Genomic DNA, 72,089 nt, shown 5'->3' on the forward strand with positions numbered 1-72,089 from the left:
GGTGGTTTTCTTGGTAAAAAGACAGAGGTGGTTTACCACTGCTTTCTCCTGCATAGTATGACTTGATGCCTTTGCCATTGTTACAATGTTATATTGTTACAATGTTATATTGTTACTAAGGTGATCACCTGCCTCCAGCATCTTTCTATATCATTGCTGCCCAATATAGATTCCTGCTAGCTTCAGCTGGGCAGATGGCTGCTGAGAATGTATATTCTTGATATACACTCCTGAAGTTCTTCACTCATATCTCCCAGGAACCTTCTACCCACCTTCACCATGATGAGGCAGTTGGACTTTGTGTGTGTGTGTGTGTGTGTGTGTGTGTGTGTGTGTGCATGTGTGTGTGTGTGTGTGTGTGTGTGTGTGTGTGGTGAAGTATGATAAAAAACTGGAAAAGAAAGAAAAGTAATACTTATTTTAAGGGTCTTTGTTTCAACATTCAATTTTGTTCAAACCATGTGCCTTTCCCTCCCCCATCCCCTTCCCCTTACTCGCTTTGTGTGTGTGTGTGTGTGTGTGTGTGTGTCACACAGACACACAGACACAGAAAATTAACATCCTCTCCTGCATGTACACAAAATGCATGCTCACTGATGATTTCCCCTTCTCCCAGTTGACATTCTAGTAGACAATGCCCCTTTCATATTTTGCATTTATGACAAAGACTCCAATCAACTTACAGATATGTTGATAGGAAATTTCTTTCAGTTTTGCAGTTCTGATTGGCACAAAAATCCAGAGTCTAAGGAACAGACCTACTCATGCATACTTGTACATTCACAATAATATTCATTCAGAATAATTTCCTTGCAGTGCTATTCATCTTAGAGATAGTAACAAATGCTAGGGCATTTTTCCCCAAATAAACCTTATGAGCAAGAGACTCGGAGACAAAAGGTAATCATGCCTGTCTTGCATAATTTCACAGAATTATAGAACCATAGTGCTGGAAGAGACCTTGGATATCTTCTAGTTTAACCCCCTTCCCAAGGCAGAAGACCTTATTGCATCCAGGATAAAGACTATCCAATCTTTTCTTGAAGACCTTCAGTGATGGAGCAGACATAACTCTGGAATGCAAACTGTTACATTGTTTAATTGTTGCATTAATTAATCACTGTCAGGAAATTCCTCCTTAGTTCCAAGTTGGATTGCCCTCTGATGAGCTTGCACTCATTGCTTGCCATTGCACTCATTGACATCAGGTGCTATGGAGAATAAATTGACATCCTCTTCCCTCTGATGGCACTTAAAGTATTGGAGGACTGCTGTCAGGTCTCCCCTATATCTTCTCTACATTAGGTTGAACATATCTAGTTCCTTTAGCCATTCATTACTAGATGAAGTAGTCCAAATCTGGCTCACTAGAGCAGTATAGAACAATACTACCACTTCTGATGATCTTGATTCTATCCTTCTCTTGATGCAGCCTAGGACTTTTTTGGCAGCTGCAGCACATTGCTAACTCATACCTCAGTAGTGATCCACTAAGACACCTAGATCCTTCTCACAAACATTACTGTTGAGCTAGGTACTGTCTATCTTTTACCTGTGCATCTGGTTTTTCCCTATCTAAGTGCAGGGTTTTATTTTTCACTCCATCTTATTGGATATGGCCCAATGCTCAAGTCTGTCAAGATCCTTCTGAATCTTGAGTCTATCTTGCAAAGGCTTTCATCTTGCTGTTTTTTCTTTCTTCCATTCTTTTTGAGAACTAGTTAATCCATTGCCTATATTTGATGCCTATTGTTTTGTATCGTCTTTGAAAGGAAATGTAAACCTATTCTTCTGAAACAGATCTGATTTGGCAACTTTTAGAGATAGGATCAGTCCCCTCATTCACACAGATATCTACAGAGGCCCATTTCCCCTAGAAAGTGGATTCGTAGTTCAGTAAAGAAAGGTGGAACTGGGTGGACTAGTTAAGGTGACACATGTCAACTCCTAGTCTTTTTCACTCCTCTACTATCTTAAGTATTAAAATTGGATTAGTTGTTCAAAATTTATGTTGGTTTGATTTTGTTGTCATTTTACAGTTGGGAGTGTTTGTTACTAATACTTCCAGTGTTTTAGGTTAATTTAATTTAATCCAATTATGACTTCAGCAATTATGATTTATGATTGATAATTAGTGATTGATAATTCTTGAAACTTATTTTTCAAGGTTGTTAGCATAGTACAGGCTTCTGAGGACAAAAATGTGAGGGCCTGGGAGAGAATGAATTAAACAGCCCTAACTTGTAGTCACATATATGGATTTTGCTTGTTTTTAATGTAGCTATTTTACCATCTTATTGCCTGTATATCACTTTTATATTTCTGACATTATCCTTAACTTATTGGATTGGTAGATCACTGATATGTTGCTGAAAATATCTGCATAGAGTGTCAATTTTATTTTTATCCCTTAAAAATGTGGCTATTTTACTATGTGTTAAGCAAAATCTTTATTCTTTTTTGTCCTGAACTAAGTTGGCTAATTGAGTTAAAAGTACTTACTCTGATCTTGCCATTGCTTGAAGAAAGAACTCAAAACATGCTTATAGACTCTGAGTTTATAAAGAAACCTAATACCCAGGGCCAATTTTGGTTAACGATGGCTTTAATGACCTCCTGGTAAAATAGTCCAAAAGTATTGCCAGGCATAAAAGAAGAGAAAGATTAACAAAAAAGAGATTCTGGGAATCCAGCCGAAAGATTCTTAGGTTTCCCTTTTATGCTTTTGAAGAATGTTTTCTCCTAAGAGTGAAGGACAAAAGAAACAAATTTCTTTAACAAACACTTCACTTTTATGACTTCCTTGTCATTGGTTTATTTCCAGTCCTTCGATTTATATGGCTGCAATCCATAACCATAAAATCACCCAGTTTTTATCTCAGAAAGGAAAGGAGAATTCCCAACCGTGCTTGAAAGTTCGTTTTGTGGTTGCTTAGCATAGGAAATAACTAAAGCTTAATGCAATAAGGAATCTCTCTGATTCATTCTTCTAGCCACAAGATGGGCTTTAAAATTATAGTTTTGAGGAAGAGAAGTCATCTTTGTTTCAGTTCTGTCATGGATTTATTATGCTGATAGCCTTTACTAATTTTACAGCTCTCACAAGTTGCACAAATAACAGTCACTACATTAAACATTACAAAAGATGTTATTTCCTTGATTTTCTATAAAAGCACCAGGCAATTTTAGAAATAAAGAAAAATGCTGATGAAAGTGGTTTTCAAATACTGCCAAATTGTGATGTATTCATTGACTGAAATTAAAAACTATTTAATGAATTGGAGAATTATTTTAATTTTGAAAAGTTTTAGCGCTGATATTAGTCCCTATGTGCCTTGCATTTACAGGATGATTATTAACTCATGCAAAAGGCCTTGTCTTTCTTCTTAGGGATTTATCCTGATTAATTTCCCAGCTTTAAGTACTTAACTTCAACATAAGTAAAGCCTCTTTTAAAATGTGACTTTAAAACTCTGCAGAGATGCAAAATGCTAATGATTAATTTAATCTGGTAAATAAGCTTAATGGCAGAAATTTACATGGGAATTTTTGGACTGGATAACACAAGAGCATATGCATTTTTAAAGAAGAATCCAGAATTAGAACTGCACAGTTAGTGCTTGATAAATGTGCAGTTTTCAGCACCTGCCAGATAAATTCTTTAACCAACCACAATGTAATTTTATGCCATCTTCTCTGATGTGAAGATGGCCTGGGATGCTATACTAAGAGAATGAGACTGTGGATCAGATTATCATCTTCTGCAATAGACTGTACATTTTAAAATCTTTTATTCATTATTGTTAATTATTCTGGAAAGTGATATACGTGGATTCAGTTACTGCTAGGAAGTCCAACAAGTTGTGCAACTGAAAGTTTGCAAAGCAATGGAGGAAGTGTTCTAGGATGACATTAATGCATTCCCTGCTTCCATCAGTGTCCAGATGATGGTCTGAGTACAGACAAATTTGGATGTCGAAGGACCTGCCAAAACTGCGGTTTGGTTAAGAGTTGGGGTTAGGTCTCTATGGAATAATGGCCAAAAACCAATCAAAAAGCTGTCACCTTGGTTTTCTTTTGAGAACCTCTAAGTATCTATCCATGAAATCAGATTTCATCCCTGACTCCAAGGAGACCTAACCTTAATCCTGGTTTAACTTCATTGTCAAAGGGATTTTCCCATTTATTTTACTGTTGTCCACATGCAAGCTATTGTATTGTACTGCTTTCACACACACACAAATCCATTCTCATGGTTACCAAAATAAGGTATTACTGTAATCAACAGCAAAGCATAGGCCTGTGCACATGTGTCTTCACCACTACTGCAGTTTATATGGCTTGTGCAAGCTCTGTAATTTTTGATCTGCATGTGACCTCAAAAGGTTTGGAGCTGCTTTCATCATTTTGTTCTCTCCCGCCTCCTTGGCAGGTGCTACTGGCAATGTGAATTATGATTTGGTAAGATAATTGGGAAGGCTGAGACTATTTCTAATGTTGAAATAAGAGTAGAATGACATCTAAAGATTCAGCAAAACCATATAAAGTTAATAGTTATATATTGAAATAAATTTCGGTAAATTAATATATAAAAGAAGAGAGCATGAGATGATGTGATAAAGGTTGTTACGTACGTAATAAACAAGGAAATGTGTAGATATAACACTGAGTAGGTATATATTGACAGAAATTGGAATAGAAAAATTTCTTAGAAGAAAGTTCATAACCTGAAAATAAAAAATATATATAAAGAACAACATATATGTAATATAAGGGATGGGAAATGGGTAAAAGTAGAACTATGACTGTTACACATTGATACAACCAGAGGATAGTAACATATGTGTGTGTGTGTGTGTGTGTGTGTGTGTGTGTGTATGTATGTAAATAGTGAAGCATCTGTCTTTGATTTTTTTAAAAAAACCTATTGACATCTCTTTCACTTTCCAAACATTTTCTTAAATTTTATTCCCAGAAGAAGAAACAGAACAGGTTAAAACAAAATTAACTCTAATGCTGAATTTCCACAATCCCAGTAAACACTTTTTGACTGACTGAAGTGGGCAAATTACATTGCAAAATATCCCTCAATTAATGAATAGCTTTCACTAATCCAAATATAATTTACTAGTCTTATTTTCTCAAGCTGCGCAGAAAACATGGCAAAATGATCCTTATCTACTTTAATTTATACCTATTAAATTTGTCGTTCTAAAGGAAGTTGGCTATCGGTGCATGTCTGCATCCCTATTTCTTTTTGATGACATGTGTATTTCCTGGCCTATACTTCACACCCAGTCATTTATTCACCATCTAGCCAACAATTAGAATTTCCTATTTTCCACAGTATTTTTTGTAAATCAAGCCAACAGCATAGAGAAATGCTTTGGTTTTAAACTGGGCAAGACAGAAAGAAAATATTCCTTCCTCCTATAAAACATGACCGGGCAATTCAATTTTCTTTATTTTCTTTATTGCTCCATTCTGAGCATTGTATGCTCCTAAGTATTACACAGCGGCATATAATGTTTACACAGGTGGTGAGAAAATAGGGGGGGATTGTTATTTTTACTCATCTTTCATCATCACTTAGCTTAAGACTATTTTTAATGGCTGTTTGGGAATTAGCACAATTTTCAACATAGTTCAGGATTTTTCTTTTTGCTTCCAAGAAATGTTCTACATTTAAACATGAATGATTCAAAGCATGCACTCATGCATTGATTAAATACAACACTCTTATAGTGTATTTTGAAAGCAAATTTTTTATAACAGAACTTATAAAATGATAATCGCAATAAAGATAATCATGGAAATCTTTTCCTCTGGCACTAATGTGAAAAACTTCACACTGCAAAAGATCACTTCTTCAAAGATATATTGCAGAATGGATAAAACTGCTATTATCACAAGGAAATTCTTTCCAGAATATACTTTCTTAGGGATGACATATCTAGCCACTTTTATTTCTTACCACCAGATATTTATTCATCTGGGTAAGTATGGGCAAGGCAGTCTTTGCCTTCATAAAATTTCAGACTAAGACAGTTCTCATGGGCTTTGAAGAAGTTGGTGGTTTCTGAAAAAAATATTTTTAGAATGTCTAGCAGATTCATCATTATCGTCTCCTCCTCTCAACTTCCTTGCAGTCACCTCTGCTGTTTCTTAGCAGCTTCATAAAGAGTGACACTTCCTTTCTGTTGGTGGAAAAAAAATACACTCGCCACTTCAACATCCAAATTTTCAATACAGCACCTTAGTCTTTGGTTTAACTTAGGCTTGGAAGGGACACCCTCTTCTTCCTTGTATCTGATATGAGGATATAGCTTTTATTTCTATTGTGTTCTGGTGAAATAGCCACATTGCCACAATAAAACCCTCATTCTTAAAAGGAGTGCCATTTGATTATACCATCACAATACTAATTGTGAATTATAGAGCATATAGGGCACATGCTGTCTCTTTATTTTATGACTCTTAAGTAAGACTTCAGCAAACAGGAGGATATCTGACACTTTGGACCAATAGCATCATACTTTAATCTCATCCACTTTAATTGATCAACTGTCATTTTTTATGGTATCATTCCGACAAGCCATATCTCATTTATTCTTCTATGCCTTAGAACTCAGTAAATGTATTTCATATCCTAAGTAACACTTCATGCTTTAGGGAAGGAAGTCTTAGTAATATCAGCAGGTTTGCTCCTGTGTAGACATAAACAAAATTGCCCAGTAATTCTCTTGATTGCAGTCCTCCCTTGCTATTCTTGATTTGTATGTAGTGAACATTCCTGAATAATGTTCAAGTGCATATCATTGGTCTATGCATTTTCTTCATTTGAATTTTTAAAATATATTTTAGAATGCCAATTGATTCTAATGCATCTGTATGCAACACAACCCAGATCTATACAAGAAATTGTTAAGGAATCAAAGCATTAATCTAATATGATATAAAGTTTAGAGACTTTATCAAGGATCCTGTGATTTCTGATTCTCTGTGTTGCATGTTGCAACATATGACAACTGAACAAAGTTTAAAAGCTTTGTGGATTAACACAGAAGCCAACCTTTAGCTGTAGTGCATTATGAAGGACAAAATATATTGGCAAGGTTGCTTCCAGACACCAGCATAGCAATATATGTGTGCAAATGAGTTTAGCTGAACTTAACACTTAACACTTAACACTCCCTTATTTATCTAATGTAACTTGCTGGCTTTAAAAGCTCTCCTTTGTGTCAAACTACATTAATGGGATTGTAGATATAAAATTAATTGACAAGGTTGGAACATCTGTCTGAAGTGATGTATCCTAAAATGCTTTATAGAACTGCAGTGATTTTTCAAGAAAGCACTTATCAAGAAAGTGTATGAACAATGAGGGAATCAACAAAGAAAGACAGAGCAGGAAGCAATGTTGAATGGCTTCTTGCTGATAGCCTCACCTTCCTATTGTATGATTTCAATAGAGCAATTCCTCAAACTTGAATCACCATTCTTCCCTTTTGAACAAATAAAAATCTTCCTTATGTCAACCATGACTCCTATTAATTTCATGCACAAATCCATATAGCTTTGTTGGCAAGAAAGTGGAACCAGTTAGCCACCACTTTTTTCTGTGATGTTCTCTCAATTTCAAAATGTAGACTACAGCTCTAGTATATCTTGGCCATCTCCCATCTAAAGAGTACTCAAAGAAGTGAAAGTTGGACCTTGAAGAAGCAGGATAGAAAAAGTATCAATACTTTGGAATGTTGGCATTGGATAATACTCCTGATACCATGGATAATAAAAATAAAAAAGGATAATAAAACAAACTGATGCTGAGTTCTCACTAAAGTACAAATGAACTCCAAGGACCTTGGAGTTCTCATATCAAATGACCTAAGCGCCAGAGCTCACTGTAACAGCATTGCCAAAAAGGCATTAAGAGTTATAAATCTAATCTTACGAAGCTTCTCCTCCAGAAATATCGAATTGCTAACTAAAACTTTTGCAAGACCCATACTCGAATACAGCTCATCAATCTGAAATCCGCACTGCATATCAGACATTAATACAATTGAGCAAGTCCAGAAGTATTTCACGAGAAGAATACTACACTCCTCTGCTCACAATAGAATACCCTATATCACCAGGCGTGAGATTTTGGGCTTGGACAACCCTGAGCTACGCTGCCTACACTTAGACTTAAGTGTAGCACACAAAATTATCTGCTACAATGTCCTACCAGTCAATGACTACTTCAGCTTCAACCACAACAATACAAGAGCACATAACAGATACAAACTCAATGTAAACCGCTTCAAACTGGATTGCAGAAAGTACGACTTCAGCCAGAGTGATCAATGCCTGGAATGCACTACCTGACTCTGTTGTTACATCCAATAACCCCCATTCCTTTAACCTCAAACTATCCACTATTGACCTCACTCCATTCCTAAGAGGTCTGTAAGGGGCGTACATAAGTGCACCATCGTGCCTGCCGTCCCTGTCCTATTGTCCTCATTTATTCATACCTATTTCCTGTATTCTTACTCATGTTTATACTTATATCTATTATCTTGTAAGCAATTCACAAATCAAATCAAATAAAAAATAAATAAATTATCTGCTTTAAAGCTTTGCAATAGACGCCCCCCCCGTATGCAAAACTTCCCCATCCCCCTCGCTTTGACCAACCCCACCCCCCCCCCCCCCCCCCCCCCCCCCCCCCCCCCCCAGAGGCCCCTCTTCCGGATCCCCCCCCGCCTCCGCTTCACCCCGCTCGCGCCTTCCTGCCTTCCATGCCCCCCCCCCCCCCCCCCCCCCCCCCCCCGGTTGGCCTCTGGAAAAGGCGCAAATGTGGTTCTCTGGAAGGCCAAAGGTGGGAAAGAAAGAGAAAAAGAGAATAAACAGCATCAGGGTGTATGGGCTGAGTTACAGCCATGATAAATGCACTTTGAAGGACCTGAAAGACCAGGTTAGGGACAGATCATTATATAGAAAATCTATGCAGTTGTTGCTAAAAATTAAAAAATGATGGCATGTAACTAATCTTTCACTCAATCATCTGCAAATAAATTAGCAACTAAGAAATACCCAACATGTTAGCACTTGGTAGGGTGGCAATAATGGCCTTAGAAACAATATTCAGATATTGTGATGTTCTTCTATCTACAAATATCAGAACTGTGTAGGCAATAGTTTTCTCTGTGACACTGAATATTGATACTTTATAAGTTTGGTTTTGTAAAAAAAACTCTTGAGGTTTTTTTTTTTTCAAAATTCATGGATAGCCAAGAAAGCAAACAGATCATAGAACAAATGAGCTCTCATTTGAGACACAAATGATTATATTCAAATTAGCATATTTTATATATTATGCACACACTGAAATGTCAATATTTTGGGGAATAAAAGGAGGATTACCAGGAACAGAGTGAATGGATTTGATTACATCAGCAGTGAACGACATAAAAGAACAGTTGTCTGAGGGCAGATCATTCTGAGGAAAGTCTATCTAAGATCTAAAACTGACTTGAGGGCTTATTATTATTATTATAGTTCATTCAAGCCCTTCCCAAAGACCATGGATAGGCAGATGTTGTGATTTGTTGGTGTTAAAGGTATTGTTGTACAATATAAGGTTTCTGAAGTAAAGCTGCCTTTTGCAATTGACTGATGGCAGTTTTGTTAATGATGTGCATTCAAGTAGCACTCCATATGTTCTGGGATTGCACATAAAGTACCTATTACTGGATACTACCTTTGATTTCTTTTGCCATAGTAGTTCTACTCCTAGTTTCAGGTCTTAGTATTTTTTTCTCTCCTTTTCTGCTTTTTCCAGGTATTACAATGTTCCCTATCCAGACTTTTTTTTTGTCTTTCTTATCACTAATTGTTAAGAATGTGATGTTAAGGCAGGTGCTTGTCTGTTTGAATTTTGAAGTCTCAGAGCACTTTAAACACTTCATTTTCTATTACTTTGTCTATTTTATGGTCCCACTGGTTCTTACTTGCAGGCAAGTGATATTTCTTGCAGTTATAACACTGCACTATTGTTGCATAATGATTATTATGTATTATTATACTACATAATTACCTCTTTGAAGTCTTCTTTACCTAGCAAAGTAGTGCAATCTACACATTGTTCCTATTTCAACTTTCAATTTTGACTGCATGTGTCATAATTTCCAGTGCTGCCCTTGTTATAAATATATCTACTGTATACATTAAAGTGAGACAGAGACAATGTGCATCCTTGTTTTCTTACTTTCCCTATTCAAAGCCATTCTAGGTCTCACACACACCCTTCACTTCTTACAGTAGCTTCTTGTTCATTGTAAAGATTCCTCAGAAGAAGAAGAAGATATCCTGGTACACCTATTAGTCTTAATACATTTCACTTTCTGGCATAATCTGCACAAAATCCTTGCTTGCTGTAGGCAGTGAAGTAAAAAAATTCTTCTTCTCTTATATTGCTGTGATCATTAACCTTCTTATGATAGGTATTTGAGATAATGTCCCTCTATTTTTTTCCAGAAATCTTATCATTCATTTGGCTTCCTTTTCATGTATTGCTCTATTCTCATTGTTAAGATCTTATGCAAACCCTGCTTGTGTAAGGAATTAACATAATGGTTCAGTCATTTTCATCTACTTTTACACCATTATTTTTGGTATATGTATCTATCTATATGTATATACCAATCTTTTACAATCTCTATATCATACAGATTAGTTCAATATTTATCTTTTCTGCTACAGCTTTACACAGTCCAGTTTCTTGTGCTTTCCTGTTTGACAGCTGGTTATTTCCTATTATATTTCACTTTTGAGACAAATCAGTTGCCCAGTATATTTTCTATGTTGTTTATGTCATTCTATGATCTTATTACAGTTTTTTTTTCCATCTCCCTTTAATTCTGTTCGGCTTATCATAAAAGAATATTTTTGGAGGGAATAAAAATCCCACAAGCCCTATTCTTTTTACAGATATTAAATATATAATATCTGTTTAAAAAGGAGGTTCAATCATATAGTCATGGCTGCCATCTTGATTTCTTGTCCCCACTCCCCTGCTCTATTAAATCTATCTCATGATTATTCCTGCAAATTCTTTGATCTATAAGAGATGTTTCCATTTCTTTTTCTTGTTAGATTTGCCCCATTTATTGCCATTCTTGATAGAAATACCATTCCCTGTCTCATCTTGCTTGATTATGCAAATCTTTACTTGACTATCATGATAACTTCTTCCAAAAGACGCTTGGGGTCTTTTTGGGGTTTAATTTATTTGGCTTTGATTTTCATAATGTTTCCCCCTTAATTGCTCAGTTCACTTTTGCATTGTTAAAGCATATTGAATCTATTCTTTACTCTGATTTTACATTCTGACTATATGTCTGCCAAGTTTAATGTCTAATTTTCCAAGCTTAACCTGCATTGTTGTCACTAAATTATTCCTGACTTGTTCCACGATCTGCACTTGGAAGTCTCCTGGATGACTGTGTTTCATTTGTCCAATCCAATTCTTCCTGCAACTCCAGATTCATTCATCTTTTGCATTTCAGTCACTCATTAGTTCATCTGTTTGTATTTTGCACTTTTTCTAATTTACTACAGAATTTCACAATTTCTTCTGATATCTGGGCAGCAATTGCTTTCCCTTATTTCCTTAAATTTTTAAATGTGTAATGACAAGCTCAATCCAAAGTCATTGGAAAGCAAAAAAGTATGCAATTAATACCATAACAAACCTCAGTCAAGAGTTTGAAATGTTGGTATTTATCCTTCCTCTCTTTTCAGGTTCCTATTGCATTCTGTATTTCAGTACTTCTTGAACTTCAGAATAGTTTGGATTTGGAAGAAGGCGGAACCTCCTCGCTGACAGACCGTAGATCGCATCTCTCTGTGGCTATGGTCCGTGCTCTTTCGTTGGAGAGCCCCAATCATTACGATTAGGGGCTGAAGCTGCCTTGGAGGGGCAGTGGAGTAAGGGGAAGCCACAAGCCAGGTTGAGGGAAGCCACATCTCCCCTCCTGGCCTTGGTCTTTTTCCCCCCCAAAGATGACTGCAGCGGTGGTTTAAAATGGCCACCCTGAAGAGGAGGACTCAGCTGGATTAAGATTTGTGCAGGAGGGAAGAAAGAGGTGGATAACATCTGAACCGGGACAATTGGGTGATACAACTAAACAAAAGTACCCCAGGATTAAGGTAACATGGAATTTTTAAGAAAAGAAAAGTGAGCGGCGAAATTACAAAGGAACAGGAAAAAAAATAAGAAAGTATTTCTGACAGCTAAGTGGGGCTTTGAACCAGGAAAGGAAGAAGCCGGAATTAAAGATTTAACGAAATTGGACTAAAATAGTTTGGCAATAAACAGGCATAAAATAAAGCTGGACTTAAGATTGTCAAAAAATAATAATAATAAAGTTTACAAATTGGAGACTGGACTGTGTTGGAATATTGAGGTTCGAAAAACCCTAAATAAAAAATAGGGGAAAAAGGTGAAGATTTTGTACAATGGAGAGTGCCACCTTTTGACAAAAACTTGAGCTCAAACATCCTGTTTCTGAATGAACTTGTTTCTGAATGAACTTGTGTGGATATAATATTAAAGAAATATTGAAACAAAGTAAGAATCTTAGAAAGTGAAAGCAGAACTAGAATAAAGAAAAAGGCAAGGAAAGACTGACTGTGGAATTGATTGATGTTTTTGGTATAGACCCTGGGCTGGAATAATTGAGAACTTTAGAAAATTGAAAGAAGAAAGAAGGAAAGTAAAAGTGTTTTTTTGTGGACTTAATGATCATAAAATACAAGAATGTGTAATGATGATATCTCTTTGGGAATTAAAAATGGAACTTAAAAATATGAGAGAATTACTACAGGAAAGAGACGAATCACTTTGTTCTGTGTTAGAAAAAATAGAAATGGCGATTGAAGAACAAGAAGAAAGAGCTTCAGAGGAGGAGGAGTCAATTCAAGGAGAAGACATTTTAAATAGACAATTAACACAAAGAACACTACAAAGAAGTGGGGAAAGAAGGAAGGTTAAAAAGTTGAGACTTAAGAAGGCAATGAAAAGGGGGAATACCTGTGAAGTTGGGAAAGACAGAAAGACCCAGCAGAAAAGGGGAAAGGAAGATATTAAGAGAGGGATATAAACTGGAATGAGAAAAGATATGGGGAAAAGAGGGGGAGGAGAAGCAATAAGAAACAGGCACATGAAATAAAGAAATACAGAAATATTAAAATGTTGAAAAGAAATTGTTTTTTCAGAGATAATGGTTGATGAATTAAAAAGGGGATTCTGCAGGGTGACAAGGGGTAATAAGAATATTTCTGCAATTAAAAATATTTAGAAAATAGGGTAATATAAATATTGATAACTCTTATTAAAAATTAAGTGGGGGGGAATATGCTGCAGAATCCAAATGAAAAGATATAATGATTATTATTGTAACTTCTTAAAAATAATGGTTTATTGGGAATCAAGATGAGGGAATAAAGGTATATTTTAACCACTGAGGTGTCACATTCAAAGCACTAAAAGGTGGGAAACTTATACTTGTTTTTTTCTTTAGTGTTAAAACCTGTATTAATTTAGAATTTATAAAAAGAATGTGTAATGGAAAGGGAATATGACAGACTAAAGAACCAACTAAATTAATGAGTCAATATAGACTATTAAAAGCAAGGAGAGACATTGGCAACCTACTATTATTATTATTATTATTATTATTATTATTATTATTATTATTATTATTATTCAAACACATATTGTTTATCTTTATTTTTAAAGTAAATATTAAAGGATTATATTTGAAATAATTGAAATGAAACAAAAAGATGTTTCAATTAAGATTAATGAAAGAGGCTGGAATTAATGTGTTTGTTTCTCTCCTTACTGAAAATTTGGAATGGAAAAGGCAATAATAGAATTAAGTATGCATATATGAATGTATAATGCTGTCGTATTTGTTTGTAAAGGTGATGACCCGGAAATATGTTGTCCACTAAAGAGAGATTTTTGTTTTTATGTGAAAAACTGAATCAAATTTGTTTAAAAAAAGAAAAAGAATAGTTTGGATTTTTCTAATGTACCTGGTATAATAGCTTCTATTTCAATACAGTCACTTAGTCACTGCTCTGGCTTCAAGCAGATGGTTCTCTTAGAAAGCAAAATTTGTCACCTCTTTTTCAATGTACTTTAAACTAAGTTGAAAGACTGAGTTTCCAGCTATCAGTAGAAGATCTAAGGAACAGTGTGTTATCTAACAAAAAAGCATGTTAAACACTAATTTTGACCAGACAAGAACAAGTTTACTATTTGCAAGAGAAAACCAACAAGCATGCAAATACACAAACAGCACCACACAGGCACAAGATTAACTTTAAAAATGCTAAGCTATTGTATTCAATGGGAAATTTTGGTTTGTGTTCTTCAGAGAAGTTTGTTCAGGGCTAATACTGTAGTTCATCCACAACTGAAGGACAATTAAGTTAGTTATGCATTTCAAAAACAGAGTACCGAAATAAATAAACCAGCTCTCCCCCTTCTGTTGAAAAATGTTCATATTAAACAAACAGATAAGCAGAGTTGGAAAGGACCTTGTAGGTCATCTAGTCCAACCCGCTGCTCAAGCGGGAGACCCTACACCATTTCTGATAAATGGCAGTCCAATCTCTTCTTGAAAGTCTCAAGTGATGGCGCTCCCACAACTTCTGAGGGCAAGGTATTCCATTGGTTGATTGTTCTCACTGTCAGAAAGTTTTTCCTTATTTCCAGGTTAAATCTCTCCTTGTTCAGTTTCCATCCATTATTCCTTGTCTGGCCTACAGGCGCTTTAGAAAATAGCTGTTAAAACCTGTTTCTTCAAAGGTCATATATAGCAGTTTCTCCTGGTTAGTACATCCACGAGGATTAGAATTCCATTTGGACACATTTGAAAATAGTCCATTTCTTCTCCTTCAACTCATGATGATTTCACAGCTAATTCACTGGGGGTTTCTTAATTTCTGAAACCTTCAGTCTCTTTCAACTTTCTCTTCCAACCCAGAGTGCCCAACCAATACTCCTACATTTTTTGAACCAATCTCCTCCTCCAAAAAACTTCCCTTTTTCACTTGATAGGTGCAGGAAATAGAGTTTCGCCTAGCAAAGTACTGGAAAGAGAAAAGGTGTCATATTTTGTCATTTTTACTTTACTCATACTTTAATCTTTGTCTTTTGATCCTTATGCTGTCTCTTTCTAGGCTAACCTGTTCTTTTGCTTTTTCTTCCTAACCATGCCTTGAGGCTAAATTTCTGCCTCTCTCCTTTCATTCAAAGAACGTTCCGTATATATATTTGTGTGTATATGCATAACCCACAGCTCAACATTTAAAAAAAATGTTTCCTTAACTCTTTCTTGTTCTTCTACTCTTTGGAATAAACCATCTCTTTTGGCTATGGTCCCCAATTCAGTTTTCTACAGACTCCAAACTGTCTAACAAGAAGCTTCTTATTGAGTTTCTTCAATTATCCATTTTCTTCTGCCTCTGATGAAACAATTTTTTCCAAACTTAAATTAATATCCTTGCCTTTTATGATAAGTCCCTACCAGTGTGAACCAGATTTAATTCATTTAATGATAAATGAAACTTTACTGGAACCAATGGGATTATATTATCTTCCCCAACCTGTCAACCATCTCCAGATGTATTAAGACAGTAGATTCTATAATCCCTTCCCAACCTTATCTGTTTTACAACTATGAGAGAGGAAACTTCATAACTATATAACTATCCCTTCCGTAAAAGTCTTTTTCCAGTTGAGTTAGATACCTAATTATCTTTTTTCTATGTTCAACCTATATTGATGTGGCTATCAATATATCAATATTAAAAATCAAACACATGTCATTTTATTTTAATTTATTAATATTTCTAGATATTCCCTTTACTTGGCTGTTTAAAATGACCTAACCAAAGAATTAAAAAGGAAAGCAAAACTATTTGGTAAAAGAAAGGCATTGTCTCATTTCAATGTTCTGTAGCTAAATAATTTTATTATTTCATTAATTGACTGAAGCCTGGCAAGACCGAATAGCTTTGGGTACATGGGACTCCAGGATCTGGGACTATATTGCTAATAGTAGTAATACAAAAACAAAATTAGTTATAGTAATAGTATTAATAGTCCTATTACTAATATTAGTAGGAATGGAATTTCAAATATATGTTTGAATATTGTATCCATTGCACAGCAAAATGCTGAGATAAGAAATGTAAAAATCAGCATATTAAGAGGTTCTCCTTGTTTAACACATAAAAATTACAGAATTTCAATAAGTTGATCTGAGAGGTCAATTCCAATAAATTGATTTGAGAGGACCACAGTGGTCTTCAACTCTGAAATGCAAGTTTAAAAGTCAGCAGACGGTTGTTCTGAAAGTTGGCTAGTCCTTGCTGAGCATATTTGGGGGGAAAAGGAAGAAAAATTATGATGCTCAAAAGAAAATGAGCTCAATATCATATATTCCTTATTGCTTAAAACTGAAAAGCTCAAATTCTCCAGTGACCACTTCCTATATGATGTTAAGAATTAGACAATTTGGTCCCAGAATCTCAGTCATTGCTCAGAATGCCCAGTCATTGAGCAAAGCAGTCTTTAAGCAAGACATCACATAACCTCTTTCTCAATTGTCACAATTCCAGTTGCAATTAAAAAGTGGCCATGTGGGACATCAAGCATGGCCAAGCATCTTGGACACAGTGGGGCAGGGAGAGAAAATAAAATTAAAAGTGGACACTGCTGCTGTACTTTGACTGATGTTGGCAGAAGACTGTTGATGTTTGCAGAATGACTGAATAGCTACAATCAACAGTGAACTAGGTCCAATTGCCATGAGGTTGAACTACCAACTTATCCAAGGATGTCAGTTTCATTCTTGACAGCCTGTTAGATATAGTGGCTTCTACTACCTGGACTATGGGAGTTGTGAAACAATGGGGGTCCAAAGGAAAACAATTTATGTTGTCATTTTGAATGCTCCTTCTTTGCAAGTAATCAGTCTAATTGTTGCATCTATTCCCAGTTAATAAACTAGCTAAGTATATCCACTTTGTGATGAAGTTGTCATAAGACTATTTTACATGGTATGTCAAACCAAAGAGCCTGCTCTTTGATATGCACTGGATATCTTTCTCAACAACTGACATCTAATCTTTGTATCCAATATAATCATACTACCCATTATGTAAGTGAATCAAGTTTAAGATGGTATAACTGTCAAAATTATATTGACTTCCTCTCACATGGGATAATAATGGTCAAATAGTACTAGAAAGATTGTGGTTCTTCCTCCGTGAAAGGCTTTTTTCCATTATTGGCATTTATATGGTTGAGTTTTCCACAATCTACTATTTTAGATTAACAGAACTATCCTCTGAAATAATATAACCTCATACCCAATGTGTCATATCAAGCTTCTATTTTATTTAGCTCTCATCATAGCACTCTTCTGTTGTTGAAGTAGCTTAGATTTGGAACTCTGGACAAATCACAGAAGAGAACAAATAGTAATGGCTACAAGTATAATTCAGTAATTCAGAGTGCTCAGTGCTTATTTCAAATTCCAATGTTTCTTCCTGCTTAAACTTTTATATTTCATTGTAGTATTCTATAAAAGGTTTATGAAACACTGAGATTTTAAAATTCCAAAAGGTAGTAGACTTCAAATTCTTGGCAATACAAATGTCTGTGTTAATTCAGTTTCTGTTACCAGGAGTATTATTTTTTCTTACTATCCTAATTAAGAGCAATTGGTTTAACATATGCAACATGGTGCTTTCACAGACAGAGTGTTAAATTTTAAGAGTGAAGACATTTTCTCTGAATTGAAAATTTGTCAATATTACTGATGATCTACAGAGTATCTCATAAGAGAGTTTGATATTGAAGTAAAAAAAAAAAGATCAGAATAGAAAAATGATTTTATAATGGCTGCTGTAAGTAATAGGGTGCTAAATTATATAGATCTTAGTAACAATTCTGCAGGATGGGGGACATCTACTGGGCTGATCTAAAAGTTTGAGGTATCCACAAATATGAAATTGAAGCCTCACTTGCATATGAAGCAAAAGTTGCTGGGTTTCAATCATATTGTTATCATGATCAAGTACCAACTTGACTTTCTTGACCTCCTAACCATATGGATCCTCCAGGACACATTCTTTATAAGATTATGATTGAAATAAATCAGAATGCCCCTTGTGCTGCTGGTATTAAAGCAAACTACAAAAAGTATTCTAATCAACCTATTGTTATATTTGATGCATAAACTCTCTGTCAGGCCCAAAAATCTAGAATAGAGTTACTTCTGAGTAGCTTTGTATTGCTGTTATCAAACAAACAGAATCTTGCCAGACTAAACCAATGATCTGCATATTAGATATACCCTGAGTTTCTGGCGAGGGGTACCTTTGCCATATTCCTGCCTATCAGACATTCCAAGTACCACTGTATCTTTGCCTATAGGAAAGAGTCTCTCCTTCTTGCAACTCTGGACTACTGCCACACTTTCTCAGCTAGACTCTGTCATTCTGTGGAAACTTATTAGGGATCATGACACATTACTTATATTAGAGATAGCCTTACAGGCACTATCATGGCTTCCGTTATCCCATTTTATATGAAGATACTAGAAGAGAAAGTGTGGTGGTAATCCAGAATCTTTGAAGTAATATCAAGTCTGTCCTTATTACTGTTATTTTGGTACTATAGTAGTTGGATAACTCTAGAAGCTGTTGTAAGTTGCTAGTGGGTAAATAAATTGTGATTACCTGTCAAATTTAACATGACCTTGGAGAAACATATAATGCTCACTTGTGTCATAGCAAAACGAAGTAATTAACCTTGAAATGGAGACTTCATACCAGAAGACAACCAATAGTAAGGTTTGGTTTAGTTTACATCTCAAACTGGTTTAGTTTCATTACAGTCAAAAGCTGGTTTCTCCTATAGTCCTGCCTATACATTTATATTGCTAAAAAGAAATCCATTTCATATCTCTCTATACCAAAATCTTGTCTGTCAAGCATTTCAAAGGGAGATAAACTAGATAAACTGCTTTCAATATTTTCTGACACAAAGTAAAATAAGGGGTACACCTCATATTTCACAGATTCACTAAAAAAAATCTGTTGCAAAATGAAGCAGAATCCTTTTGTTGATAAGACAGCAATTGGATGATGAAATGAACTGTATGATTCAGTGCTTTGGGGCTCTGTAGCAAGGCAGATCCTGTCTATAAAAAACAGCAAAAGCTATGACTATGCAAGACATCAAAAACTAGCTGAGAGTCTCCTGTTAAAACAGCAGGAAGGAGAGATGGGGAAGGAGAGAATATGAGAAAGGAATAGACTCCACTGTTATTCCCAGGCCTTTCTTCAGAGTGGTGGGATTCAAAAATTTTTACTACCAGTTCTGTGGTCATAGGTTTGTGGGTGTGGCAGGGAAAGGATACTGTAAAATCTCCAATCAGAGGTGGTATTTTCTGGTTCTCCGAACTACTCTACATTTCCACTACCAGTTTTCCAGAACTGGTCAGAATCTGCTGAATACCACCTCTTCTTTCTTCTAATCCCAGGGAAAAGAACATCAGGTCTGTAAAAAGTGTCTCATTTGTATGTAAAACACCAAGAGGAAAATAATTTCTTAAAATTCTATTATCCTATTGAATGACATTTAATTGTATCCAAAAGAAAACCATTTTCTTCACCTGTTACTCTATTGGCACCTCTGAGAAGATTGTTTGAAGAAAACTTAGCAATTAATCCTCGTTAATTATTTTTTAAAAACCCAGTTGATAAAAATCTCTTTGCATGAAACAATTTCATCCAATCTATCTGAAGCTGAATATTATTTATCTTCACAATAGAAACAGTTGGAGATATGATTTAATTAGCAGTGACAAAACAATATATACTTTAATGAGAAATTAATGTCAAGTAGGGCAGTTGAAATTTACATTTTTTAGATCAAAATGCAGATATTGTAGCAAAGTGACCAAGTTTTGTGTCATCACCTGCGTTACAGAAAGTAATTGATTCAAGTTAGTTTGGTTTTTAAATTTATTTTCATGGTCTTCAATCAATGCTGATTCTTGGGGATTGCCTGGGATGGATTTGGCAGTTTTCTTGGCAAGTTATCACAATGGTTCACTGCTTTTTAGGACTGAGAGTGACTGTCCCAATGACCCCCAGCTAGCTTTGTGTCAATAGCAGGAGTAGAACTTACAGCCTGATGCTTTAACCACTGCACCAAATTGAGTCTCTCTCTTTAATATAATATTAACATACTTTTACTGTAAGATTATAGTGAAAGACACTTGTGTGTGAAGAAGTTAATGAGAAATATGAATGTTGAATATTTCCTGTTTATTTTGTATCATATACTGGATGTTTCTGGAGTGGTGAGGTGGCCTAGACGTAGAGCTTTCACCACACAATCAGGAGGCCATGAGTTCAATCCTAGGTAGAGGTAGATATTTCTCTCTCTAGGCACAATGAGAATATATCTACTGAACAAAACTCCGCATTGGTGACAGGAAAGCCATCCAGCCATTAAACACTCTGCTAGCTCCATTCAGTTGCCCAGACTCCACTCTGCAAGGGATTATGGGTCATTAAAAGATAATGATGATGATGATATATTGGATGTTTTCTGTTTCATCAATTGAAATGAATATGTTCCTTTAAAACTTAAAAGACTTAATCTTTACTGAACTGTTTATTGTTTCTCTAAAATGTATTCTATTGCATTGAGAAGTAAAAGAAGTTACCAATTTTAGTGTTTTTCCTGTATAGCATAACATTTTAGTTCTTGCCTCTGATTGGATCCTAAAAATTGAATTGAGTGGTAATTGACTTTATCTTTGTGGATGTGAGTTCCTAACCCTAAACCGAATCTCTCTTTTCCAAGACTCATTTTTTAATTTTTTTTAAAAAGCTTTATTAAATACAAAAAAATAAAATATACAAATATACAAAAGTAAAAAATAAAAAGTCATACAAATAAACATCACAACACATTCTATAGTAAAACTACTCATATTTTCTCTAATACATTTTAATAGTGATTTGAATATCTCATAAGAAGTATTAAATGGCAGTTACTTCCTATCTCTTATAAACTACCTTTTATCTATACTATGTAAGACATAATAGTCTATTATTATTATTGGATTATAACTATGTGTTTTTATGGATAAGTCCTTTCTATAACTTAATCAAAGAAAAAGAGGCATAGAACTAGTCTTTATAAATTCCTATCCTTTAGGATATATATCATGATATGTTTCGTAAGTTCATTATTTCCCCTTATTTTATACATTCTTTTTTTTACACTCTATCCAATTGTACCATTTATCCCAAATCAAATAGTATTCAGAATCATCCTTTTCTTTTAATTTTAGTGTTAACTTCTCCATTTTAGCACATTCATAAATTTTCTGAATGATAAAGTATATAGGTGGTATGTTGGGCGTTTTCCAGTATTGTGCCAGTGAGATTCGTGCCACTGTTAATATATGAATAATCATACCTTACTTTGAGGGAATAGTCCCCTTTAATAATACCCAGGAGGTACAATTCAGGTTCCTACTCCAATCCACCTCGGATAATTTCCTCTATCCATATTTTAATCCTAATCCAGAATTTTTTGACCTCTGGGCATGTCCACCAGAGATGGAAGAAGGTACCATGATTTCCCTTACATTCCCAGCAGAATGGGTTTACTGTTGGATACATTTTTTGCCAATCTAGAGGGTGCCAGATGCCATCTATATATCATTTTATATAAATTTTCTTTATAGGATACTGATTTTGTTAATGTAAGGTTTCTTTGCCAAATTTCTTCCCAGTCATCTAAATCTATATTATGGCTGAAATTCCTTGCCCATGCTATCACTGGTCCTTTCACATTTCCTCAACTAATTCATATTCTAGTAGGTAATTGTATAATTTGGATATCATATTTTTTTCTGGGCCCAAAAGTATCTTATTGAGTTGAGTATTTTTGGTTTCTAGTCCAATTTTTTTTAAGTCCCTCTCATATCTCATTGCTATTTGAAAATAGGATCAACGATCAATAATTATTTCTTGAGTTTCTAATTCTTGGATCAATTTAAGTTTTCCTTCATTATCTAAAATTTGGTGGTATTTAAACTTTTTACTAATATCCATTGTGTTAGGATGAAACATTGCCTCCATTGTTGATAGCCACATCGGGATTTTAGTGTAATGGTTTCTCCTAATAACTGTCCATATTTTAATCAAAGATTTACGCAGGGTATGTCTATAAAAATATGAGTGAATTTTACTGTTCGGGTTCCACAAAAGGGCATGCTACCCTATTTGTAAATCGTAACCCTTTAGTGTTAAAATTCTTTTATTTTCCAATTTAATCCAATCCTTTATCCACACTAGCGCCATCACTCTATAATAGGTCTCCCAGGCAGGAAGTCCAAAGCCACCTCTGCTTTTATTGTCTTGTAAGTAAATTCTTTTAATTCTTAATTTCTTACCTGCCCAAATGAATTTCATAGTAATTTTGTCCAAATCTTTAAAAAAATGTCTAATAATATAGGGATCATTTGAAATAAATATAACAATTTAGGTAGAACATTCATCTTGGTCCTAGCTACTCTACGTAATAATGAAATCTGCATTTTACTCCATTTTTCCAAATCTCTTCCAATTTGTTGTACTGTTTTTATGTAATTATCTTCCTTCAGACTTAACATACTAGATCTTAACCATATACCTAAATATTTAATCTTATTTACAATTTGAAGTCCCATTCTTTTCTCTAATTCTTTTTTATTATTTGTTAAATTTTTAACTAACATTTAACTAACTCTATTCTTTATTAATTTTCAGCCCTGCTAATTTACCGAATTTGTCAATTTCCCTTAATAATATTGGTCCTGAATCTATTGGATCTTCTATAATAAATACCATACCATCCGCGAATGCTTGTAATTTATATTCTTGTCTTTTAATCTTTGTTCCTTTGATTTCTTTGTTCGATCTGATTCTATGCAATAGTGTTTCTAATATTGTTATATATCTCCCTTTTCCAGGACTGATTTTTGAATATCTATACTATTTTGTAGTTTGCCACAGACAATTTTATGTTTTTGCTGTTCCCTTTTCTTCCCTTTTGAAAATTGTAGAAATTCATTGATAGATTAAATGCAAATTTCCATGGCTATCTTCATTTGATTATAATTATCTCATTCTGTGTCCTATATAGCTCTCACATCTTAGTCTATACACTAAAGCCAGGAAATTCATATAGGTGGAAAAAATTTGCCAGTAGCTGGAAATGTTCCCTGAAACTATAGCTTGAACAAATAACAGTCTCCTAAGACTACTGTTCAGATGTATATTGCTTTTCTATTAAAAATATTATGTAGGTTTTGCCATTCTAAATAGTGTAACAACTGCAAAATTTGGTCTGGAGTCTGATTTGGTGGTTTGGGAAGCAATATAAAATGAGTCAAATCAGTTCAGAGACAGTGTAGTACGAAATAAGGCAAATCTACTATGAGATTTGGCCATCCAAATTGTTATGCTTCCCACTGAATATTGTGGGAAATCCACAAATATCTCTTATTTGTTATTTTTTAAATGAAAGTCCTTTCCTAGCAGATGAACATTGCCAAGTTTCAGGGAGAAACGTGAAGAGATTAAGATAGCAATTTCCCTTAAGTTTTATTTCTTGAAGCCTCTCCATTTTTCAGCTAAAAAGGATCTTAGCATATTTAAGACTCACACTACTTCAACGGGAAAAGAAGCAGCCCATTTTGGACAATATCTATAACAATTTTTATGGCAAGAGAAATCTTTACAGTTTGTAAAGTTTGGTATTTTTTTGTCCTTTTATGAACATTTTTTTTTTTTTTGGTGAATATTACTGTGGTGCTACATTTTGTTCCCAAAACTGCCAAATTAGAGAAGGATTAATTCACAGGATTTTTATTTAGAGGCATAATATAACTATATTTAGGCATAGAGAAAAAATGGAATTGTAAAATATTGGCCCACCCCATCTGGATGGACTCAGTTTGATCAATGAAATTGCCGGCAGACTAGTAAAAAAGGAGATGTTTTGTAAAGAATTGAATGGATAAATTTTGAATTGGACAGTTCTGAATAAGGTATGTTTTTTAAAGAAAAGTTTATTTTCAAATATACTGTATATTATCTTGGAAGTTTTAGGACCATTCCCTTAATCTTTCCAACTTTCTGTTTTCTCCTTTCTGACTGTATCTATTTTAAATTGCTGTACCTTTTCTTTGTCAATTTTATATGGCATATTATTATTACAGACAGGGTAATAATAGTAACAGTAATTCTAAAGCTAATAATAATAGTAATTTGTCAAGAGTCCCTATTTATTTAAGCTCACCAATTCTATCAGTTTAAAGGCTTACTTAAAGAAAATCAGTGGATTTATGCATTAAATGTGCATATGAAATGACAGAAATCCTCCTTGGGGGAAAAATTGATCCATAATTATTACCATTTTGAAAATGAATCCCGTGAAGAAGAGGATTTTCCTTTTATGATAGCAGTTTCTATGTATAGTGGCATATATATAGTTGATTATAAATGGATATTGCATGTATCTCTGTGTGTGTATCCTCCCAATTACTGGGACATTTTAAATAAATCTACCCTTCAATTACTGGAGAATTTTCAGTTTATTCTTGCTGATGAATGGATTTCAAGAGATTAACCTGTTAAAAGTTTAAAGCCATACCATTTCCTATTTTTAATCCTGAATGAAATTAAAGGCAAGACTTCGGTACTGATGAAACTCTCCAATATTGTTTTCAGGAAAAAAAATGAATTAATGAGTCCATTAACAATATATTCCATCAATCTGCTTGCCTGTCAGGTCATCAGCAACCACCCTGCCCAATCTTTTAGAAAAGAGGGTTTGGTGGGGTAGGGAGGGACAGCTAAATCTAGCCTTCTTTAGATTCTGTTCAGATCTCATCATATTCAGGTTCCCAGCAGCCATTCACTTAAAGAACTCATCCATGATCAGTGTCATACTCAGCAGAAGTGTGATAGCAGAAACCTCATGTTCTATATTTATGGAATCTCTAATCCAACCGATTTAAGAATCTGTTAAGTCCAAAATTGGTTGAGGTGACTTAAAAAAAAGTAGGTTTGCACATTCTATTCAAATAAATTTTAGGCAATGTGACTGTTCACTTTAAATGTTCTACCTTCATCTCTCCCAGAAGTCATTTGTCCATAGAAAATGTGCTGTTTGAAGGACCTCCAAACAGCAGACAATATTTTCTGTACACAAACTGTACATTAGCATGTGTGTAATTTAGGGACCACAAAAGCATTCATCCAATAGATTTTTCATGCAAATGTTCTTATACTTTAAACCATTTCTGCTTTGAAGTACAAATATTTATTGCTTATGCTAGAATTAGCAAGAATTAAAATGATCTAATCCATAGGACTTCATCCATGAATTCACCCATGGGGTTGTAATGAAAATAATTTGTGGAGTTTGATTTTTTCCCCTCTTTTTTTTTAAAGGAGGGGGAGTATCTCAGTCTGATTTTTTTTTATATGTGATTTGTTCAAAGAGAGGAAAATTGTACCAAGTAACCTTTAATGCAAATGCAATATTTACTTTAGCTCAGGCTTGCAAACCAATTATTATTTTAACCCCAGCTGTGTTTCAGTCATGCCCTATGAAAGCCAGTGTTACTGCTGGACTTTCTTTAGAAAAACACAATATTCAATGAAGACTTGAAAAAGGGCCAAGATGGAGGTGTTAAAGAGATCAAATGGGGCTTTTCAGAATTAGAAATTTTGAGAGCCATCTATTGCTGAGAAATTAAGGGCAAAGCAAGATTTATTATTATTATTTTCCATTATTTCTTCAAACACTGCATGTCCAGAATGTCCAGAATAAGCATGAGCTTTGCAAAGGAAGGAAAATGACTGGACCCCATTCAGCAAGATCAGCAGCAGGTTCCAGCTGAGCCAGCCTCTCTGCTTTCTTCCTCTGTTATATTCACAACAGAAAAACCAACAGCATGAGGCTCCAGGATGTCTATAGGCATGCTAAAAGGCTGGGGTGGGGGAGATTCAGTCTCCAGACTCAATATATAAAATTCAGATTATTCATGACATGTCCATTTCCAGGAGCCTTGCATGCCTTCTTCTCTTGCCACTCCCTTTCCTGTCCTCATGAGGCTTTTGGCTTCATTCATGCTGGTTGTCAATTTTCAAATGCAAATGAATATAAAAAAAATGTATTGTTTTGTATCTTACATCTGAATGCATCAGTAAGCTTTTTTTGATTGGCTTAAAATTGATTAGAAGTTTGGATTTTTACATGTAACCTGCTGTGGTTGATTTTCCAGGAGGGATGTTGTGTCAAGTGCCTCCGGGAAAGGTAGATAAGTGGTGCCAGGCATCAAGTCTTTAGGCAGCATGGACTGTTTAGGCCCTATACTTCAGCAGCGTTTCTCCATCTCCTACTTTAAATTATATTTCATATATACCCATAGGCATGCATACATACTCAACAGGCTGTTTCCTTCTGGGATATGCAATATTATACAGAACCCAGGAAAGGTAAGAAAGGGTAAGCCAAAGAAAACAACTAAATCTAAGTAACATGAACACTATTCACTATACATCTTGGCTCTTGTAAGCTATTCTTGTTTCCACACACCACTTCATGTAATATGTTTTAATCTTTAAACTTTAAAGTCATCTCTCCCTTTTTCAGACTCTCATAACCTTTTCATTCTTCTCTTTTTGATACATTCATTCTTCCTTGATATACTTGATTTACAATTTGTTTCTCATTTATTCTTCCTCAATTATTTCTCTCAAACTATCTCAATATATTTATTTAGTAACTCATTTTTGTGTTCTGGACACATTAATTTGGTGGCCATTCATCCTTGACCTACTATATTTCCTAAGTAATGTATTCTCATAGATGCCAACTTACTTTTATTTATTTTTTGACATATTCAGTTCTCATTTCATATAACAAAGTGGTAGAAACATGCTCATATTGTGGAGACTTGGCACTTTCTGAACTTGGTTGTTTGCTTGCAGACATTTTATTATCCAATTAGGTTATATCATCAGTGGGGTGTCACAAAAAAGCACACGAATGGGAGAAATTTTCTATAAGCAAACCTTTACCAAGGAACAACTATTCTTTCTGCATGAATGCCTATCACAGAATATCCTTCCCAACAGAATATCTGATGCAATAAACTACACACTTGAATAGGCAAACAAAGTAGGTGAAAAATGATATGACTAACAATGTTGAGTGCTCACTTCAGATTAAATATCAGCAACAGTTGCATTGTTGATAATACCTAGTTGGCTAATGAAATATTGGAAAGCAAACTCAGAGAGTTCCAAGGATCCCACAAATAAATGTTAACCTACATATATTCCCTTTTAAAGGACACATTTTTAAGCATAGCTAATTTTGCTTCTTTCAACAAACATGCATATCTTTTCACAGGTCAAAAATTTCCTATTACTTGCCTACTAGATTTTCTACATCATAAAATTTCTCCATCCACTTCTTCCGGTTTGAGCTTCTTCAGCGATAGACCGAAACCTCGTCTCTGTGAGGCTTCGATCCGTGCTCGCTGCTGGAGCACCCCGAGCCGGCTGGTTTCAGAGCTAAGCCACCCCGTAGAGGTGGTGAAGAGTGGGGAGACTGCCTGCAGGGTTGAGGAGAGCTGCATCTCTCCTCCCCAGCTGACCATTACTCCCTTTCCCAAAGGCGGTTGCAGCGGTGGTCAGAAATGGCCACCACAAAGAAGAAATCGACTGGAAAAGAATGTGCAAGAGGAAGATAAGAAGAGAAAGTTTTGGTTGACTGGGTCAAACAGCAAAAGCAACAAATAAGGTACCCTGGAATTGAAACTGGTAAAAAACAATAACATTGTTCCCTAAGAAGATTTTTAAGCTGTGAAGGAGAGAAAAAAGGGAAAAGATTTGGTTTTCTTCTTTTCCTATACTGACAGCTAAGAGACTTAAGCAAGAAATTGGAAAAAAAATCCACTTTGACATCAATAGGCACTTAATGCTGAAAATAAAAAGTCAAAGGGATAATAAAGATTTCTGGATAATTAAAAGCTTTTGAAAACAGGAAAGGAGAGGAAAAGAATAAAAGGGTAGGATCTGGAAGGGAGGAGACTGCCTGGAATTAAAAAAGAACTTACAGCAAAATCTCAACAAGACTTCCAAAAGATACATTCTAACTGAAATATCACAACAAAAACCCCAGGAAGAGAAAGTCGAAAAAGAAATAAGAAGATATAACTCGGGACTATCTGGATTACTTGATGATTTCTGGATTCTTGGTTATTGTTTTGAATGACTAAAATCAACTGGGTGGTTGTTTAAAACTGTTTAAAATGGCTCCACTTTTAGAAGAACTGAAAATGGAACTTAAAAAGTATAAAGAAGATGCACAAGAAGGGAGAGGTTCTTTTGGCTTCGAATTTCAGTTTTTAGAAATGGAGATTTGGAATTATGAGAAACAACAAGAATCTGGGACTGGAACAACTAGTAACCAACAACACTAGACTAAACAACTGCCTCGATCTCATCTTCTGCAATAGTTTGAATTTAATTTACGGAATACAAACTAAAGAACCCTTTTCCAGCAGTGACCACAATATGATTGACTTTTGTCTCAACATACGCCCACACAAAAATCACCACAATGATGTAATCCCCAATTGTAACTTCAAAAAAGGCAACTATGATCTTATAGACAACGATCTCTCATCCCTTGATTGGCAATCTCTATTCACTGGATGCAATACTGTTGAAGACCATTACAACATATTTTTACTTGAAGTCAAAAGAGTCATCAAACTATATGTACCAACAACAACTCCCAAAACAAAACAAAAAGCAGATTACCCATAACAATAAGGAAACTTCAATCCAAAAAGAGATCACTCTGGCGGAAAAACAAATCTGGTCACGTTGCCAATTTCAAAAGCCGATACAAAAATTTATGCCACCAGATAAAGACCGAATGCACCAATTATCACATTAAACAAGAGGAAAACCTTCTAAGCACCAATTCCACCCGTGCTTTTTACAATTTTGTAAACAACAAACTAAAAGACTCAAGGTCCATCCCACCCTTGATAGGACCTGATGGTAAAGACTGCAACGACGACACCATTAAAGCCAACCTCTTTAACACATTCTTGGCTCAGTATTTGTAAACAGCAATGGATCATGCCCAGTATTTCCTAGCCGTACCACAGATAACAACAATGATCTAATACATATCGATTTTACAGAAGACAATGTTGAAAAAGCACTACGCAATCTAAAACCATCTCTATCTATTGGACCGGATGGAATATGTGCCTACTTCTTTAAAAAGCTATCCACTGCCATAGCCAAACCTCTAAGCATAATCTTTGAAAAATCTTTCAGGACCAGCTCCTTGCCTAACCTATGGTCACAAGCCACAGTCATCCCCATCTTCAAAAAGGAAGACCCAAGCCTAGTTGAAAATTACAGACCTATCTCCTTATGCTGCGTCACCTGTAAAGTCATGGAATCAATTATTAACCAATCCATCATCCTCCACTTAGAGACAAACAACCTACTCTCCAATAAACAATTTGGTTTCAGAAAAAAACTATCCTGTAATCTGCAACTCTTACACTGCAAAAACATATGGACGACACAACTCAACCAGGGCAAAGCAATAGACGCAATCTACATAGACTTCTGTAAAGCCTTTGATTCAGTGGTACACGACAAACTACTCCTAAAAATAAAATCCTATGGTATCTCTGGACAACTGCATAACTGGATAGAAGCATTCCTGGCAAACAGACAACAAATGGTCAAAATTGGGAGCGCCCTATCAAATTCTGTACCTGTCAATAGTGGTGTCCCCAAGGCAGTGTTCTAGGACCAACTCTCTTCATACTCTACATAAATGACCTCTGTGATCATATTAAGAGCAATTGCGTTCTTTTCGCTGATGATGTAAAGCTGTTCAATACCACAGACAATACTGCTACCCTACAAAAAGATCTTGACTATGTATCAGAATGGTCAAACAAATGGCAACTTCAAATCTCAACAAATAAATGCTCTGTCTTACATATTGGCAAAAAAATCAGATAATAAAATACAAGCTGAATAGTCAAGATCTTGTTGATGACCCAAGCTCTGTAAAGGACCTTGGAATACTCACCTCTAATGATCTAAGTGCTAGAGCCCACTGCAACTACATAGCCAAAAAGGCATTAAGAGTTGTTAACCTAATCCTACGTAGCTTTTTCTCTGGTAATATCACACTACTAACCAGAGCATACAAAACATTTGCTAGACCAATACTCGAATACAGTTCATCAGTCTGGAACCCACATTACGTATCTGATATTAGCACAATTGAGAAAGTCCAGAAATATTTCACAAGAAGAGTTCTCCACTCCTCTACTCGTTGTAGAATACCTTATGCCACTAGACTTGAAATTCTAGAACTAGAAAACCTTGAATTACGCCGTCTTCGGTCTGATTTAAGCATGGTATATAAAATCATACATTGCAATGTCCTACCTGTCAATGAATACTTCAGCTTCAACCATAACAACACAAGAGCACACAATAGATACAAACTCAATGTTAACCGCACCAAACTTGATTGCAGGAAATATGACTTCAGCAATAGAGTGGTCAATGTCTGGAATACTCTACCCGACTCTGTAGTTTCTTCCCCAAACCCCAAAAACTTTAACCTTAGACTGTCTACTATTGACCTCACCCCTTTCCTAAGAGGTCTGTAGGGCGCGCATAAGCGCACCAACGTGCCTACCGTCCCTGTCCTATTGTTTCTCTTATTCTTCTTTTATTTTTCTTATATGTACCCATTTCATGTATTCACAACTATGTATACACTTATACTTATTATCTTGTAAACAATTGGCAAATCAAATCAAATCAAATCAAATAAATAAATAAATAAATAAATGCCTGCAGAACAAGAAGATTGGGACAAAGAAGAAGCCATCTTTAATGAACAAGTAATCTTAGATGGGGGAAAAAGGAAAGGGGGGAAGAGAATGGAAAGTTTAAGATTGGGAAAAACAACTAAAAAAAATAGAGGGAAAAATAAGTATAAAATCAGAAAGCAACAGAAGAGGGAAATGCAGAAGAGAGAATTAGAACTAGAGAGACAAGGGGGTAAAAAGGGGAGAGAGAAGATGAGAGGGAAGAAAGAAAGGAAAAGAAGTTATAAAGGACAGAAGCAAAATAAAGAGAAACAGGACCTATTTAGAGATAATGGGTGAAAACTTAATGGAAAAAGGGATTCTGCAAAGGTACCTAAGATAGTATGGTTATATTAGAAGCAGAAATAATTTTAGAAAATATGAAACAATGTATGATTAAAATGTCTGATAAAATAGCTATCGTAATTCAGTGGAATGCTTGTCAATAAATAACTGTAACAAAAGGTATATTTAATGATTTATAAAACATATGTGAAGAGAAATAAGGGAAAAATTAATTATGGAGATTATATGTGTTTTTAAGGAAGTATGATATTTAATTGAAAAGAAGTGTTAAATATGTTAAGATTTTAATGATTATTAATGATAGAACTGAACTGGAATGGAATGAGGGTTTATAATTACATATATTTGCAATCTTTCTCTTTTTTTTAAAGAATATAGTGTGTATTATAAGAATGTGTCAAGCAGAATTCGATTGGAAGTTATGTATTATGTATTACGTTGAAGGTCATAAATTTAAGGTATATATTGAAGTTTAAATAAGAGTTGAATGGATGTAATTAAAAGATATAAAGGTGTCATACTCCAAATAGTAACTACAGGAGAAAATTTGTTTAATGAGAAAAGATAATATAAAATTGAAACAGAACAGACAAAAGTATAAATATAATGATTTGAATTGAGATGAGATAATCAAAATAAAATTGAGAAAATTAAAAGAGGGGAAAAACTATATAGAAAATGTAAAATAGTATAAGATATGGAATAGAATACAAAAAGGAGCATGAAATTGAGTTTTGTGTCTGTATAAAGAAGTTCAACCCGGGACCATGCTATTTTCAAAAAAAGATGTTTTACTTGTATTTTGTGTGTGAAAACCTAAATAAAATTTTATTTTAAAAAAAAAGAAATACAAATTCATTTACCTGCTTTTGTTTTTGCTGTTAATGTCTATTTATCATTCACTTTATGTCAGATACCTAGCCTTTGATATGCTAATTTCTAGATCTATAGTCTTTGTTGCATAAAGCAAGCCATCTAACATTTGTTAGGCAGCAAATCTTGGTAAATATCATAGTAATTATCTACATCAACGGTACTCTTATATTTATCTCCCCATGTAATACACCTCTAATATAAATGTTTCATTAAAATAAATAAATACTTCTGTAAAGAGGTCATGCTGAATGCTATTAATATCAGGATATTCAAAGCAACCTCTATTTTATTCCTGTTGTCATGAGTTTCCTGGCCCCCCGCAGCCAGCACAATGAGGATCATGAATAAAATTGTTAGGTGTTTATGTCTACATATTTCTAGGCCTTCAGACTTAGTATTCTCCAAATATGGAGAGTCCAGCTTCCCAAATTATCCAGCCAGCATGGCTACTGCTATGGTAAATTCTGGAAATTGAAGTCTATGAGCTCATTGGAGAAAGCTGATAGGATCAATCTTCCTAGGTTTCTTTCTTTCAGCATTTGGGAAGATTGGTCACAGGTCAGAAAACAATGGAAGGAAGTCTTATAAATATGACTTGGCTTAGCAATTTTTATCTGACACCATGGTGAAAACTGAATGATAATTTAAAATTTTAATCACTTCTAACTTTTCTTCCAGATAACATACATCGAGAGGACATTTTTCACATTTTATAGAAGCAAAAACAGTTTTTCTCTAAATCAGTAGAAAATATGTTGTAGTGCAGAGAACACTGTACTTGTAAACTGTTCTATATCACCTCATTTACACAATTGAATAGTTGCTATACTTTACCTTTCCTTTATTAATAGTGACCATTGTTCTCTTAAGACAGGAACACATTTTTAAAGTATTTGACTTAAAGTATAAATTATTAGAATCAGTGTTCTGGAGATGTGCTTTTTCCTAGCCACCCTGAATACATATTTAGTGAGTTAGGATTTCAGTAGCTCTCAGTAAAGCTCAAATCTATGTTTACACTGAACTCTATGCAAGCAATTAATGTATTCATACTGAAACATAGACAATATAGACTCTTATGCTTCATATTTCAGAAGTTGTGTTTCCCAAGCATATATACAGTTATGATATTCTTCATAAAATATCCATTTATCTCCACTTCAACTTTAAATGGGGAGCAGAAATCCTCATTTTAAGAGAGATTTTCTCCAAAGTATTAAATACATAATAAGATGCTGATGCTAATGATGAGATGATGATGTAATTTTCCATATTATAAATTGGACCAAGTTTACTCGCACTTAAAATAAATATTTTGAAATAAGACTTTGTTGATTTCAATAATTCTACAGTGAATAATCTACAGTGAATAATGATTGTCTTATGCAATATTATTGTGGAGAGGGAGAAGGAATGTAGAAAAGAGTGTTTTGTATACCACCTTGATTTCTTTGAAGAAAGACAAGATCCATCTAATAAAGAAATACATTACATTTTGAGATCTTGGGCATGCAAAACTTTCTACTCAACAAAAGTTGTATTGCTTCAATGGATTATTATTGGCAGGGGACTTCTTACCCTTTCAGAAAGCAATCACAGTTCCAAACTTTCTTCCATATTATTATTACAACATCTCTCCAGGAAGCGGCATAAAATCACATCCTTAATAGGTTTTTACCTATGCTGATGTGTTCATCCTATCTAACAATAGAATTCTACAGTCATTGAAGTCATTTAATAGGACTGGTGCTTAGAACATTTTATGTTGCAATTAGCTACTTAAGCATTACTTCTGGAGCAATGAAGGTTTTACAACTGAATACCACAATCAGGCTGAAAAGGAACATCAGCTGGTGAGGAGGGAAAATCTGAAAGTAGCGATGCAAATCCCTTTCTCACATTGATTAACTGTACTTGTCAGATCCTAAGGAGAAGGAGAACATATCTGAATAATTCCAATTGCTCATAAATAACTTGACAGATGTGTTCCGTGATGTTTTACCAATGTTTAACCCACAGATCCTGGAAGCAAAATCTTTTAGCAATCTGTAAAAAGTGCAATTTTCATAACCAAACAGATTCTCCACTTGGTACTCAGATGTGAAGATGCTGCTGAGATGGAATTCATTAACAAAACTAGTATTATGGAACTAATGTGGACTCAGCAAAGAGTCTGCTTCAGAGCACAAATATTAAGCTGGGCTATGCATTTGTTCTGCTGGTAATTTATCCATGTTCACTCTTGACTGTACATAGTTTAAATGAGGCTTGCATAAATTATTTTATCTTTTTGGTGTACCTTATATTAATTTATGTTCTACAGACCCACTTTCTCTTCCTTTACTCATTCTACTTTCACTTCATTTTCTTTATTTATTTCCTTTTCTTTGATGATTCCCCCCCCGGCAAATATCCACCCTTGATACTTCCAGAAAATAGTCTGCCCCACATTCATGGCCTCTCATCCTCTTCATATCCTTTACTTATTCTTTCAATGAAGTGTAATATGTAATTACTGTTATCCAAGGGATTCACATGTTCATATGCATTAACATAATTCCATTCTTTCTGGCATACATTTTAGACCTTTCACAATTAATATTATATCTTCACTTTTTCTGATATAGTCATCAACTTAATTCCAGAAGACAAAACCACTTTTTCTTAGTTCCCATAGTTACATTACACCTATATTGTTCTTTCTTTTATTTCCTTGCTTAATTTGTGTTCCTTACATTTTTTACATTCCAGGCTAAAATCTTCTACATGCTATGATCATCTCCAGAAAGCTGACTTCTGCCACCAATCATGGCTTGGGTCTACTTTCAAATGATTTTGGTTTTTTTTTTTTAGAAAAATAGGAAAGTTATACACTAGTTTATCATCTTTAATCATACTTGTGCCATATGTAGCATTCCCTGCCAATGGCGGGTCCATAAAGCTTTGGCACAAGTGCAACCAAAGCCAGTTTTATTCCAAGCATGCTTGCATTATTCTATGTAAGTTAGATTTTCTACTCTAGACTTCCTTTATAACAATAAAGGAGAATATTTATTGAAATAAAGGTTGAAATGAGGGGTCCTTATTGCTTTCTGGGCTTGGTTGTTTTCTTGCAGATGTTTCATTATCCAACTACCACACCAGCTCTGAGGATGTTACCTGGTTTGAGTAATGATATATCTGCAAGAAACCAGCCAAGCTCAGAGAGCACCTAGAATGCCCCCCAGCCCCTTTATAAACCAACAGACTATTATATGCAGTCATCATCTTGGAGATATAAATGTGGGCTGACACACACTTGGGATTATTTAAATATTTACTCAGAATAGTTTCTAATTATTAAGAATAATGAATAGCTGCTAATGAAAATAATAGCCTTGCTTATCATTCTCCTAATCATTTCCCCAATCTTTCTGGCTTTGTTGATAGGCAATGGGGGGAAAGGGGATGGTTTTGTGCAAGTGGCCGGCAAGCGTGAATGCACACAAAGCCTGATTTGTGCACATGGGGTGCATGCATGCATACTGTTTATGCAAATGGAGTGCATGTGCTTGCCCACTACAAGTCAGGATGTGTGTGCATGCACGCTCAATCACCATTTTCACTAGCAGGATGCAGCCCAAAGGTTGGGGACCCCTGTTTAGAAGACTTGATTTATTTTTATGCCCATTGCTTCTAGCAACAGTTGAGCTGTGGTTAGCTTGCCTTTCTGTGAGATTAAATGTGATCTGTGTCTGCCATATTCATCAAACCATGATTAAAGCAAACTATGGATTATCATATGTTAATTTTGCCATTAACCTAATTTGCATGAAAAAGTATAAAGAGATTTGTTTGTTTCTGATTTAATGTGATATGAGTATCTTATGACTGTATGTTTATAGCCACGATGTTCTCACAATCTACTAAAACCTGAGTTTAGGTTAATTTGGCAAGGTTTTTCATTGACAAACGCATGCTAACACCTAGGAATCAATGCTTCAAAACCGATCATTTTATGTTCTGTTCTAATGTTTCCCTAGTTATTACTAAACTGATTACACTGCAGTTTCTCACTGCCTCTTCCTGTCTTCATTTTCAAGATTTGGAAAACATTTGACACCCCCCCCCTTCCCAGTTATCTCATCGCCATTCTTCAGGATTTCTCCAAGTTAATTGAAATTTGAAGAGACAATTAGAAAATTCTGTGGATTTCATAGTATGGAAATTATTTGGCCCTGGCTATTTAATGAATTTTTCTTCTTCTTTCTTGTTTTTCCATCTCCTGTTTGTGTCAGGTTCCCCAATCAAACTTGGCAGAAGCTACCTGATTGCTTGACAAGGCATAGAATCTTTATTAGAAACTAGAATTAAGCTGATTTAAACAGTTGATTGTCAACATAAGAATCCCTCTGCAATTTAAATCAGTGTGTCTTTTTTCTACCTTTATCATGGCTTTATAATACAGGGCTTGATAACCATTGTTCCTATTCTGGAGCAATAGTGTGATGGCTCTCTCTTTTCCTGCTGTGGAGCTGTCAAGCTCAAACTTGGCAGAAGTTATTCAGACAGCTAGATAAGAATCTTTAGTGCACACTGTATTAGAATTAAGCTCCTTTAAGCACTTGATTGTCCTCTGTCAACATGACAGCACTATCTGGCTTTATAAGTTTCATAAAGGAGCAACTTAAACCTGGTGCTTCTTTTGGCCATTATCAATCCTTTAATGGACACCTGGCTTTGTGCTTTTCAAGCTTGATTCCAAGGAATGGTTGGGGAATTTCAGTTCTCATTATCACTCCTTAATATGTGTCATTTATGATTTTCAGATCATCAGTAAGCTTCCTGTATGGCTTCTTTTGCTGACTTTCAGTTTTTTCACATTGTAAATCTTTGTGATTGAACCATTCATATTACCTTCTTTTTATGATTGTCTCTTACCATGAAATGCTACTTTTTTTTCTGACTATATCAAAATAATCTATAGTGAAACCCAAGAAATGTTAAATTGCATTCAGCTTTATATTTCCTTAAAATCAAGATCATATGCTATGATTCTATGATTCTCCATGTTTACCTTCTCCCAATATTTCAAGATACACATAAATATGTTGTGACTGGAAGGATTGACCCTGCTGGGAGTTTTGACTCTGATGCCTCTGAAGATGGAAGGTTTGAGCCTGCTGTGAATGTGGAGTCTGAATTATCAGAGGACACAGATGTGAGCCAGGAGGATGAGAGAGTGTCGGAGAGACAGTCCTCTCCAGAACCTTCGACTTCGTTCATGCCAGCAGCTGATCCACAAAATGAGCCAGAGGCTTCAAGCGAGGAAGAGACTGACGGATGTTGGCTTGATGCTAGGACTAGGAGAAGATTGAAACGTCAATCACAATCTGAAAGGAGATGTCAAGCCAGGCATTGATTAGAGAGACTGACACGCCCATCCAGGGGATTTAAGGAGGCGTGCTGACTCTCAATCTTTGCTTGGAGCAAAGTGCTTTGTGGATTCGAAAGAATACGTTTGAAGCGGCCGTCGTGATTTATGGACAATTCTGAATTGCCAGACAGATTCCAGGAAGACTGCCAAGGACTGGGAAAACAGTGCAGTTAACTCTTTTGGGTCTGGTTTTGTTTTGCTTGAATATTTGAACTCTAGAACTTTGTATTCTCACCTGTGGGTACAGTTGAGACATAACATAAATAGTAGTGTGTTCTGCACTAACTTTTCTTAATGAGACAGTGGAAATCTTCTGCAGATAAAAGCCTACCTTCAATGGTCCAGTATTGAGGCACTCAGTTGCCTTAAGTCTAATATTTTCTACTTGAACATTGGCTTTTTCTCAATTTCAGAGAAGAAAATCAGATACTATACACTGCCAATCTTCTCTGCTGAGTCTGTTGCATATATTTCAACGTGTTTACACTTATACTGCTATCCAAAAACTCTGACCATCATAAAAAAATATTGATAAGAATATCTGCTTGATTGGTCTTTCATTTATAAGTCACTTGTGCTAGTCTCTTGGATTTTGAGAAACCCTTACAAGCATGGCTATGCATGCCTTCCATCTTGTTCAAGAAAAATACAATTGCTAATTGTAAAAAATAACAAGGTGTCAGGATCTCACATCTCATTTACATTCATTCCCCTCAGAAATTGTAAATTATATATCATTATTTTGGAATTTTGGAGACTTTGTTTCAGTTATACAGAGATATATTGACTTCTTGTAGACCTCTTGATTTCTATTGGGAGAATTAGATTGGATTATATGTCCATTGGATTATTTGTTGGGAACTGTTAATGCGAATTGGAGATTTTTGGGTATCCATACTCTTTATGTAGATGGATAATTTTGTAAAAGAAAAATGACTGTAATATAGTCTTTAAAGGAATTATAAATGCCTATTAATTTTAAATGTTCTAAAATAGAGTGAAATGATCATTTTTGTATGCCTTTATTACAATGAAGACTTTCAATTCTACAAATCATGAGTTTTGCTGGCAAAATATTTCAAAAGTGATTTTTGATTCAAAGAAATCAAATCATGATAGTTAGATTTTTTTATAAGAAGGCTATATTTTTGTATGACTGAAACAGCCTCAGTAGATATATCACTTTCAAAACTTCTGAAATAGCAATAGCACTTTGACTTATATACAGCTTCACAGTGCTTTACAGCCCTCTCTAAGTGCTTTACAGAGTCAGCATATTGCTAATTGTAAAAAATAACAAGGTGTCAGGATCTCACATCTCATTTACATTCATTCCCCTCAGAAATTGTAAAATTATATATCATTATTTTGGAATTTTGGAGACTTTGTTTCAGTTATACAGAGATACATTGACTTCTTGCAGACCTCTTGATTTCTATTGGGAGAATTAGATTGGATTATATGTCCATTGGATTATTTGTTGGGAACTGTTAATGCGAATTGGAGATTTTTGGGTATCCATACTCTTTATGTAGATGGATAATTTTGTAAAAGAAAAATGACTGTAATATAGTCTTTAAAGGAATTATAAATGCCTATTAATTTTAAATGTTCTAAAATAGAGTGAAATGATCATTTTTGTATGCCTTTATTACAATGAAGACTTTCAATTCTACAAATCATGAGTTTTGCTGGCAAAATATTTCAAAAGTGATTTTTGATTCAAAGAAATCAAATCATGATAGTTAGATTTTTTTATAAGAAGGCTATATTTTTGTATGACTGAAACAGCCTCAGTAGATATATTACTTTCAAAACTTCTGAAATAGCAATAGCACTTCGACTTATATACAGCTTCACAGTGCTTTACAGCCCTCTCTAAGTGCTTTACAGAGTCAGCATATTGCCCCCAACAATCTGAGTCCTCATTTTACCAACCTTGAAAGGATGGAAGGCTGAGTCAACCTGGAACCTGGTGAGATTCGATCTGCCAAATTGCAGGCAACTGGCAGTCAGCAGAAGTAGCCTGCAGTACTGCACTCTAATCACTGTGCCACCATGGAAAGAATTACATTTTAACTCTGATATTCCTGAAAGGGATTAGTATGTTTTCTCACTAAATCTACCACTCTGATTTCAATGGATTTCAGATTCTACTATAAGTATTTGCAGCTGAGAAGGAAAAATATATATGCAATTAACATAATGGAAGAAAAAATATACCTTTTTAAATAAATGTTTAATAAATCCTTTAAAACGTCATCTAAAAATACATTCCTGTATTAATTTTTTTTCTACAGTGCTGCCTCAAGGGAGCATAAAATAAAATGAGGAGTTGGGAAAAATGATAAACAATGAGAGAAATAGTAAAAAATAAGATATAGTACCATAAAAAGAAGATACCTGTTTATGAAGTTTAAATATACCAGCTGCAAAATTCATAAACACACATGCAAACACTGCATAGTGAAGCTGTGGTTCAGACAGAAAATATTGCTGAAATAATAGAGACCATCCATCGCTCAGAGGTCAATTATTGATCCATTGATGTTTTCTGAACTTGACATTTTCTATGGAGATGTTTCATTACTTTCCTTTCCATCAAACTGATGATGTTATTGAGGAAGGCGATGAAACAACTGCATGGAAAATACTAAATGCAAACAAGACAAAAGCATATGATGATATTGCTGCATTGCTGTTACATTCATATATGAATGTATGAATCCAATCAATCTCCTTCTTGAAATAAAAAAAGAACAAAGGTGAGTATTCAATCATATGAACCAAACAAGAATATAAGCCCTCAATTAAATTAACTAATTATTGTTGGAAGATAACCTAATTATTGTTCAGATAAATTCTGGAAAAAAATGCTTGCTCAGTTTTTCTTCCCTTAGTCTTAATTTTAAAATTCAAAAAATGTTTTTGCCTAGCTCCTTTTTATACATTTGACAACCTTGGTTGGTATTCAATCTTATGCAGAAATATATAGTTTGTGGGCTATTGAACAGATATGGCAAGATAAGAGTTGGGTGGAACATGAAATAAAACTAAACCAAATTAATAAAAGGAATTTAATTAAAATTTAGGTTTTAATTTAAATTTGTACTTTAATTAATTAAATAAATAATTCAATACCATTATTTTTTAATTAGTGTTTTTTTCTCCTCCATTTTTCTGTGATTCTTAGTCACAGAAACTCATTGAATGACTTTAGGCCACACATTCAATCTCAGCCCACCCTCCCTCATAGGACTGTTGCTGTTGTGAGGAAGGAGCATTATGTACACTACTTTAACATCAGAAAGGCAGGGTATAAATCTAAAAAACAAATACCTTATATTAAGATTCTAAACTGTGGTAAACAACCTTTGGAATGGCTGTGTAACCACTTCTAAGGTTTTTAAGGACCGATTTGGCCTTGGGACTTCAAATTATGTGCCTGTGTCTTAGGGGCCTACAATATAGTGCATAAGATATTAGAAAATATGATTATCAAAATTCTAGTGATAGCAAACATCCTACAGCATACTTTCAAGTTTCAAAATATCTTGACAGACTGGAAAAATAAGAAAAGCAAGAAGAATTCCTTTGGGGAGAATTGCAAACTCTGACATTTTGAATTTGGGCAGAAATATTAAAGACATGAGTACTACATAGTAGAATGTATATTGCAGCAATGCATGTAAAAAACAAAATCTGGGTGTCGGTGGAGCAAAAAATTGCACATGAATGAGCAATGCAATGCAGTTGCAGATAAAGAAACTGGAGTCCTAGGTTACACAGACAGAAGCATAATATCATGGTTAAGATAAATCATCATTATTCTGTATTGGTTATACCACACCTGGAACACTGCATCCAGTTATGGGTGCTACATATTAAGGAATGGTAAAAGTAAAAAAAAACTTTTGAGAAAGAGTTGCATACAATGGATATATTTAATCTGAAGACTGTGAGGGAACATGATATCTTGCTTCAACTATCTAAAGTGTTATCATATACAAAATAGCATAGGATTGTTGAATATTGTACAAAAATGTGGATTTTGGAATGCCCTAAAGGTAATAATTGTTCATCAATTGAACATATTTTCTCAGAAGATGATAGATTTTTCTTTGCTGGAGATGCTGAATTTCCATTTGTCAGAGAGGGAAGTAGTAAATCCCAGCAGGATGTTGGACTAGATTATCTCTAAAATCTTTTCCAATCCTTACTTTCTATGTAAGGATTCTGTGTAAGGAAGACTGACCCAGGCACAAATGAACTTGAGTCCGCATTTACTTGGTAATCTTTTTCTCCCACACTGAAATATGTTCTACCTGTCCTAGAATTGAATCTGCAACTGGTATTCTGGATTTCGAGATACACATTAAGAGATTTCCTTCCCTTATATTGCATTTAGTTTCCATCTTCTTGCTTAGATGCTGAAGCAAACTTAGGCATTTTCATGTTACCTGAAAATAAAGGTGGCAATCCTCCTGGTTGCTATTCTTAGTACTGAATATCTTCATGAGAATATTGGATAGGAAGAACTTCCTATGTCCTTATAACAGTTAATTAATTCCTTAATGGGTGATATAATCAGGAATAAAGCATCTCCTATTGCCTTGCTAGCTATATTTTTTTTCCATTGGTTTAATAATGGCAAAGTTCTCACAGTATGCAACCTTTCACTTCATTTTCTCATCCACTTTTTAATTTTAATGCCCCCCTTCTAACTATTTCACTTTGTACATAGAGACAATAACACTGCGGCATATTGTGCCATAGTTAATGTGAAAGCCTTGACTCCATAGCCAAAAGACTGCTTATGCTTGTAGCTGCAGGAAATAAAATTGATGTGGCAATAACAGTGTCACTGGAATGTTCTAAAGTGTCACTCTCAAAGACAGACAGTGCAGAAAACGGCTTTGAGTGCTCAAGATCAATTCCCTCTCTCCTCATATCAGCATTTTTCTGAGAACAAGCTAGACATGGTTTGCTGCTATTGCTACTTTTTAAAACTGAGCAATGGATACTTGTTTCTCTTTCATTGCTCAAAATTTATCCAAATGGAATAATAAAGGGTGACTTTTCATAATCATTTATGTTGTAGAAATAAAACCTTTATAAAGTAGGGAAGAATTATGCTTGGTGTAAAAAGTCAAAATCACTTTAACTAGAAACATGGTGTCTTCCCATTTCCTTTCTCTATCATCTCCCAGTGAAAGCTGGTTTACTCCATCAATCTGTCAAAGCACAAGCTATATTTATTTCACAACATGTAGCTGATCTGTGTACTCTGTTCATGAATTTATAGTATTGAAACTACAAGGGGACTTACTTTGATTTGGGAAAGCCAGATAATGTTGGAGGAATATTTTCCCCCCAAACTTCATTTCTGAATTCCCCACTGTACATGGAGCTTTATGCTGAAAAAAAGTGCATTGTTTTTGTTTTAAATTAAATTTAGTTTGATGAAAATGAAGTTGCTTTCAAAGTATGTTTCAAAAATGAAGAAAATGTGAAATATTCATGAATGCAAAACAATGTTTTAGTACTTATTGTAGGCGTTTTGTTACTGCATGTCTAGTGTGCCTTTTATCTGGAAATTCAAATTAGAGGGCCTGGAGGTCTCTCCTCATTTTATCTTCACAATAAAAACTCAATTAGCTAGGTCAAGAATAAAGAGAATGAGTGCTCTGTGTCACCCAGAGTATTTGATGATGGAATGGAAATTTGATGCCTCTTATTTAAATGCGGGAGAAAGGTCTTCATCAAGTGCTTCAGTGATATGAAAAAAAAGCTCAGACTGTCACAGAAAAGAGGAATCCTCTCAGTGTCCTGAAGAAGAAAAGGCATGTGTTGATGATTGGTAACTCACTTCTTGGAGGAAAATGATCAGCATAATCTGAAGATTTATCAAGGACAGTATGTTGTTTTCCAGGTACCAAGATCAAAAACATGACAGAGAGTTTAACTGAACTAATCAAGCCCATTGATTATTATCCCTTTCACTTCTTTCATGTATGAACAAACAATATAACAAAAAAGAATTTGATGAAAAAACTATCAAGGAACTATGAGGAGCTAGTGTCCTACTTCTACAATAAAGAGACACAGAGTTACTTCTAAACAGTGTCGTTTATTGTTCCTCACTTATAGGCAGAAATCTTGCCAAATTAAAGCAACTACTTCTTGCATTGTTAAAGTTATACTCTGAGGACTTTTATGAGGGAGCAATCTTCACCCACTTTTTCCCAACCAAATTATCTAAACTTCATTGTTTCTTGATCCTCTTAAATGCCGTCATTCTTCCTAAGAATCCAGACTACATTCTGACATCAATAGGCAGGAACATAAAATGCTTAAGAGTGCAGGTGGTGTTTTTATCCATGCTTCTGATGGAAGGTCAACATCCAATGAGGAACAGAGAATTACAGAGGTAAACCACTGATTTAGGGAATGGTGCCATCAAAAAAACTTTGGATGTATGGATCATGGTCTATACTTCTTCCATGATGAACTATTGCCAAGAGATAGGCTCTACCTCACAAGGATTGGGAATAATGTGTTTGGAAGACATTTCACATGGTCACCCAAACAGCTTTACACAAAATCTGGAGGGGGAGCTAGGCCAATTTCTAGACCCAAACCCAAAGCATAAGTCTGAAGACAATTAATTTAACAATGAGGAAGGAAGTAGTACAAAGGAAGGGGCACTCAGCTGTACAAAAGGAGACACAGCAAAAACAACAAAAACAACAACATAAAATCAGCCATAAAGAGCTCAGAAGCCTGAATATTAATGTTCAATGTATGGGGAATAAATGGGGATAACTCAAAGTCCTATTACATGATATTGGTAGCATGAATGAAATTTGGTGGAGTGTAACCCATGACTGGAATATACTTCTAGAAAGGTATAATTTGTTCAAAAGAAATGGACTCAACAAAAGAGAAGGAGTCATATTGTATGTAAAGAATTACTACACTTGTGTAGCAATTCTACACAATCAATCAATCAATCAATCATCATCTTTTAATGACCCCATAATCTCTTGCAGGGTGGAATCTTGGCAACAAAATGGAACTAGTATAATGACTGGATGCCCTTTCTGTTGCCAATGCAGAGTTTTGTACAGCAGATATATTCTCATTGTGCCCAGAGAGATAAATAGCTACCTCTACCTAGGATCGAACTCACAGCTCCTGATTGTGAGGTAAGAGCTCCATCTCTTGGCCACCGCACCATTCCGATTATATTATGTTGATAAGCTCAGGGAAACATTGTTATTTCTCTTTCATTATTGGGTCTGCTGATTGTGTCGGTGGCCTTGTTTAGGCACTCCTAGCCTCTTGGGGAATATTTTGCAATGCTATGTTTATTTTGTTTTGTTTTAGATAAAATAGCTTTATTAATTCCTTGAGTTTAGGTTCTTTCGTTAGGATTTTTATTTTAAAGTTTAAAAAATTGTGCTTCTATATATTGATATTTGGCTGATTATTTTGGTACACAATCTTTGGGGATGTATGAAATATGGAATGGAGTACAGTGAATGAAAAGTTGCTCACCATTAATCTAGAAATATAAGACTTAAATAGACTATTAATAAAATGACTTGTAAAGTCATCTGAAAGTGTCTGAAGGAATTTAGTTATGGCAAGTGGTGTTTGGATTCACATATTTTTAAAAACTCCTAATGGCTGAGTATATTAGGGATACCATGTTAGGGCTGCAAAAAGTAGGATAACCATTAGACAATAAAACAGAGGCAGAGAAAATATTAGATATTTGCTGCTACTGTTCATATTTGGGGCTTTGCAGACTAGATGTAGTGTGCTACTGTGCTTAGATTATTCATCACTTCCTAGCACAACAGTGGACAATTTAGTCACACTGTTAGATGTAACCTGTTAGTGGGCCAGGGCAGAAATAGAGTCAATTTCTGCCCCGCAAGCTTTTGTCAAGCTTTTGATGCAATAGGTTGAAATAACCTTTCTGACCCTCAAGTGAACATAAATTGCCCCTCCATCAGTCACTTGGTTTGCAAAATGGATTCAATCAGCTTTATTTGAGGAGGAGTAATCAAGCACAAGATGCCTTTTGCTCATCAATAATCATGCAAATTTGTATATCACGTGGCAAAACCTTCAAGTACAACATCTGAAAAATGATGATTACATTCCTAGTAAGAGCTCACTTTTTTATTTTTTTTTAAAAGGCCACGTTTCTTTTTTCTGTAAGTGGGAATTGATTGTATATTATGAAGCAATGTCTTTCATTAATTGCACTATTAATGTCACCCTGCAGGAGTCCTCCACTAAAAAGAACATTGCTGGATTTCTCAGGGACTTACTTCTAAAGCTGCTCTTTGGTACTGTACTGTGATGAGGAAAAGTAATTGCTGTTTCTGCCAGCATATGTATCACTGTAAAAAAGAAAAAAAGTACGTAAATTATCTAAAATATTTTTAAAAACCATATTAATTCTCAGAACATGAATCTTCAGTTCACAGGTAGATTAGCTTCTTCAGAGTAGATACAGAAAGGTTTGTGTTGGAAGAGTCTTGTGGAAACCCATTGTTAAATTATTGGAGCCTATAAGATTTACTTGTTGTTTTTTTTAAATAAAAGGACAACAAGGTGGGAGAACAAATTAGAGACCCATAAGAAGGTGAGTTCAATCCTGATTACCACACTTATCTTTTTCAACTCATTCTGCTCTAAGCTGCTGAAAGAAGATCAATAAGAATGATTGGGAAACTGGAGGCTAAAACATTTGAAGAAAGATTACAGGAATTGGGTATGTCTAGTCTAATGAAAAAAAGGACTAGAGTGACATGATAACAGTGTTCCAATATTGAGGGGCTCCTACAAAGGCAAAGGGGTTAATCTATTTTCCAAAGTATCAAAAGGTAAAATCAGAAACAATGGATGGAAACTAACCAAAGAGTAAGCAACCTAGAAGTAAGTAGCGGGAAATTCTAACATTGAGAGCAATCAACCAATGGAATAGCTTGCCTTCAGAAGTTGTGAATGCTCCATCACTGGAGACTTTAAAAAAGGGACTGAACAACCATTTGTCTGAAATGGTATAGAACTTTTGCTTGAGCAAAGGATTGGACTAGAAGACTTCCAAGGTCCCTTCCAACTCTACTATTCTATGTTCTATGTTCTAAATCACCTTATATGGGAGATGGGTGGCATAAAAATAAATAAATAAACAAATAAATTCAATTTCTGGAAGAAAAGATCACAAGAAAAAAAGATATAGTTTCTGGATTACCAAGGTCAAACTTTATTTTCTTATCCCCTTACTGTCTATAACCCTTGACAAATTGGCAATGCCCCAAGAGGTCTAGCATCTATTTTTCAGAACTAGTTAGGCTAGGAAGGGGTGTCAAACTGTTGGCTCATGGACCAGATGTGCCACGCACAGGCCATGCCCATTTCAGCTCCGTGAAGGGAAAAAAACATGATACATCATGTGATGGCAACTTCTAGAGAGTTACTACTTCAAGCTGATACTTGAACTGGTAGACTCTTAATTATGGGCTCACTTATCAGTCTGTATTTTTGCTAGCTTGGATGAAATATGCTCAGTTTGGAGAGCCTGAAGAGACCTTGAGCAGAGTTGGAGAGACCTCAGCTCTTAAAAGTGTTTTCAAATTTTGCCTTACAAAGAATAAACCAACACTATAATAAGCTCACAAACTCCCCAGTTACAGTTCTCCAATACCTGTATCACTTTGAGATGGAAGGGAGGAATAAATACCTGTGTCACAGTTAGGATGAGTGGATGGATGGATGGGAAAGAGAGAGAGAGGGAGGGAGGGAAAGAAATAGCTACACCAGGATTTCAATAATCTTTTTGCTTATTTAAATTTCCAGATAATATTCAAAGTTTCTTGGTTCTTGAGATCAACTGATTTTTTTAAATTGTATATTTAATTATATTGTCATCTTAGATTAATATGAATGAAAGCTAAATTCCTGGATCATTTTGAACATAATCCCTAAATAAAACAGCTGTAAATAGAAGGCATATCACAGGAACTATCATCTTCTGAAAGTATTTTAAGTTTCTGAAGCTGTTACAGGCCTTTTTATGAACACAGTAGTTTTAATGGTTAAAATTAGAATGAGAACCAGATGCAAATTCAAGTCTGGTTTCAGTCATCCAAGCACACTGGGTAATTTGGGGCCAGATTCTAAATTTCACCCCATGCCACCTCACTGGATTGATATTATAAAGACAGTCTGGAGGACAACTTGTCCTACATACCACCTGAAATTCCTGGAAGTCAGGAAGGACATAATTTGAATAAATAAATACATGGATAAATACATGTTGGTTCTTGGCTAGATTTTATCTTATGCATCTTAAAGTAGAATGCTTCTTCCCCCAGACCTGCTGAGAATGGATTTAGGAGAGCTTGAAATTGAATAAACACACTGAAGTAGAGAGAAGGCATGGTAGGTTTATATACTGCTGATAAAACATACTGAACAACCTATAAACAGCAAGCTGTAATAATTAGGGCATTTCTTTGACTAAGTTTCAAGTGTTAAGCAGAACAGGGTGAGATGTTGGGGAATGGAAGGAGAATAAAGGTTTAATTACATTTAAAAAGTGAAGATCAATTGCATGTATGTTGGTAGTTTCATGTTATTGTTTATGTAACTTGAGGGTGTCAGGTGCAATAAAAAAGGATCAAACATTGTGAGCTTCATTCCTTTTATTATTCCTTTTCCAATATGCGCCTAAAACATTGTCAGTACTTTTATAATAATTGCTATTTTTATGGGAAAGAGGAAATTTATGTTTTTTTCAGACAAACTCTATTGTGCTCCCTTTGTACTGAGTAACCCATCCAGCACTTCTCTAAGCTTTTTGGACCTACCATTCAAAAATGTAATGAACATGGAGATGAAAGTTGCTACTGCTTTAAGCATTTCAGCCAGTTTCTTTTTGGTTAAGACTAGATTTTAGAGACTTGACCTTTTCATCTATTTTTCAACTTTCTGGTAAATGAGGCAGAAGTGAATAAGATCATTGAGGAAGCACAGAATCTCCCACACGACAGGGTGTTCTAACAGATGTCCTGGTAGTGAAATTTCTCATTGTTTCTTCCATCCCTAAACATTCCATAATCTGGTCCAGAAAAGAAATATCCATTATTGAGATTAGCTTGGTAATAATGTCTCTACTGTTTCCCCTTCCCTGGCTGTCTGGGGAATTCTGGGAGTTGAAGTCTACACATCTTAAAGTTACCAAGTTTGAAAAACACTAGGTTATGTCTTTCCATTCTGATCATGGATTTCATCTAGTTAGGTTTTCTGGAAGAATCCCCAATTTCTGACTGGTGAGAAAACAGCTGTTTTTATTTACCTTATACTGTCCTCTTGTTTTCTATTTGCCACTGTTGTACTCTCAAGTGAGGAATCTTTCTTTCTGCTCTTTGGGGTTATTAAAATAAAAGATTCAACTTCTCTTGTCTGGATACACGCCACTCACCACTTCACCTCGCCAGCACACACTTAGGTTCCAGTAGTATCCCATCTTCAGGGCAGCCATTAAAACTACTGCTTCTCTCTGTCTTCCAGGGGAGTATACCAAGCCAGGGAGGGGAGATGCAGCTCCCCTTAACCCAGCTGGCAGTCTTCCCCTCTTCCCCCACCCTTCCGAGGTGGGTCTGATGGTTCAGTCCCATAGGGACCCCTCCAACAGGGTAAGCATGGATTGAAGCTGCACATGATCATGATCTCTGTTCGTCCTCAACAGAAGTGCCACCGGAAGTCTGGACTGCTCAAATATTTTTGATATTTTTGAATCCAAACCCAAAATAAAGCACTTTATGTGATAAACTTTAATTTTTATATATTTGACAACTTTGTGTGAATTCTAATATGGCATTATTATTTTAGTTTTATCAAACAGCAATTTACTTAATAATAAAATCTCAAAATAAAATCTCCTTTGATTGATAAATGCTTTATTTTGCTATAGCATAAAGAACAGGATAACTTCGTTGTATCTTGGCCACAATCATATTAGCTATCTCCAGTTCAGAAACAGAAAACATAACTTTTAGAACTACTGATGAGGCTGCATTACTTTTATTCTCACCATTTACTCCTGTAAATGTTATGACTTTTCTTCTTCATCATATCAGAAGAAGTATTAGACAACATTCTAAAATTGGTTGAAAAACACTTGTCCTTATAGCTTGCCCAACTGAATAAATCCAGATTTAAAAATGTTATCTCTAATGGAGAATCAGTGACATGGGAATCAGGAAGTTACAGCAAGTAATGATTATAGATAATAAAACTGTGACTTTGCTTCCCAACAGCATAAATTGAGGAAGAAAAACAAAGACTATTTTAGTCCCTGCTGTTGTTCCCACCTGATCGGCCTTTTTATTTTTCCTTTCTCCTCCTCAGTTGCATGATTTAAGACCGAAGTGCCAACCTTAATTTTAAATTTCCTGGGTTTTATGACTTAAGTCAGCTCTGTAATGTTATCTAAACATACTTTCCTAGTATCTAATATAAAGAAGCTTTGAGTTTGAATTAGAAAGGCTTTGATCTATCAGAAGCTCTGAGAAACAGGCTGGGTGTGATTTCTATTATTTTCAAGCTTTTTCCCTATGCTTTATGTAGAATCTGTGGTGATTTTTCTTTGTTCAGGCATAGCCCAGAGTGTTTCATAGAAGGGTAGATTTGTTGGTCTGGCATATAGATTCACCTTCTTTTGTCTTTGTGCTGAAGGAAAAGGAAAAGGCATGAATCCAAGTAATTCATTTTACACACTCTGTCTGTCTGTCTGTCTGTCTATCATCTGTCTGTCTGTCTGTCTATCTATCTATCTATCCATCTATCTATCTATCTATCTATCTATCTATCTATCTATCTATCTATCTATCTAACTATCTAACTATCTAACTATCTATCTATCATCTATCTCATCCCAATTCTAGAATTTAGGAATATTGATACTTAGTCAATGCTCCTGCAGGGGAAAAAAGGATCTGACTAGCTTTTTGCCTGCTACGTTCTGCACATGACTTTTCAATAGAATGTGGGTACCTGATTCCAAAAAATTAGTAGCCAACAAATAAATTTGATATAAGTTCATTTGTATTTAAATATAATCAAAATTAAAGATAGGTAATATAATTACATCACATCTACTTCTGATGTCCTTAGGATCAGGAGTACAAGAAAACAGTGATATCCCAGCTAGCACTCAAAGAAGAATTCAAGCAGTTGATTTCTCCTAAAAAGTATACTGCAAGAGATTGTGAATTGCTGGATTTCAGTCCCTTTGGAGTTCAGGAGAGTGGAGTCAACTAAAGATGCCAGAGGAATATTTCTCCATCTTGGCAACTTTAAGATATGTAAACTTTAATTTCCACAATTCCTTAGGCACCTAAGAGAAGAAATACTAAGTGTCTTAAATTACTGAATTCCCTTAGTATTTTGGAAGTTCTCCTCTGAGCTTGTCAACAGTCTTTCTCATGTATCCTGAAAAGTTAATAATATCATTGGGAAGGGCCTCAGCATAAGCAAATCCCAAGCTGCTATGTAGAACAAGAGTTTATGTGATCATTTCTGAATGAAAGATGAATGAACCTGTTAAATTCGGTTTTGCTCAATTTTTTAATTTTTAAATCACATACTTCTTTTATTCCAATTTACACTCCATATTAAAATTCATATATACTTTTATCTATACTTTTTCTGGTTTATATTCACACTTCTGTTATTATGCAACTTTTAGCAAGGTACCACTTGACTGCTACCCTAATATATGTCACCCTGATATATGCATTTATATATAATATTTGGAAGTACAAATTCAATTACTTCTAATAAACAGGAAACTGAACAAATTTATGTCTTTTAGGTTCCCTTCTGATATATTTTTCAGTGTATTTTTGTATTAATAAAATTCTTACTCCACCTTAGTAATGAAGTGTCTCTTCATATGCAATAAAAACAGTTCCTACATACAGATTAGTAATTTAAATGACATGAAATATATGGAACAAAGCAAGCTCATATATTAGTTCCTAAAATTAAATATTAGTTCTGAAATAGTGAGTAGCTACATCCGGTTCAGGGACAGAAAACATAACTTTTCGAAATGTTGATTGTTTTTCTTCTCATCTTCCTCTCCTGCAACTAAGTGTTGTGGCTGTTCTTTTTCATATCAGAAGAAATATTAGAACCCTGTGGATGAAATAAGCACATTTGAGACAATTACTGGAGCATGAAAAACAGCAGAATCCAATTTGACTGTAGTTCCTTTGATTGTTGTGAGTCCTTTCCCCCATGTGCCAAACCAAATTCTATCCCAGTAAAGCCACCTTTATAGCCAATTACTTGGAGGAAGAGCCAAGTCTTCATGGTTCTCTAGAAGCTTAAAATGGTAGGAATCCCTCATATCTCAGCTAGCTCTCAAACGACTTTTTATCACCAGGAAACTTTCTAATTATCAAAGGGTGCAAAAACACTTGTTCATAAAGTGACATCAGAATTTGAAGTTTTATGGATATCAGAATTGGTTTCAGAATGTGTGTGTGTGTGTGTGTGTGTGTGTGTGTAAGTATTGGGGTAATTCCCACCCACCCACCCACCCCGGCAAAACATTGCACTTACTTATTCTATTTAGTTTTATTGAGGCCAGCATCATTAATGCATATCAAAAATAACACCACCCGATTTTTGGCACTTTTGGACTCCTTCTCAAGCAGCAAATTAATGACTTCTGATAGCCAGTTTGACACATTTAGGTCACAAAGTTAATAATGCAGAAGAATAATAATTTATCTACTTCTATATTTAATGTGTTTGTACTGTAATTTCATATCATAGTCAAGGGTATTTAAGTAGAAGTCCTTTTGTGTTATGTGTATTACAAATAACGTGTTGTAAATTTCATATTATAAATAATGTCTTGGGTTTTTTATTTTTTAAAAATAAGAGGTTATTACAAGGTTGGCTATTCAGAATTCATTGTCTACATATAACTTATTATATGTTTTCCACTAGTTAAATCCATCATCTTTTCCGAACAAAGAAATAGAATGACTTGCTTCTGCTACTCCCATAACAAGTCTACAAATACTTCAAAAAAACTCAAATCTTCCACATAGAGGTATTTATTTATTTATTTATTTTGTCAAATGCTTACAATATAATATAAATAAAAATAAACATAAGTTTAAATATAAGAAATAGGAATTAATAATTGGGAACAATAGGACAGGAACGGTAGGCATGATTGTACGCTTATGCATGCCCCTTACAGACCTCTTAGGAATGGGGAGAGGTCAATAGAGGTTAGTTTGAGGGAAAAGAAGTGGGGGTTTGAGCAGGTGACAACAGAATCAGGTAGTGAGTTCCAGACATTGACCACTCTGTTGCTGAAATCATACTTCCTACAATCAAGTTTGGAGTGGTTTACATTAAGTTTATATCTGTTGTGTGCTCTTGTGTTGTTGTGGTTAAAGCTGAAATATTCATCAACTGGTAAGACATTGTAACGTATGATTTTATGTACTATGCTTAAGTCCAATCTTAGCCGACATAGTTCAAGGTTGTCTAAGCCTAGAATCTCTGATAGTGTAGAGTATTCTGTTGCAAACAGAGGAATATAGTATTTTGTAGTAAAATACTTTTGGACTCACTCAATTGTATTTATGTCTGATATACAGTGCGGATACTAGACAGCAGAGCTGTATTCAGGTAATTCTGGACTTATGACCACAGTTGAGCTCCAGATTTTTATTGCTAAATGAGAGATTTGTTAAGTGAGTTTTGGCTCATTTTACAACCTTTCTTGCCACAGTTGTTAAGTGAATTGTTGTAGTTGTTAAGTGAGTAACACGGTTATTAAGACAATCTGGCTTCCCCATTGACTTTGCTTGTCAGCTGGTTGCACCCAGGAACATTGCAACCTTCATAAATATGAGTCAGTAGCCAAGCATTTGAATTCTGATCATGTGACCACAGGGATGCTGCAACGGTCATAAATGTGAAAAATAGTAATAAGTCTCCTTTTTCAGGGATATTGTAGCTTGGAATGTCACTAAATGAACTATTGTAAGTTGAGGACTGCCTATACCCAACTTTTATATGCACAAACACACACAGGGACTACATACAATTCTATGTTATGCTGTATAATATGCAAATACAATACATAAAGCTACTTGGGGATTTTTTAAAATTATCATATGAATCTGAGAGAAATGAATAATACACTTATTTTTTATTTTAAACAAATTAAAATTACAGTTAATAATTATATATTAAATGTATAATATTTGTCATGGGATAGCACAAGATATTTGGCTATGTATTTCATGGAACTTTTTGGGGCCAGAGATATTGCTTAATAATAAGTGACATTTACAATTAAAAGTTTTTATATAGACGTCTGTTCATGTTTCTCTGGAACCTTGCCATTCCAAACTCCCCCCCCCGCCCCCAAAAAATCAGGACTATTAGATATGGATTGTACCATTCAGGTTACCCTTTCACAAAGGATTTTCCTCTGTATCTGTTAGTGGATATCTGGATATCCTTTAACAATTGTTATTACCACCTACAAACTGGGAATGATGCAATGAAAACAACAAATCTTAAATTACTTCATCCTCTTTAGAAATTAACTCCCTTCCTTCCTTCCTCTGATACCCCAGGTTTCTGCTTTGGGTGAAATATCCACTCTAGCATATCCCCCCCCCCTTTTTTTTTTTCCAAATAATTTTTATCAATAAGTGGAAAGAATAAAAACCAAAATAAAATATACAAAACACAAATAGAAAAATATAAAAGAAAAATGTATGAAAAAGAAAAAAGAAAAACATTTTCTTTCTTCATTCTAACAAGCATATCTCTAAATACAATGCAACCTGTCTTACTCTGATAGTAGATCTTTAAAAAAATAAAAAGCCCATAGTCTAAATGCTTCATCAATCATTCCCTGCTCACAAAAGTCCAGTAAGACCAACCATATATAATTAATTTCTTCATTTAGCTCTTTCAAATAGGTTCACCGTGTGTTCTTTTCCCAAGTTTCTAAAAATATTTCTATTTCTTCAAAGAAAGACACAGAGCTAGATTCAGCTATATTTTAAGACAAAAGTCTTTCAAAGTTTTTTAAAAAATATTTTATACATTCAGTGTATAAAATTTATTCCTTTGCTCATCACTTTCACAAAATATTTCAAAACTTTAACAGAGTTATTTTGTATATTCAGTTTGAAAAGTTATCCAAATCACTTTCCTGAATCAATACATGTACAGTATATCTCCTTTAAGGAATGCGTTATTCTTCAGTTCCAATCTGGCATATTTCTCCTATGGTTTAACTGGTGAAACAGACCCTTCCTCCCAGGTTATGTTCATTCTCACTCAGCCAATAATGGCAACTTTCTGAAAATTGTGAAAGAATGTGAAAGGGTACAGTTAGTGAAAGAAAACAATATTAAAGAAAAATGGATTGAATTTTAAACATATTGAGAATGACTTGCAAATTAAAAAGATATGAATGTGGGAAGTTTTACTAACTAGACCCTAACAGTAATCATGACAGAATACATATTAGTCTACTTCACTTTTTCCAACCTGGTGTTCTTCAGATGCATTAAAACTAGATATCACATAGCAATTATGGCTAGGAATTTTGGGAGTTACAGTCCCAATATATCATAAAGGTGCCAGCTTGACTAGCCTTTCCAGAAAGTTCACAACAGTTTCTATCTCCTCATTTCTTAACATTCATTATGAGTGTTATGTATATACCATCAATTGATTCTTAATATGAATATGAGGCTTTTGTACAGTATATCAGTATTATACTTCAGATGCTATTTGATTGAAAATGCAGCAACACTTTTCCAATAGGTCTGGAGTTACCTTAATATGAGTAGCTAATTCTTGTTCAGTATTGATTGTTAAGGCTGCTCACTGAATTTGATTTAACCAGATGTTAGTCAAATTGTTGGATTGAGAGGAAGTCTGTATTTTTCAGACTTGCCTTTGAATTCAAATCTGGCTAGGAGAATTAACTGGCTTTCTATTAATTTTCAGAATATTATTTGGGAAATTTTGGGCGGGAAGGGCGAAATTGAACTGCTAAACTTTTCAAAGTACTCCATTATGTTGATTTAATTAGTGTCAAAATAGCTAAACACTGATTATGGTGTAATCGCACATTCACATATTTTTAAAATATTATATGTAAAAGTATTTGAATAATAGATGTGTATATTTCTTCTATCCTAATACTCAAAAATTCAAATAATAGAATAATCTAAATGCCAGAAATATGAACAATATGAAACAAGCCCCTCTGGTCCACTCTGAATTTGAAAATCCAAAACTTTATAAAACAAACCTTATATATGGATTTTAACATCAATTCATCTTGTTTTTATCTACATTTCTAGAAGACCACATAAGTATGTCAAAGAAGTATGTGCTAAACTATGAATATGTGTGATGAATTATTTGATGGTTTTATTGCAACTGATTGTGATCTTCTGTTTTATTTAAAAAGAAAATCTTGTCAATCCAACTGTTTTACTATCTTTTGACAAAACTTTTAGACCTCCTCTGCCTTAATTGCACCTTTCTTCCTCACCTCCAGATCTGGTTGGCCTATGATTGCCATCTTATTTTGTAAGATCAGCTTTAAAAAAAAATCTTCCAGTTTATTTTTTATTTCTTTTGTAAATATCAGTATTGTTATGGTAATTGACTGATCTGGCCATGCACAGTGTCAGAGTTCCCTCTACTGGCTGAAAAAAAGTCACAATATCAACAATTGGTCAATATGTTTATAAAGGACCAATCAACTTTCAGGACCTTCAGTATTTTCCATATTACCAAAAGACAGAGACAATGAAAGAGAAAGATCAACTCAGAAAGAACAACACAAAACAACAACATAGAACATTTAGTCCATGAGGTTGCTATTATTGTTATTGATCTTTTGATGGAAATTGAAGGCTGAATATATTAATATCTGCTAAGTACTGCAGGCACCAGCTGGGATACTTGGACAAAGAAGCAATGGATTATATCCATATACAGGAACATAAATCCTCACTGTTTATCCAGATCTGTCTCCTGTGAAAAGAATTGTAATAGTTTTATAATAATAAAGCTGGAGATGAATTCTAGGTGCACATCATTAAAGCCAAATTGTGTAATATTATTTTGTGGTTGATTGGAATGAAAATGAAAATGTAAAATCCCTCTTCAAGTGACAGAAAATCCTTTTCTTCTGATTGCATATTGTACCTGGAGTGACTACATTCTCCATTGTGTATAACTCAGTGAAAATCACACACTTCCAGAGCTAAGGGATAAAATATCACATTACACATTCCAGTAATAAATTTCTGAGAGGTGATCCATATCCCAAAATTCTAAAATAAACCTTTAACTATTAGTACCTTATTCTTCTAATTTGGAAGCAAAAGGTATTGTGTGTTGTGTTTCTTGTGATAAAGCTTATTGAAGAATGAATAGTAGGGCAATCCATGGAACTAAAGCTAACTTCAAAATTCAACGCTCATTGTTGCTACAGAATTCCAGTGACATAAACAATTTATTTCAGAATGAGCTACCAAAACAACAGAAACATCAAGGGACTCTTGAAAGCATTTCATCTTTGTAAATTCCAATTTATGTTGACATGATTTGCATTTCTCAAACTAGATTAAAATTAGAATTTAGTTATTTACAGGTTTTATTTTCATATGTTTTAAATATCCTTTAAAAAAAAAATTATTGAACTTTTTAATAAACATAGAAAAAATGAATGTAAACTAAACTAGAACAAAAAAGAAAAAGAAAAGAAGTAGAAATGGAAAAAAGGCAACACAGTCAAAGGCAGTAAAGATAGATTTTTTCTGTTTTGCATTCCTATTCCAAAAGTTTTCACTTGGACCAGGGGTGTCAAACTCGTGGCCCATGGGCCGGATGTGTCACATGCTGGCCCCACCCTCCCCAGTTTAGCAAAGGGGGAAAAAGTCCTTATATATCACATGGTGCCGCCATGGGGACATGAGTTTGACACTGCTGACCTAGATTCTTCACACATGGGTTTCTTAATTAATTTCAGTAGTAGACATTGCAATGACTTGGAATTTCAGTTACTACTATGTAAAAAACAGGGGGGAAATTACATTTTCATTTTGTTTCTTTGTTCTTTATTTCCTAAAGATATCCGACTCCTTGGCAAGTTATAATAGCTAGAAGTTGATATTTCTGGATCAACCAGTTTCTGACCCCACTATTATAAATCATCTTGAAGGCAGACGGATTCAACAAATTTATTAAAAAATAAAGCAAACCTACTGATCCTTGAGGGGCAGTTACAGAAACAGAAATGGAAAGGAAGGAGTGTGAGAGGAAACACTTCACTTAAACCCTTAAAGAAAGAAGATAGATTTTTTTAAAAAGTCCTAGAAAAAATATTCATTTGTGCAGTCACATAAATAAAATATAATCTGGAATCAAGCAAAGTTAACAATTTCATCTACTCAGAGTTCGAGGGAAAACAAACATTTGGGGGGGGGGGCACAGCCATAATGCATGTGGTTAGTCATAAAATATCCATTCACCAGAAAACAATCTGATAAAATTGTTAAGCACCATCCCATCTCTGAACTAACCATGTTTATTTTCAAAGCATGCCAATGGAGCCTATATGAACCTAGAGACACCTGTATAAACAAAGATGATCTTGTCAGTTTAAAACAAAACAAAAACAATAAACGATCTAACATAAATTCAAGTGAAATAAAGAATCTTGGGGGCCACAAAGAGAGAACCTGCAGGCATATCAGTGTCTATTGCAACATACTGCCAATGGAATGATTCAGCATCAGAGACCTAAGCACAGAAGATGCTTCAGAACATGTGGGGGTGTTCAGATAGTTCCTGTCTGTAACTTTTGAAAGATGTTGTCTCTTTATGCAGGATTCTGTAGCTATATCTACAAGAGAACTCCCATTTGCTCTGAAGAATCTTTTTCTGCAAGAATGCAAAATGCTACCCAGTTGTAATTACTTATCCTTGGCTTAGGTCTTTAAGGTCTTCATTTCAACTCTAAACCCAACGGTTTATCTGATATTGAATGAAGACTACTGCTGTGTTTTTCTGGGAAAAACTTTGACAGCAGATAGGTGCAACATAGTTACATCTTCTGGAAGAATAAGTGCAGCATATGGAATTAAGCTGGCACAAATGTATGACATCATTTATTCTAAATAGGAAGGATTTGGTAAAATGAATGCATACTCAGAAATTTAGTGAAAGTCAGAAATAGTAGAAAACTACAGATCTGGATCAGCAGGTGATTTGGATTGGGGACAACGACAGAACACTGCTCATTATTTAGATGATGATGATGATAACAACAATGATGATGATGACAATGGATTATTCATTGCCATGAGGGCAAAAGGGCTTTTTCTCCCCCCCAGCCTTAGAAATTATGAAATAGGAGAAATAAATTGGTTGGCCTTGCAACAAACATAGATTTTAGACAGTACTACACTAGGGCCAGCAGCAAGAGAGAGAAAAAAACAGTAGATTAAGGAATAGGAAATGGCACAGGGTATTTCCCTTCAGAATGTGACACTCAAATTCTAGATTCCACAACTCACTCAGCAAATATGGCATGGCTATAAAAAGGAAATGCAATTTTAATTTGCATTAATAGAACTGTAGTTTTTCAATCATGGGATGTTTGCTTTCCAGTCTATCAATTAATCAGAACTTGGACCATTATGTGGTCTAACTTGGATCTCAGTGGCACAGTGGTTAGAGTGCAGTACTATAGGTTATTTCTGCTGCAGCCAGCTACCTGCAATTTGGCAGATCGAATCTCACCAGGCTCAAGATTGACTCAGCCTTCCATCCTTCTGAGGTGGGTAAAATGAGGACCCAAATTGTTGGGGGCAATATGCTGACTCTGTAAACTGCTTAGACACGATTGTAAAGCACTATAAAGTGGTATATAAGTCCATGTGCTATTGCTATATTTCAGTAAAGATTTACAAAAGCTGCAACAAGTAGAAAGGAAAGCAACAAGGAGTGGTAAACAGTAGACATTAACTTTTACAAGAAGGAGTAAGGGAGAGACATTTAATTTTCAAAAAAGATTAAGACAAGATATGGTCGCATTCTTCAAGCACATGAAGGATTGTCATACAGATGAAAATTGAGATGGTTTCTTATCATTTCAGAGTGCAAAAGACAGACTAATGCTTTAAGTTACAGAATGTTGAGTGTTAGAAAGTACTTCCTAATGATAAAAGCAATTTAGTTATAGAACCAATTTCCAAAAGAAGAGGTGAGATGCTTTTTACTGAAAATATTTAAATAGAGGCCAGATAGATATTTGTTGAGGCTATTTTAACTTGGAATGTTGCCCTGAAAAATAATTACATTTCATGACCCAAATTTTTTTTCCAATTCTGATTCTATAATTATATTACTGTTTATCTTTGTCCTGTCTATCGCTTGCTTGATTTTTTACAAGACGTTCCAACTTTATATCACATTCTTAAATGATTAGTTAATGCATTCTTCTATCTTTGGGAAAACAATTTTATATGCACATTGGGGGAGGGGAGAAGTACCCATTTACCTGTCAAGTTCTCTTTGCATCACTTATAATGTTATCTTCAAATACACCATTGGTCCAAAAGTGAATTTTAATGAACAGATAGTTTAACATAATAAAAAACAAGTCAAAATTCATAGCTTGTTTATATTATATGACCAATAATGTCATTTCATTTTATCTTCGTGTTGCTAATCTGAGCAATCAAAGAAAGAGATGAACTTGTTTGAATGCCTCACTGATGAGGTCTAAATAAAGTCTACTGCCAATTGCCAATGCATTCAAGCATTTTTGGATGGTCTGGCACATTTCCTTTTGTAACGATGCAGGCATGCTGGCTTTTTGTAATTTGCTTCTAAATTGGAATACGTATTTCTTTTTTTACTTTTCTAATCCAAGCAGGGTTATTTCTGAGCTTCATGCCAAACAACATACCAAACCCATTTATATGCCTTTTTTCCCAATGACCTCAGAATTTAACAGTAAGTCACAAAAGTGCTCTTTCATGGATGAATAAAAAAGTGGAGAATTTCAATTTTGCCTATTCAAGATTAGTTGATAGAATACAACTAATAGTAATAAGTATTAGTAATAACTATGTAATTACATTTACTGATACCCAGGGACAGCAACACACAGGGAAAATACAGAATCTGGCTAATCCTAAATTGCTATTGGATGGCTTGGAAACAGCAAATAAAAAGTTTTACGTTTAATCAGAATGAGGAGCTTGTAGAGATAAGCAAACACTGCCTTAATGAGGCATTAGAAATTCCCTGGGGAAACATTTGGAATAAAATTACATTCGAGATTAGAACGCAGGATCATCTAACTTCTTGTTAGAAAAACCTCCTGCCAGCAGTCAAATCAATAAGGTAATACTACTTCATGTTCTTATTTACGTGTCCCTCTTCCATTTGCAGTTCTATGAAATGAAAAATTAAAGTTGCAATACTATTTATCAGCTTTTATCTTTGCATCCTTGTAGTAACAACCTCTCCCCCACATAAATTTGAGAATATAAATATGGTGCTACTGTACACTCATACCCTATTCCTCTAATAGGTACAAATGTACAGTAACCAGTGTTCAGTCATGAAGCACGTTTACATGGTCCTATTTTCCATTTCAATTTGACAACGATATAGAAAAGAAATCTAAACAATCTAAAACTGAGTACCGAGAAACATAATATGTTTAGTTCAGTGTGTTGTTTCTCAGGTTGGCCAACCAGATGCCTCTAAGATGCTGGCAAACAGGATATATAGGCATATCTGTTTCTACCTTTGTTTCCCTGCAAGCAGTATTTGATGTCATGGTCCCTTCAACTTAGATCTAATACTGAGTCTTCAAGAACTTGATAAGATGTCCTCCATGAATTTATCTATCCAATCTTTTTTTAAAGCCAAGTTACTGACATCCTTACAATTGTATTACAAATGCCACATGTTATTTATGTGCTATGGCAGGGGTATCAAATTCATGTCATCAAAGTGGTGTCATGTGATGTATCAGAACTTTCCCCCTCCTTTGCTAAACTGGGCATGTGCATGGCCAGCACGTGATGTATCTGGCCCGCAGACTACAAGTTTGACAGCCCTGTGCTAAGGGAAGAACTATCACTTTTCACCTGTTTTAAATATCTTTCCAATCAGCTTTACTGGATGGTCCTTATTTTAATATTTTGAGAGAAAAAAACTTATTTTTTCTATGCAATGCATATTTATCATGTCCCCCATAATCAACTTTTTTTTCCTAGTTGAAGAGTTTTGTATGTTCTAACCTTTTCTTCAAATATTTTTGGACAAAAAGGTTTGATCTCCTAATCACTTAGTTGCCTTTTCTGTACTTTCCCCCCAGATCTCTTACATCTTTATTTAAATATGGTCATTAGAACCATACACAATATTCCAAATCAGGTCATATTGCAAAATGTCAGGGAGGACATGACTCATTTTAATTAATGTATTGACATAAGAGTAAAAGCTATAGCATCCTAGCTGTAGAGAAACAGGAAAAAAAAGCTTGTGAACTCAACCAACTGCCTCTAGAAACATTGCTATTTGGACTATAGTAATAACTATTTTTCAAGTGGTTCTTTATAAGGGGAGATCACTATGTTCAGGGAAATTACATTGAAAACATGGAAATTCAAATCACTTGTTTCTCCTCTGGCAAATCGCAGTTTAGCTTGAATGATAATAAGTCTAACCCTGACCTGAAAGGAAAGCTGTTATTTCTCAATGACTTGCAGATGATTCACTCTTTTTTACCATTTCCTCTCCTTAGTCTAAAACAACCCATTTGTATCTGATTATGCATGACAATTTCAGGATGGAAATTCAAAAAGGAATGGAAGCCAAGTTAAAATTATTTTTAGTGGCACAGAAAGGCTTCAGAGCTGAAGGTCTTGTTCTATTCTTTCTTCCATAGCCTACTTTCCTTGTTAGTGACCCATCATTTTCACAAATGTTTAGGATTTAAGGAAGCCATGATTCCAGATTGGAGTGATGACATGAAGCAAAATCAAATAAATAAATAAATAAATAAAATAAAATAAAATCAAGACTAGAAAATGGTGACATGGTTAGTATATTAACATTTTTTATGTTGTGATGCTGTCATAGTGTACATTTTGATGATATAGTATTAGTGATATCACTTGTCCCTTGCTCTCCTGGGAATGCCCATGTAGGCACCATATGAATGAGATGATTTTCCCATATGGCAAATAACTGTTGAGGGTATAGATTAGGAAAAATGTAAGGTAAACACCATCTCATGTTGAACTTTAGCCCTAGGGATAACTTTGATATATTCCTATAGTTTGGAAAGAGATTACCATTGCATTCTTCCAATAAGAGTATTAGTATGGTTGGTTCCACAGTCAGTCAGATGTTTAAATTGATTTGGCATTTTTATCCTTCTACAGAGTTCTTCTCAAAAATCTGAGACAGGCAGTTGTTCTTTGATGGTGTTAAAGGTATTGTCACAGGATGTAAGCTACCATTTGCAATTGACTGGTGGTGATTTTTTCAATGCCAATGGTGTCCAATTGGTGTTGCAAATATTTTGGAATTGTGCCTATTACTATTAGTAACATATTTACTTTCTATTCACAGCCATTCTTTTTCCAGGTCTTTTTATTTTATCCAGTTTTTTTCTATTCTGTTGTCTCCAATGCCCACAATCCAGACATTTTTTTCTGTCTTATTAAGAATTAAAACTGTTATGTTGTGTGGCAAATGGTTGCCTATTTGACCTCTAAAGATCCAGAGCACTTTAGTGTCTACATTTTCTATTATTGTCTATTTTGTTGTCTTACCAGTTCTTGCTTGCAGACAAGTGGCACTTCTTGCTGATATTTCAATGCACCATTGTTGCTACTTAGTCATGGTGTTGTTGTAATCAATATGTGCAAACATCTTGAAGCAACTAACTAGGTGATCCACTGTTTTTTTAACTTCTTTATAAAAGTGGCATTTGTTGTTTGTTGCTGTTTTCTCAATTCTGGCTTTTTAAACATTTGTTCTTACAACTTAGTCTTGTGCAGCCATAATTGGCTCCTCTATCTACAGTATTTCAAGTTTCTTGCTTTTATTAGCTGTTGCCAGATCTTATCTGCTTTAATTGATAGTTTCTTCTATACTGGCCATGTAATATATTTCCTTGCCATGACTTTTTCTGTTTTTCATTTGATCTTTATTATAGGGCAATTCAGACTCTTTGTTATTGAGTAAGACCTCATGATGCAATAACTTTAGTACATGTTCTCACTTCTTTCTGATATTCTTCCAATGCACTTTTTTTTTCTTCAACTGTCTGGTGTACTTGCACCTACATCTGCCTATTTTCTTTGGTAAGTAGAGTCTGTCAAAAATGTTGTGTTGATGAAGGCCATTCATTGATTCATTGTCATTATTTTTGGGGTCTTCTTATCCAGGATTTTTAGTCCTGTGTGAGTCCCACCCATTATTCCAGCTGTATATCTAATGACTGAAATTGTCCAGGGATTAATTGCCTTGATATTTTCTCCAGTGTGTACTTTAAGATATTTTTCACTCTTTTGATATATTCTGTTGGGCTCAGCAGCTTACCCAGGTCCCGAAGCTCGATCAGCTGTAGCACAGGGCTGTGGCAGCTTAATTCATTAATTTGTATAATACTATAAGGATGGCTTGTAGAGGGGAGGAAAGCTGGATTGTTGGATGGGTATGGTTAATGAGGCATGACGTGATGGCACAGGGGATTAGGATGGGAGGACAGGGGAAACTGGATAGGCGTGGTTAATTAGGTACAGGGTGGTGGCGTGGGGAATTAGGAAAGGGGCAGATACTAGGTAAAGGAACAGCATTGGGAGTTACCCTCTCTCAACGCTGACTTTGTACGGAAATCCATTGTTGTAGCTACTAGCCACAATTGGGAATAAATTCTACCATTCCATAACTGCAATCATGAGTAATGTGGTTTATTAATAAAAGTACCTAGTTCTGAGCAGAGACCAACATATTCACTGTTAGCTACTGCTATTGGACATTGGGGGTCTTTAGTCCAACCTGCTGTCTAAGGAAAGAGCCATTACTACATCCCAGACAAATGACTGTCCAATCTTTTCTTGAAGACCTATAGTGATAAAGTATCCATAACTCCAGGATGATACATTCTTCCATTGATTAATTGTTCTTACTGTTGGGAAATTTTCTCCTTAGTTCAGATTGTATTTCTCTTTAATAAGTTTCTACTCATTACTTCTTGCCCTATCCTCGGGTGCTTTGGAAAATGTCAACCCCCTTCACCCTGTGGCCCTGTGGCACCCTTAGGATTTCAAAAAGTGTTTTTTCGATTCGAGTTTAGATCATTCATGTAAAGGAAGTGGGAAAACATGGCAGATGGTTTTTGATGAGCAGGTAATCGATTTCTAATTGTCATGTCATCATCATCATCATCATCATCATCGTTGTTGTTGTTGATTGCATATGGATGCACATGGATGTTTAGACTGGGTCTATCTTTTGTATTTACCAATCCAGTCTATCTCAAGATCAGGGATAGACAGATGTTAATGTTTGATGGTATTAAAAGTATCATTGCAGGATGAAAGCTCTTCCAAGTAAAGCTGCCTTTTTCATTGACTACCTGTGATTTTGTCAATGCTAATGATTGATTATCATCCTCATCCTCATTATTATCACCATGTATAGCTTCCAACCCTCAGATATCTTGGGAGTGGGGAGAATCTCTACCAAATTCTAAACAGAACTTGTCCTGCTAAACTTTTTTGGAATAGCTAAGATTACTGGGTATATCTGCTTGCTTTCATGGAAAAATAACTCTTGACATTATGGTCCCAATCAGATTTTTTGTAATTGCTAGTACATTTTGTACAGAAGTGGATGGATAATTTTATCATAAATCTTTTGTAGTTATACAGTATCTGAGTATTCCTTAAATCTTTCTATCCTTCAAACATCCTAGTTACCTTCTGAATGAGAATACTAATATGTACCTGATCAGTTTCATTAAAATTAATTAGTCAACTTTCCTATGTCTAAAATCTGGTTCCTTGAAAATGATTGGATTTTTGCCCTGAAATAGTGATTATTCATGCTTTCTGTCTTGCATAAGGTAACTTTATTTGGAAAAAAATGACATGTGATTGTTTTTACTGCGGTGATGTTCAACATGCACTCCAAAAACCGCATATACATCCCCCACTTTCTTTTTTGTGGTTCCCAAAGTTTCCTTCAGCTGTCCTGCCACATTTAAGTTGTGCAATGGATGAAAATTGATGACATCATTTCCTGCACTTCTGGGGTACATTTACATGAAACAAATCTTCAGAAACGTTTTGATGCAGTTAGGACTTCAGCCCTTCATTAAGGAATTCTGAAAACTCAAATTAAAATGGAATATCCTAGTTCTGTCAATGTGTTCAAATGGTCTGCTCCCAATATATTGTCATTTCATCTGCTTTGCTCTTGCTCCCTACCCCTGCCAAACTATTAAGTGTATGTTTCAGCCAACCAAAGGTTCGGCATTTCTGGTTCAAAGAATGTTTACTGGAGTCATATTTAAACATTAAAGCCTATCCAGAGAGTTAGATCATACTATCTGTCACCCACTCTCCTTGGCATAACTATACTGCTCAGTTCATGAGGTTTGCAAATAGGAAGTTATTGTAACATGTGGGCTGTTTATGTCAATGCAATCAGAGCTGGATAATAAAATATGGCAGAGAGAATTAAAAAAAAATTGAGTTCTAGTAGTAACTAAATCCTGTGAATGCATTGGAACTGCTTATAAATATCTGTACTTAATTAAAGGTTTGTTAAAAAAAATACCGTGTTTCTCATATAATAAGGCCGGGTCTTATTTTTTTTTGAGCCCCCCCAAAATGGCTAGGCTGTCTTTTCGGGGGTGACTTAATTTCCCCCCTTGCATCTTTGGGCAGGCGGGCAGCAACGGCTTGGATGTTGACCTCGGCATTGGTGGGGCACTTTGTATCGGGGTCAACGCAGGCAGCACCATATCCGGGTGTGCAACAAAAGTACTTCCTAATGGCAAGCCCCCCCACCATTCCCCCCCATTTCACATGTTTTAATATAGGCCTTAATTTGGGGGGAGGGGCTTAATTTCATTTCATGCCTATAAAACATGCTGGGACTTCCTATTGGGGGAGGCCATATTGTTGGAGAAACAGGGTAGGTAGTATTCAAACCTAATATGGAATATCCAGAATGTTTTCTTTCTTTTTATTGCTGAGTTTTATATTTCAATAAACTATTAAAATATATAAATACAGAATGGTCCAATCATATGACTTTGGGAACATACCACAACTGTTGAACTACTAGGTCTGAAGATACATTAGTGTTTACTATATAGGATGGGACCATAATCTTCAGAAAGATCCCCTTTTCCTCCTCCTTCTTAAACAGTTTTTCTTTCCCATTAGCTTTCTTCAACGAACTAAATGATTCAATAAAGAAAATATTTCTTTAATGTTAATTTACCAAAGCAGCTGCAATGTTTTAATTTATATTTATGTTGTGGGCATCCCTTATTTGCTGCTTGAAGTATTTTTGCCCATTAATTAACACAAATTAAGAACTTTTTCCCCATTTCTATGACAGGAAGATTATGGGATGATAAATGTATGGTGAAGTGCTTACATGATGTTGTCTAATAGATGCATGTCTTACTTTCTCTTACAAGCTTGTGATTTAAACCTTTGAAATTCATGATGTGACAAATATTATCTGTCACTCATCCTTGTGACTGCAATCTCTGACACAGATGTATCTTTCCATGGAATTTGTTTCAAATCTGACCCAATAGTGAATTTTGTATATTTCTAACTCTTTTGGCCAATGATTCAATGAGTCAGTATGTCTTATCAGTTAGTATACCAAACTATTCTGCTAGTAAATTGGCCCTTCATCATTTGTGATGGCTAATATATTCACCATAAAACCTTCTCATTTAAAAAAAACACTTATCATTGCCTATCAATAAAGCTCCTGGGATCCAATGCTATATTTTAATCTACTTAAGTCTGTTGCTAAATTAGATTAGATTAAGAGAAATTCACTGAAGGACATATAATAAACTTTGTCATTGAAAATCTACTATCTTTTTATTTGTCCATATTTCTTCCCTGTTCATTGAAAGTTGTGGAATCTCTATAATTCAGCAAATTTATTCGTGTATGTCTAATTACGTACACTATCTTGTTCATGTTGCACTTATACCATCAGCTTCCATTCACATTTAGGCTAATAACTGTAAACCTTCTTTTTTACATTTATATCATTACCACTGAACAATGGAAGAGAACAATTCATCAGAAATTAAGTAATGAATGTATGTTTACTGTTCCCATGTGAAAGAACTATAAGAAAAAGAGCAAAAACAACATCTGATCTTCATACTGAATTATTGTTCTAAATGCTAAAAAATATTTTAAGATTGGAAAATGTGCAGTTGGAAACTTTAGACTGCTTGAGGATATGTACATTTGTTTATACAAGTGCAAATTGCTATTCCATGTCTTTTCCAACAATAAGTTGCAAAGAATAAACTTTTTAATCAAAATGTAAAATGTGATAGAAATAAAAATGAATCTCATAGACATTGTTTTAGATATTAAGAATATATTGATCTTTCCTTTTTCTTGTTTTTAAATTTTTCCCTTCTTTGTACTTTTTAAATTTCTCTTTGCACTTTTGTTTTATTCCCTGACTTTAATCTTTTTTTACTGTAATTTGAATTTTCAGTAAAATTCTTAATCAAATTAGAAACGTGTCTTATGAAGTGCCACAAGGTTTAATACTGTATGTTGTATTAATTCATGTACACATTTACACAGAGAGAAGGGGGAGGGGGAGGGAGAGAAATTGAGGTGTGTATCTGTAGGCTATTATAATTCATAAGTGAGCAGAACAGCTAAAATCTTATATTATAGAATTGAAATTCATCAAAATGACAAACAAGCTAAAGAAATGGGCTGAAAATAGGAAACAGAAACAAATGCCTAACTGTGCACTTATTGTAGAAACAGAAAACAATACAAAGTCAAAAATGGGACTGGTTTAGTTAAAGTGCTTTGAAAAATATCTTGGAGTAATAAATGTTTGTAGATTGATTACAACTTTCCAGCAACTGGACTGCAAAAACAGGATATGAAATTTTGAGCAGCATCAATAGATTCATATTTTCTAGAATAAAAAGTAACAGTTCTAGACAATATTTACATAGAACAGATAATAAAAAGGCATCCAGGTAGATAAAAGACTGAAAGCATTAGGAATCTTATAAAGAGATGAATGAGGAGAGATTTGAGAGCACTCTTAAAAAAATATTCCACACATAAATTCTAAGATCTATCTTATTTATTTATTTATTTATTTTATATATTGTGACTCTGGGCAACTTTATGTAATTAGAGTCTGGGACCATCAGAGCCAAAAATAAGAATGATGCATGTTAATTCTTCCAGGCTGAGTTTATTGTTTCACACCTTCAGACAAAATCTTGCCAGACGGAAGTCTCTACTATCTGCCTCTATAATATAATCTGTGAACTATTAGGTTGGGAATATCTTCTTCACCCTTTTTCCTCTAAAATAATACAGTATCTGGACTGAGTTTCCCTTAGTCCCCTCCCTCCTGGGAATCCACTTCCTCACTACATTCTATCACATTGAGACAGAATAATGATTTTAAACAACAGCAAGACAGATTCTGACTGAAGATTTACAGAAAAACATCCTGACACTAAATGAAGTTCAGTGATGGAACCAATTTCCCAGAGACATGGAGACTCTCTTTCATTGGTTGTGTTCAGGAAAAAACTACACTGCTATCTGCTAGGGATATTAATATTTGCATTCTTGTACTCAGGGGTGGGATTCTACCAGTTCAGACCAGTTCTATAGAACCAGTTGTTATGATTCTGCACAGTTTGGAGAACCGGCAACTCATGCCCCTGGCTGACCCTGACCCTCTCCACCCACCCCTCCCTTCCCTGCCCAGTCAGTCCTTAGTGTGCATGCCTGACATTGCTGACTGCGTTCTCCCCTCCCAGTCACTGCTTAAGGTATTTCTTGTTTTGTTAACTCCCGACAATCAGCTGTTCCTATGATCAGCTGTGCTGGGATTCCCCTCACTGTCTTACTGCTTCACCCACAAGGCTTCCCTGAGGCCCCCCACAATCCATTTTTTTGCCTTCCTGGGCCCCCACAATCCATTTTTTGCCTTCCTGAGAGCAAAAAAGCCCCCCAAGAAGCTTCTCTGAGGCCCAGAAGGCCCCAAAACAGAGCATGGGAGGGGGCTGCGTGGCCTCTCCAGGCTCCATTTTTTTCCTTCCTGAGCCCCAGGGTAGCCTTCTGGGAGCAAAAATGTCACCCCCGGAGGCTTCCCAGAAGGCCCAAAAAACCAGGGGGGAGCTGCAAAAAAATCACAGAGCCATGCCCACCCAGTCACATGGCCACACCCACCTAGCAACGCCCACCTAGCCACGCCCACAGAACCAGTTGTTAAAAAATTTGAATCCCACCCCTGCTTGTACTGTGCTGAATTTGGCCCTGTATCTTAAATTGCTGTTTCCTGTTATTTGATCTACAATATTTTTTTTAAAAAAAATGGAAGTAAATTTTGCTTATTTATTTAAATTTCCATTTTTTAAAATAAAATAAATGATACATATGGACATGGATAGGATGATGTTTATTATCCTATTATTCACCATATCCTATTATTCACTTAGTTGTGATGGAGGTTTACTTCTCTCCAATGACAATTAAAACTGATTTCAGGCTCCATCCTCTGGCAATTATGAGTTAATTTCCAAGAATTCCCTAGAGCAGTGCTGCCACAATACATCACATGACAATGCTGTAAAGATATGAGTTTGACACCTCTGCCCTAGAGCACTCTGGGACATGGCTACACTATGCAACCCTCTCTTCTTTCTAAAGTATATTTAATATAACCTTTTTGCTTCCTAATCAACATAGTTTAACCATAGTTTATATATGGTTATAGTTTAACCATAGTTTAACTTAAACCACATAGATTAAAAAGTAAAGGAAAATCATGGAGGCTATTTGCAATTGTCATCTTGATTACTAAAACTGAACATGGAACAATTCCACTCCAAGTAAAGTCACTTACTAACATTAAGTTATATAACTATTTTGTTGCTTTATAGAAACCTGACAGTCACTTCACAAGAGTGCTTTTTAATGAGCTGTTGAATTTGTCTCAAACCATCATGATTATTTCTCCAATTGAGTACAAAAGGTTTAAAACATATGGCAGGTTTGATTAACATATGAAAAAGTAAACTGTGCCAAGGTTTCAGAGAATGTTGTTTCAAATAGGCATGATAATTAAAATTTGAAGTTCCATTTTTAAGTTCCCTCTAAGAGGGTAAAATTGAATTTATCCTCTTTAAAAACAATCAAACAAGAATGTTTGACTTTAACTTTATTACGTGCAACTTTATTGTCCTTGGCATTCAGTGAAGACTTTAGTAAGTATTCAGTTTGCTTCTAATTAATGGAGATCAAACCTAACCACTATATATGTTGCCATTTTAATTTGGGACAAAGTATATTATGAATTGTCCAATTATCTTCTTTGTGTGCATCATTAAAGCACATCAGAAAAACACGAGCATGTGATGGGTGGTGGGCATGACTAGGAAAGCCTTCCCAGCTTCAGTTTGTTCACCAGCTGTAGCCTTTCATGGATCAGGACTCTCTATGCTCAGGACTCAAGTCATCTCTTGTCTGGAATTCTGCAATGCATTCCACATGGACCTATCCCTGAAATACATTTGGAAGCTTCAGCTAGTGCAGAGAACAGCTGCATGAACAGTGTTTCGTTTGCTTCCAGGTGCAGATTATAAACTTTAAAGCTCTCCATGGCATAGGCCCTAGTTACTTGAGGAAACCATCTTGTCCTACTAGGATTGTCTTTCCCCATTGGTGCCAGCAAGGAAGGCCTGCTGAAGATCCCATTGATCAAGGAATTCTGGTTTCCTTTTAATTGAAGGTGTTTTCTTTTGTTTGTACCTGTTTTGGTATTCTGCCATCTTTATCCTTTTTGGTTTCTTGTTTGTTTTATTGTAATGATTCCATGTTTGTTTGTTTTTAATTGTATACCACTCAGAGTCATTGGGAGATGGGTAACATATTGATTTAGTTTAATTTAAATTACGCATATACAGACATAGAGTAGCTTCT

This window comes from Notechis scutatus, chromosome 1 (assembly GCF_049901735.1).
Source record: "Notechis scutatus isolate UNSWTSFEM ecotype Mainland chromosome 1, rNotScu1.2, whole genome shotgun sequence".
Lineage (NCBI taxonomy): Eukaryota > Metazoa > Chordata > Lepidosauria > Squamata > Elapidae > Notechis > Notechis scutatus.